The sequence below is a fragment of the Dermacentor andersoni genome, chromosome 3, assembly GCF_023375885.2.
Source record: "Dermacentor andersoni chromosome 3, qqDerAnde1_hic_scaffold, whole genome shotgun sequence".
Classification (NCBI taxonomy): domain Eukaryota; kingdom Metazoa; phylum Arthropoda; class Arachnida; order Ixodida; family Ixodidae; genus Dermacentor; species Dermacentor andersoni.
Window position 1 is genome coordinate 132,654,029 of NC_092816.1, and position 72,089 is coordinate 132,726,117.

The 72,089-nt window shown below is 47.2% G+C and overlaps 1 protein-coding gene across 1 annotated transcript; it reads right to left on the reverse strand.

Moving 5' to 3' along the window:
* Positions 1-348: 348 nt before the first annotated feature.
* Positions 349-45,947, reverse strand: LOC129383220 (cyclohexanol dehydrogenase-like). Its single transcript, XM_072286765.1, has 7 exons — positions 45,795-45,947; positions 41,257-41,395; positions 40,841-40,881; positions 36,216-36,285; positions 23,404-23,440; positions 13,751-13,814; positions 349-941 (listed from the first exon to the last, which is right to left on the reverse strand). The coding sequence occupies exons 2-7, from the start codon at positions 41,294-41,296 to the stop codon at positions 750-752; spliced, it is 444 nt and encodes a 147-aa protein (XP_072142866.1). The 5' UTR covers positions 41,297-41,395; positions 45,795-45,947; the 3' UTR covers positions 349-749.
* Positions 45,948-72,089: the final 26,142 nt, after the last annotated feature.

The following is a 72,089-nucleotide window of genomic DNA, read 5'->3' on the forward strand; positions in this document are numbered from 1 at the left end:
GCTGCTTTATTTTTGCCATGACATTGCCTTTTACATGCCCAAGAAACCGTACATCTTCATTGCGATGAATTTTTCAGTGAGCTTTAATCAACTATTTCAGCGGACTTTTTGCAGCCGACATTCTGCACAACATGTAGTGGCGACAAAGAGTGTTAATAAAGAAACTGTGTACTGAATAAAAGTTCGTTTTATTATATCAAGGAGTGTGCAGCTTGTTTTGCTAGCTTCTTTCACATTGCCACTTGTTTAAGTATTTACCAGAGCGCCTTCATCACAATAAGATACAACCACGACAGGGGGTCACTCTGTAGGGACACAATGTATTTTTGCAAAAGAAACGCAAAGAAAGAAAAGCAAGAACTTTATTCAATATTTTTAGTCACGGTCATCAAGGGGCCGCATGGTACACTGCAGATAACGTCATTTTGCCCTTAGGTGTTAAGTGCTTAACGAAGGCAGCACGTTCGACGTGCGTCCTCCATAATGAAACCTGCACCTTGTAAGCAATTCGCGTTAGCATGCGTAACTTTTCGTCCAATATTTACTGTATTGCAGAGCCGTGTATGCGTCCCTGCTTAGCCTCACAAAGCTCAGAAAAAGCGAAAATGTTTCTCGGAAGAGCCCGAGTCGCCAAACATTCACTGATTTACAAGACAGTGGAGTTATCTATATAAAATGTAGCGTGTACTTAGATATTGCAGTGTACCTTCTCAGCATGGAAAAGTTATGTCATTGGCTTCTGGCGCAGTCTAGTGCGTATCCGGCGATCGAGCGGGACCCGAGACGCTGGACATAAGGATTAAGCCCCCATCGACGGGCATAATGGTCCCCGTGACAAACGCGGCATCATCGGATGCCAGGAAGGCGATGCAGTCGGCAACTTCCTCCGGTGTGCCCACTCGTCCCAGCGCATGCAGAGGACCGGCTATTTTCTCCATCAGCTGCACGAACAAAAAGGTCAGACAACAAACAGCAAGGGAATGTTGACATTTACTGGAAATATTGTCCAGCAAATGAGGCGAGCCTTACAGGCATTGCATGCATTAAACACAAAACAGAGCGCAGATTAGTCCGTTCTGCAAACTCTGCAAATATCTCTCCCCTGCTATTCCTAGAACCTATGCTATATTCTCCCACTGACTTGTTTCCAGCTTGTTTCTTGTCTACCTTGGCAGTGAAGTCGCCCATCAGTATAGTGTATTTTGTTTCGACTTTACCCATCGCCGATTCCACGTCTTCATAGACGCTTTCGACTTCGTGGTCATTATGACTGGATGTAGTGGCGTAGACCTGTATGACCTTCAATTTGTACCTCTTATTAAGTTTCACAACAAGACCTGCCACCCTCTCGTTAATGCTATAGAATTCCTGTATGTTACCAGCTGTATCCTTATTAATCGGGAATCCGACTCCAAGTCCTCGTCTCTCTGCTAAGCCCCGGTAGCACAGTATGTGCCTGCGTTTTAGCACTTTATATGCTTCTTTATATGCCCTAACCTCACTGACTCTTGTTACATCCAGTTTACTGCCTGCTAATTCCTCCAATAGCACTGCTAGACTCATCTCACTAGATAACGTTCTAGTGTTAAACTTTGCCAGGTTCAGATTGCAATGGTGGCCTGCAAAATTTCGCACTTACGTATTAGCTCGCCTGCAAAAGCACAAGCAACCCGCAACCTAATTATTCCGCCGCATGGCTGGCGAACGTGTCCCCCAAGGTCACTCCATAATATTCATTTGATTCATACGGCAGCAGGATGGCGGACGCCAAAATGGCTACGAGGAACTATCGCCAAAGTAAAGGCGATCGTTTTTTTTTTTTTTTTGTGGTCGACGGGATTCGCTGCAAAGCATCACGAATAAAAGAAATGTAAATAAAAGCTGCCAACTCTGCATCGTGCAAGAACTGCAGCAGTGTCATTGCAAACTTGTCCTAAAGAAAAATACGACCACTACGTAGCTCATGCTGAACCACAACACATCACAGATCAAGCCCCAAGGGCCATGAACTGCGCAAAATCAGCGAGGCAATAACATATGTCTAGACAATGTACGCATGCCCGTACGTGCAGCTCAACGCTACCCAACATAATAAGCTCCAAGCTCTGCTACGTAATTGTCAGCGAAGTGGGAGCACCCTCCTGCTCTCCTACCACGTACACTCTTGCAATTTTTTAACAGTATCCCGCAAGTGTTGACCGCACGACGTGTCTGCTGCTTTGTAGCGGCGAGGGACGGTGGGATTGGCAACTTTATATGCGGTCGTGCAAGGCGAATTCTTGTTCGACTGTGTTCTGCGGCGTTATTCGCTTTAGGGGTGCACCTCACCACTACAAGGCCATTGACTCGCCGCTGCTCGCATACAGAGCTCGCTTTACAGAGTAAGTTCGGCTCACAACTTAAAACCAGTGATGAAACATCCTCGAACAGCCCAGACACGGTGCTCACCGCGTGCCTCGCTTTGAACCACCGCTTTAGTTATAGTAGCCGGTACTGCGAATTGTAGTAATTCGCATGTCCCGGACCATTGACCTCAATAAGAATCTGGGAAGAGAACCAAGAGCGGCACACTTCTCCAACCAAGGCCACGCCGTATACTATCGTGGATGGAGTTCACATACCAGAGGAGGCCACGGCACGAGTAGTCGGACCTCTGTAAACATTTCCGAGGGATTACAATGCGGTCTGGTCAGCCACATACGCCAGAACAGGGGCTCTCGCAGAAGCCATTTCCTTACTAGAACCCTTCACTCGCATAATTACCATGAAATCCAGTGGTGAGAGGGCGTTTTGTGGCTTCGCACTTAACGTACTCCTTGACCATACACATACCACTATGAAGACCTACATGCTGTCCCATGCGCAACTCGCGAGTGCTACAGGAATGGGTCCCTGGCCCTCACGGGATAAATATGTCTTTATCTGCGAAACCTCTTCACCAAGCAACGTGATCAGATGGCCAGCGAACTGTTCCCCAAGAGCAATTTGAGGAGAACACCGCAAACGAGTGCGCGCCGAGCTCAGAGACTTCCGTAAATCACTGACTTCTTCATTCTCCATCTCCTTAGTTCTCGTGCGCATGTGGCGCTCTTATTCGACAGACGCTGATACAAACATTGTCATATCATGCTATCCTCCATAGCATCAAATCGAGATGAGGTCATGCACATGTAACGCCTGTTGGCAGTATTTTAGCGCTCCATACACTTAATGGGGCTGCCTCAGTTGCTTGCAAACCCTTATCTGTTCGCCCGCCAACACCCATTACTCCTCCCTTCCGCGGGGGATAGCTTGGGCCCCTCCTCCTCAGGGTCTACGCCGAGGCTATGAACCCTCCTCGTGGCACGCATTCGCCGCCATGTTCTGGGCCCATCACATGACCATACCGCAGCAGGAAGTGCTAACCTCCGTCACAACGGAAGACCCGGACTGGGCTTACTCTTAACTGCTTTCTCTCTCCTTCTCTCTCAAAATTTCCCCGCAGGGGCGTCTGCGCAAGCAGGCGTTTGGTGCGTTGCGACACCACGTACCCGAGCACACGAGGGTTGGACCCTCCCGCGTGTAGCCGTGCGCGGCTTAGCCGTGTCTGGGGAAAAGGGGATCCTGGGGGTTGAGCCGATGCTGGGTGTCTGGACCTTTAAGGCCCCCCGGCGGAGGCAACACACCTCTTCGGCCTCGGCTTCACATAGACGGCACCTCCAGGCTGACCCACCTGGAGGACATCGGCAGTCGCCTTTTCCTGTCTCTCCCTCCTCGAATCTTCGTCTTTATCTCTCACTTTTTGACCTTTCCTGTCTCCTTCTCTCTTCTTTTTGCTTCCTTTCTCCTGGCGGCAAGGGTTAACCCTGTGTGGCTATCCAACCTTGGGTACACCATATTCGGTTATAGTGACGGCGTACGACTGGCGTCGTGCAGACTTGTACGCAAGCTCTGCCGCGTCCCCTCGTTGGGCTCCGTGGTGGGTGGTCGGCGCTGTTGCCGAATTTTTATATATTCTCATGGAAACTCCTTTCCCTAAGCTTCCTGATCGCCCTCAGAAACGAGGGCGCACCGAAGATGTCTTTAAGTTTTTTGGCAACAGACTACAAAGCTTTCCCCGATTCCACGTCATCCATTCCGACAAACCTGAAAAGACGATGAGAATGATTTCACCTTTCCTTGTGTCAAAATGTCTTACCGAAGCACTTGGTGCAGGTTACAAGGCATCAAAGATGGCTAGTGGAGATCTCCTTCTGGAACTCCGCGATGCGAAGCAACATGAAAGCCTTCCGAACCTAGTTAAATTTGGAGAAATTCCAGTCACTATATCACCGCACCGAACTATGAATACGAGCCGTGGTGTTGTCTCAGATGATGATCTAATGGAGCTGACAGAAGCCGAACTGATGGAAGGCTGGACCGAACAGAATGTTATCAATGTCAAACGAATTATGCTAAGGCGTGACGGTAAGGAAATCAAGACAAAGCATCTTATACTCACTTTTGGCTCAAGCATCCTGCCCGAGACAATCGAGGCAGGCTATGTAAAGCTACGTGTCAGACCCTATGTCCCAAATCCTCTTCGATGCTTTAAATGCCAGCGTTTCGGACACAGTTCCCAGAACTGCCGAGGCCGGCAGACATGTGCTAAATGTAGTGGCGGAGATCATACTTCTGAAAATTGCGAAAGCGCTCTACACTGTGTCAACTGTGATGGCGAGCACGCCGCATACTCGCGCTCGTGCCCGTCATGGGAAAAAGAAAACGAAATCGTGACGATAAATAATAAAGAGAATATTTCATTTAAAGAAGCGCGCAGGCGGGTTTCCTACCTGCCCAAGAGCAGCTTTGCCGATGTGGCGCGTCAGGGGGCAGCGCCACAAGGGCCTCCGGCGACTGTCCGACCCACACCCAGTGAGGCGGCAGTGACGCCTCCCGCCCCCCCGGCGGCTGCAGCTAGTGCTGCTACGCCAGCCCAGCCGAAGGGGCCATCTACCTTAGAGCAGGTGGCCTCAAAGGTCTCTTCCGCAGGGACGAGGCCTTCTTCTCGAACGCAGCGCTCGCAAGAGCGCTTGTCCAGCACCTCTTCCGAGGCGATGGACACAACCAGCCAGACGGCGCCGCTAGCGCCTAAGGAGCGGCGAGATTCTCGCAATAGCTCCCAAAAAGAAAAGCACCGCATCTTGGCGCCCTCAAAGGGCTCCGTGAGGTAACTCGTCTTTCTTAAACACACAGCACATAAACCACATTCAACATGGATACGCAAATACACTGGAATGTCAGAGGTCTGCTGCATAATCTTGATGATATCAAAGAACTCCTATACAAGTATACTCCAAAAGTGCTGTGTGTTCAGGAAACACACCTCAAACATACGCAAACTAATTTTCTCCGACAGTACGCTATTTTTCGTAAAGACCGTGATGACACTGTCGTGTCGTCCGGGGGTGTGGCCATTATAGTTGCCAAAAGTGTTGCTTGCCGGGAACTAAGACTTCGTACGCCCCTAGAGGCAGTTGCTGTCCGAGGAGTGTTGTTTAACAAACTAGTCACGATTAGTTCCATATACATTCCTCCAAATTACCAACTTCACAAAACAGAATTTCAAAACTATATAGATGAACTTCCGGCACCTTACATAGTTGTCGGCGACTTCAACGCACATAACACTCTGTGGAGAGACTCTCGTTGCGATGCGAGAGGTCGCCTAATTGAAAATTTTCTCTCCTACTCAGGAGCATGTATAATTAACAAGAAAGAGCCGACGTACTACAGTGTTGCACATAACACGTACTCATCAATAGACTTAAGTATAGTATCGAGTACACTAATTCCGTATATTGAGTGGATTGTTCTGAAGAACTGCTTTGGGAGCGACCACTTTCCAATTATTTTAAACCTAACCAAGCAGGATGGATGCTCGCCACATTTTCCGCAATGGAACATGAACTCAGCCAACTGGGAACTGTTCCAAGAGCTGACGCATTTAGGCGCAGATAACATTGCTGGTTTTAATATAGACGACGCTGTGGCATATCTAACAGGTTTTATTATTGACGCTGCAACTAAATGTATCAAGCAAACTAACGGTTTGGCAAGTAAACGTCGCATCCCATGGTGGAACGACGAATGTCGGAAAGCACGGAAAAATCAAAATAAGGCCTGGAGATTGCTTCGAAATTGTCCAACCGCCGAAAACCTTATTAATTTCAAACAAGTCAAGTCACAAGGCCGGAGAACACGTCGACGAGCAAAGAGAGAAAGCTGGGATAGGTACATCTCTAGTATAAATTCGTACACTGATGAAACCAGAGTATGGAATAGGGTAAATAAGTTAATAGGCCGGGAGTCACATCCCCTACCGTTAGTAAGTAGCCAAGGTGATAGCCTGGAAAATCAGGCGGATTGTCTAGGCGACTACTTTCAATATATTTCCAGTGCATCGCACTATACAGAAACATTTTTAAGACACAAAGAACGTGAGGAGTGGCATCCCATAAACCGCAAAGGCTCATCGAGTGATGCTTACAATTGTCCATTTACTTTGGCGGAACTTAAGGCCTCTCTGGCTTCTTGCAACCACTCGGCGCCAGGTGGCGATCGTATCATGTACGAAATGATTAGACACCTACACCCTGAAACTCTGGAAACACTTCTCTCTCTTTTTAATACCATGTGGGCGGCGGGGCATATCCCATCGTCCTGGAAAGAAGCTATAGTAATTCCCATACTTAAACAAGGGAAAGATCCTGCCTTAGCCAGCAGCTACAGGCCAATAGCGCTAACAAGCTGTCTGTGCAAAGCTTTTGAAAAAATGGTAAACCGGCGATTAATCAGCTTCCTAGAGAGCAACAATAAACTAGACCCCCTTCAATGCGGTTTCCGAGAGGGAAGGTCGACAGTGGACCACCTTGTCCGCATTGAGGCAAACATTAGAGATGCCTTCATTCATAAACAGTTTTTACTTTCAGTGTTTCTGGACTTAGAGAAAGCGTACGACACGACGTGGCGATATGGGATCCTCCGCGATCTTTCCGCGTTGGGCGTCTTTGGGAACATGTTGAACACGATCGAAAGCTATCTGTCTAACCGCACTTTTCGCGTAAAGGTTGGTAATGTCTTATCCAAATCATTCATCCAAGAAACTGGTGTTCCGCAAGGGGGAGTACTTAGTTGCACACTGTTTATTGTTAAAATGAACAGCCTACATACAGTCGTTCCACGGGCAATGTTTTATTCCGTTTATGTTGACGATGTACAAGTAAGTTTCAAATCTTGCAATATTGCTGTCTGCGAACGACAAGTGCAGCTTGGCATAAACAAATTGTCCAAATGGGCGGATGAGAACGGCTTCAAAATAAACACCCAAAAAAGTACCTGCGTACTCTTCTCAAACAAGAGGGGGGTAGCACCACTGCCTAGTATTATGATCAAGGGAGACCACCTCTCTGTGAGCAGCCAACATAAATTCCTGGGAATCACTTTAGATTCAAAGCTCACGTTTATTCCCCATATTCAAAATCTGAAAATAAAATGTTTGAAAACAATGAACCTTCTCAAGCTTCTGTCACGCACAACATGGGGTAGTGATCGAAAGTGTCTTTTGAACTTATATAACAGTCTTGTCCGCTCCCGCCTTGATTACGGATCAATAATTTATAATTCTGCAACACCAAGTGCATTAAAAATCCTAGACCCCGTCCACCATTTGGGTATCCGTCTCGCGACGGGCGCTTTCAGAACCAGTCCAATCCAGAGCCTCTACGTAGAGTCAAATCAGTGGTCACTTGATCTACAACGGTCATATAGCAGTTTCACATGTTTCCTGAGAGTACAAGCGAACATTGAACATCCTTGTTATCCAACCACAAACGATACCGCCGCTGCTACGCTCTTCCATAACCGGCCTGCAATGAGGAAGCCGTTTGCTTTGCGTGTGAGGAACCTAATTGAGGAAATGGGTGTTCCCCTCCTTGAACATTGTCCTATGACTCAAGCGAAACTGTTACCGCCTTGGCAGTGGCAGATCATAGACTGTGATTTGTCATTTGTAGATGTCGGGAAACATGCGCCAGAGGCACATATTAAAATGCATCTTTTAGAACTCCAGTATAAGTACTCTTGCACTGAGTTTTACACGGACGCTTCCAAGTCGGATGCAGGGGTTTCTTACGCAGCCACCGGCCCATCTTTTTCAGAATCCGGCGCGCTGCACCCGGAAACTAGTATATTTACGGCAGAAGCCCATGCACTTTTGTCGACAGTGAAGCATATAATGAAATCAAAACTTCGGAAAACAGTCATATATACAGACTCTCTAAGCGTCGTAAAAGCCCTGAATTCACTCTCTAAACACAAGAATCCTATACTTGTCGAGCTCTACTCCGCTCTCTGCAGAGCATACATATCTAACCAGCATATCATTATATGCTGGGTACCTGGCCATAGAGGTATTGAGGGAAATGTTCTAGCAGACCAAATGGCCAGATCAATTACATCGCAAGCTACTCTTACCGCTGCGGTCCCTGCTACTGACCTGAAGCCTCTCTTACGAAGAAAACTACGGAACCACTGGCAACGCCTGTGGGACGGGGAAACAAATAATAAGCTCCACGTGATAAAACCACAGTTAGGATTCTGGCCCTCTGTAGCAAAATCACGCCGAACAGATGTCTTATTCTGTCGTCTCAGAATAGGACACACGTTTGGCACCCACACTTTTCTACTCACAGGAAGTGACCCTCCAACCTGTGATAGATGCGGGGAGAGGCTTACCGTCCTCCACGTCCTCCTGGAGTGCCGGAAAGCCGAAGCGGAGAGAAAGAAACATTTTCCTCTTGCATACCGTTACCACATTCCTCTTCACCCGGCTATGTTTCTTGGCAGAGAGCCCCTTTTTAATATTAAGGCAGTCCTCAATTTCTTAAATGACGTTGTCCTACATGTTATAAGCCCATTACATTCGTAGAGCATCCTCGTTCCAGAGGATGCCGCTACGATAATTGTGTTGCATAGCACATGCCTCCAGACCCTTGCGTTTCAAGGGCTCTAAGGAGGCAGTAGTGCTCCAGCCAATCTTATAACCTTCCATATTTTTACACATCGTATCATCCTTTTTATATGCATCTAAATTTTCGTAGTACAAGTCATACGTCCTCGCCATAATTTTATCATACAGATTTTACGCACTTTAGAGCGTATATTTTAAGGCCTCTTTACAGCCACCTCACACCAATTTCAAAGCAATCATAATTACACCGTAAACTCATTACCACAGACATGGCGCTCTTTGGCCACACCTGGCCCTTGCGCCATAAACCTCCACACATCATCATCATCATCTCTCAAAATTTATGCCGCGAGTACAGATTACAAAGATACGCCACCGATGCTTGCATAATGTCAAAGATCGGAGTGTCACTGACGTCAGTGCGCAAGATTATTTGAAGGACCTTGGTTGCTAATTATGTATGAAGTCCTTGGTTAAGAATTTATATACTGAAATATTTAAATCTATTCTGAGGAACCCGTATATATTTCCTTGGTAGCTTGCACTACGTTCGAATGGATGACAAACTTTCCTTTATGGCGCATCCTCCACCTTACAGGATTTGGTGGAAGTGATTTGTCACATTCAGTCTCCTTGTTCTTCGAGTTATCGATTAATTCACACTCTCGCTGCGATCAGCTAGCCCTTTTCATGTTAGCTCAGATGGTAGAGTGACTGTCCTGCAAAGGCGTTGGTCACGGGTTCGAATGCCAAACGAGGGCAAAATTTGTTCCCAAACGTGAAGTTTTTTTTTTTTTTTTGTGAGAAACCCATATGGTTTTCTTTCGTAGCTTCATGCTACATCCTGATCGGTGACACTTATTCACTTCATGATGCGTCCTCCACTTTGCGGGATTCGGCTGAAAGTGATTTGCCACGCTAAGTATGAAAGAAATAATGACCGTTCTGTTTGCAGCTACGCAGCTGTGGATATCGGTAAGTGTGTTAAATTCGCGCGATACCTGTATGATAGACTAATATGTGCTGTCAACATTTCATAGTTATCAGAACCCCGAGAATTATTTACCACCTAAACCACGTTGCCCTGGAAAAAAAACACATACGAATATTTCACTGTCGATACAGCTAGAGATATGGCATGGTCAATTCACGCCCATTATGTTATTAACAACCTTGATCACTATCAGATAGCCTAACCAGATCAGGTACACATAGATAGCCTAACCTTGATCAGTTAGGCTATCTGCGCCGTAACTTTATGAGCGCGCCCTCTGATCCTAAATACCTACTTTAGAAAAGTGTATTAGGTAAAAAATGTGAATTTGTTAAAACTTTTTTGGCATCCCGAACAAGACTGCTTAATTAGATCATTAAAAATTGCACAAACTCACTCTGTTCGTTCATTTGGCGACGTAACACAGGTTTGGCGCACGTGAGATCTTGGTTTACACATGTGATCTCTTGAGCGAAGAACGACCCTTTCGCGTAGCCAAGCGTCTTAATGATTCTAAATAGGTATGAAAATGTAGTTCTCACTTAGCGAAGAAGTGATAGTTAGTTTCATAGTAGGGAAAATGAAACCTATACGGGCGTTCATAAAGTAAACACTGTCGAACATTTACTAAATTTTACCCTACACTGCAGTCACTCCGGGATCGGTCCACATGGCCTTGTGGTAAAAATCATGCTAAACAGACCTGTAAGTAGCAAATTAAATGTAATATTTATTGTAATAAATTAAGATTTATAATATTGCTGTGATTTAGCGATCCTTTTCTTTAATCGGCAATGCTCCCTGTAGTTTAATGACTTATTTCTCTAGCCGACAAGGTGAAACCGGTAACGTTTTTACCGAAGCAAGCTATTACAGACCATGCAGCTTAGATCACCTATGTTTTGCGGAACCAACAGTGTCCAAACAGGAGGAAAACATATACCTGAGTTACAAGCTTCTCACGATCCGCGTCCTGCAGCTACCTTTCGGTTAAAAAAATATGGCAGGCTTGCGGATTTGCGCCCCTCTCTTGCAGCCTCTTAGCTTTTATTTTGCAATAAAGTTCTCTGTCTTCACTGAAAGCGTTTTTAGGCTCCTGTCATATTCATTATGCTCAGCTTCTCTTTCTTAGCTTAGTGTAATCTGTGGCCTATCTAATATCGAGAGAAGTTCTTGGCTATTAAATACGTAAGTTTCTACCTAACATACGTGTAAGTCCTGTACACTCCAATCTGCGGTCGTAATACACGAGTCCTATATTCTAGGGCTGAATAATATACAGCTTTATATTAAATTGCATTACACATTTGACTACATTTTCTAGGAACTTGAACGCTTGCTGGCATTCATTACAATTAGCCAACGAGCGCCGGGAGGTGATCCACCAGCCACGGGCCAACAAATATCAACGAATCTTCTAGGACTTCGTAACGACGGCCACTTCGGAAGTTGATGCCACGGAATGATCTATGGACGATTTCTAGCTTTTTCACTGGCCCTACCGCGAGAGCCTTTTTTTACCCCCAGCAACAATTCGGCGCCGTGCTTACTAGAGGATTCGAACCAGAACATAGCGGCACTCAGTAGCCGCAATATTCCGTGCAACATGTTGGTCCGTTACAACAGAGACTTTCTATGCAGCGCGCACATGGAGAGAGTTTTCAGGGTCGCTGCCAGATGTGTCGAAAAGAAAAGGAAGGAAAATAACCAAAGAAAAATTTGAAAACCAACTGTTGGTGAAAATCAACAGCGGATGCAGCGCGCACATGGAGAAAGTTTTCAGTGTCGGTGCCCGGTGCGTCGAAAAGAAAACGAAGGAAAATAAGCAAAGTAAATTTTGAAAACCAACTGTTAGTGATGATAAACAACGGGTGAAGGACTACAGAGGACACGCTGAAATAGCCAGGTCCAGCTTGATGACAATACTCTATTCATGCAATGTTAATAAAAGTACGGAGGAAATTATTTGTACAGTAATGTGTAGGTTTGTATTAATCTTTCAGTTGATTTCGCAGGAATGCAATTGGTAACTGGAATCAATCGTATATTGAGATAAGTTAATCCTAATTATAATCGGTAACGTCTTTTGTGACGTGTACAAATATGATGTCAACAAAAGTCTGCGCGAAAGACACAACGTATGTATAGATGGGCGTAAGAAAACGAACAAAAAGTTGCACTCGCAAAACAAAACAGGCGGTCTGGAAAATAATGTAGGGTCTGACAATGGTACGAAGAAAACAATGCGAAATTAATTCTGCAAAATAGCAGAATTTTCGTTGCTCCAATATTACTACACACAGATGCATATACCACGTACGTCGCTCTTCGCCTCGCTCGCGTTGACTTTGTTTGGCACACTTCTAGTTTTTCTGGTGAATTCATACCAATACTACGGGCACTATATCACTGAAATCTAATCTCAGCTTTGCTTTGCCGTCTTTTCGCCGTCAGATTGTGCGTTTAGCACTCCCTCACAGGCTTTATTGGTCCTGCATTGCAGGTGCAGTTTTTCTTTTTTTTTGGCAAGACCACATCATGCATCCCTCAGTATTAGTCACTGTCCTAATAGGTGGCAGCTCAAATGTATCGCACAAAGCATTTTTCCCAGTCTGTCTCAATTCGTACTTGTATAGACCGGAACAACCTTATGGGTGATATTGCAGCTATAAAGGATAGCACCATTTTAGATCGCAGCTCTTGCCGGCTCCTACAGTGATCGTCGGCGTAACCCAGCGAATGAGCAGAGCAAACGATGAGAGCGCAGCGGGGAATGAAAAATGCTGCGAGAGAGAAGTGGCGCGAGTAGGAAAGCGGAGGAAGGCACGGTGAAAGCGTGAGGAGAAATGTTTAGTGCGAGAACGGTGGCTGCGAGATGGCGCCAGAGTAGCGCGCGTCGTCTGGGAAGTTTCTTCGGCGGCGGCTTCTGCGAATCGCGCCCACGCGTCACCCACGCGCTGGCCCCGCGGCTCTCGCGATCTCCTGGTCAGCGAGGCACTGGCGCCGCACTTCTCTCCGTTTGCAGCGTGCCGCACGAGAACCATTGTACGCACCAGCCAAAATGTCGCGAGATGAAAACACGCATAGAGCGGCGCTGAAATTTTGCAATAGGGACTGTCGTAATCGTCGGTGATTTTTTTCTTAAAACTTTAACTGACATTGTATTACCAAGAACTCTTGCATTTTTTGTTTACCTTTATGACCGCAGCCAATATGGTATAACCGGAAACGTTTTTATCAATTTTTTTTTTCTCTCACAGCGTTGGTTGTTCACTATGTATCATACTTTCTACCCCTCTCCTCTACAATGCCTGCGGCCCTGAAAGTAAAATGAATAAATAAAAAAGAAATAAAACAATTACACAAGAAAGAAACAAATCAGATGCAGTTAGAAAATTTAACCCTGTGCATACACAGTCACATTCAATATCAGATTCAACACGTTGCCCGTGGTCAAAGGGGCTTCAAGATGAAACTAAATATACAACTGCAGCCCTAAACACTATTTAAAGTGAACTGACTTTCTTAAATCAATTAAACTGTGCAGTCTTGGAGCGCCTTTAACCAGACACGTTCTGGCACGTAAAATCCCATAATTTTAATCGCAGACACAGTGCTGCTTCTAACATTAAATGCCACTCTGTACGCAAGAAAACACTTAGTACGAGTATATTTAGAGCACACCAGACAATCTGGCACGATGCACGAATTCTGCCGCGTTTTCTTATTATTATTACAATCATTACACTACTATTTATGCGACGTACCTCCATGTGTTCCTCTACGCTGAGCTCAGGACTTTTCGCAATCAACGTCTTGATACGACCCGGGCTGCAAAGAAAAAGCACATAAGTTTTATGTCACTTTGCCTGTCATTTTCGCCTATTTCGCACGTCGCCTTCACACTTGCGCGAAAGGCGATGCGGGGCACAAGGGGCATCATCCTCATCGGCTAATAAATAAACTTCAGTATGAAATTCCACCTCATTAATCTGCATTTCCCCGTTATCAACTCTGTCAGCCCCATAATCCATTCGCTGTTTACCAACCCAAGTAACACCTTTCTCGAAAATAGTTGATTCTTTGCATCCGCTGGTTTCTCTTCTGATTTCGTCATTGGAAGCACGTTGACTTGCGCATTCGAGCGCCTGATCAGAACCGCACACCGGGCTTACGAAGCCTTGGGTGCCAGGGTAGTTTCGCGCCTGTCTGCTATCGAGGCACCCAGATATAGCCTATGCGATCCATATCACGGCCTCGATGCGATTGCCGACGGCCTTGCTATGTGGTCAACGTAGTACTGTGCTACGTAAGAACGACCACGGATGAAAAATAATGCAAGTGCGGAGACTCCACCAGGACATGTGCCTAGTTATTGTTCGCTCCTTCTCGAGACACATGGCGATACAAGGGATCCGAACAACCCGGCGCAGCCCTACTTAAAGTGATGCGGGGTTGTTTGATGCCATGACTTCTGCATACCAGCAATTCCATGATGTTGCCCATTTTCTTCTGTGCCTAATAATGTAACTTGAAATTGAGGACAGCCGTCCACACTTGGCTTTCCAAATTTTCCCCTACATTCACCGGTTCAGGTTTGTGCGTCCGAATTCGGAAACAATCAAGTTTTTTGGGGGGCGAGCTTGTGGCCTCTCAAGATTTGCGCACAAACGTGTCCATGGGGATCTTTCATTCGGCAAGTTATCGAAGCACACCAGATGCTGCTAATACCCAATCATATAAATGTATTTTATATTCACTGGTACTGTTCGGTAACACCTCATTTGGGCCTAGTTGGTACATACTTCGTAACTAAATGTAACAGCGTAAACATCTAAGAGGAGCCACAAAAAGAAAGACAGGACACACAATGGCGCTGACTAACAACTTCTTTTTTCCTTTCGTCGTCGATGCATATATATATCTAGGCCACATAATCGCGCAGGCGCAGAGAATACATTACTGGCATCTGCCAACTTATCGTATACGTAAACGTAGGAAATCAAATTATGATTGGTGCAGGGACAACGATGTGTCACCAATGCAATTATTTCTTTGTCTTTTTATGTGATAGGCCTCTAAGGCAATCCGCGCATGTTCATTCTTGCTTTTTTCAAGAATTATCGTCCGATCAAGTCGCGCCTCGCAATTGCTGCAAGAGTTTATATGCGCAACCAGGTGCGCTCCTTTATCTATATTTTTGTTTACTTTTTGCGCATGTTCCCTGAGTCGCTCATTGACGCAACGCCCTGTCTGGCCAACGTAGGTCTTACCACATGAGAGTGGAATGCCATAAACCACGCCCACAGCGCACGACACGTATGAGGCATCATGCCGAATTTGGCATCCTCCTGTGTTCTCTCCACAGGTGCGGGAACATAGCTTTGAAAGCTTGTTTGGCACAGAAATTGCCAAAGGAACGCCATCCCATTTCTCGTTTGGCGGCCGGCCTTTTTGCGGTTTTACTTCTCTGGATCAGAGCTTCAACCACTGCAGTCAAAAGCGACATAGGGAACCCTGCTGCCAAAAGTCGGCTGATCTGATTGTCAAAACTTTCTTGCATCTTGTGACCACACGAACTCTTAAGTGCCAATTCTATACATGACGATGCAATACCTCTTTTCACAATCTTCGAGTGCGCAGACCTGAAGGACAACAGTTCCTTTTTCGCACGGGGTTGACTTTTGTCAGCTAGGTTCCCTATGTCGCTTTTGACTGCAGTGGCTGAAGCTCTGATCCAGAGAAGTAAAACCACAAAAAGGCCGGCCGCCGAACGTGAAACGCGACGGCCTGCGGTGGTTCCTTATATACATAAGGTGACCCATCAACTCAAGAAAGTTGCTTGCAGGCATGGCGTTCCTTTGGCAATTTCTGCGCCAAACAAGCTTTCAAAGCTATTTTCCCGCACCTGCGGAGAGAACAGAGGAGGATGCCAAATCGGCATGATGCCTCATACGTGTCGTGCGCTGTCGGCGTGGTTTATGGCATTCCACTCTCATGTGGTAAGACATACGTTGGCCAGACAGGGCGTTGCGTCAATGAGCGACTCAGGGAACATGCGCAAAAAGTAAACGAAAATGTAGATAAAGGAGCGCACCTGGTTGCGCATATAAACTCTTGCAGCAATTGCGAGGCGCGACTTGATCGGACAATAATTCTTGGAAAAAGCAAGAATGAACATGCGCGGCTTGCCTTAGAGGCCGATCACATAAAAAGACAAGGAAATAATTGCATTAGTGACACATCGTTGTCCCTGCACCAATCAGAATTTGATTTCCTACGTTTACGTATACGATAAGTTGGCAGATGTAAGCTATGTATTCTCTGCGCCTGCGCGATTATGTGGCCTAGGTATATATATGCATCGACGACGAAAGGAAAAAAGTTGTTAGGCAGCGCCATTGTGTGTCCTGTCTTTCTTTTTGTGGCTCGTCTTAGATGTTTGCGCTGTTACGTTTAGTTCAGTGGTACTGTTCGAAATGGCAGAACAGCAACGAGAAGATGAAGCTGCATCCTGGGGTCCTGTACAGAGAGGAGCTGCCTCTGCTACAGTGAAACCTATCTGGCCAGCCCTCCATGGCGGCGCTAGGGAGTGTCAACACGTAAACACTCCTAGCATACACGACTACTACGCGCACCATGATGCACTTTGAACCCACTCCACCCACGTCATCACAAGCGGTCATTAAACTGCATATGTGATGTATTGCGTGGTCTTAAAGGCAGGCAGCTGGCCACTATTGCTCTGACATGCTGCCTCAATACACCAAAGGTGCGGGGGTGGCGTCGTACTGACGTAACAAAAATATGAAGAAATATACAATCAAGCCAACGTAGCATTCTGTCTTTTTGTTGAACTGCGTAAACACTTTTCTTTTTAAATTGTGGTGTTTAGCTTGCTTAAACTACGCCGTGGTTTGCTATGGACGCTGGAACGATTTTTTCTAGCCATCACTGGGCGTGAGTTTTGCTGACGACGCCTGCGCCACCGCGGTGGTCTCGTTTCCGGGTCAGCACGCTATGTTAAAGTAGCAATTCATCCATACACAGCACCGCAATCGGGCCGTGCCTGTGTGTTTCATTCATATTTCTCGATGTCACATTTTTGATTATCTGACACATAAATTATTTCACTAAAGCTTAGAAGGTAGACGCCGCTCAAGCATATATGTTTTTTCGAACATGCTCTACAGGACTGCAACATTCCCACTGCACGCTTTACCGTAATTTTGAGAGTGGTGAACTTGAATACCCTGAGATCCGTAACAAAGTTTCCATGTCAACAAGAATTAGAACTTCTTCAGTTTTAACCTTATCGATCTGCGGGAACACGGAAGGTGGAGAGAAGTAATTAATAAAGAGAAAATCAGACATCCACCCAATCGCGCAAATTGCTAAAGAGAACTCATGCAGGTTCCCTGCAAGGAAAGCCTCGCAGTTGAAGAAAAACACGTCCTGTTCTGGGACTCGAACTTGGGACTACCGCCTTTCCGACGCGGCCTTTCTACCGTCTGAGTTAACCAGGGTGGTTCCAGATGGCAGGGCGAAGTCCTTGGTAGCAATTGCTGCGATTGGGTGGATGTCTGACTTTCCCTTTATTCATTCATCATGCTCATCATCATCAGCCTGGTTACGCCCACTGCAGGGTGAAGGTCTCTCCCATACTTCTCCAACTACCCCGGTCATGTACTAATTGTGGCCATGTCGTCCCTGCAAACTTCTTAATCTCATCCGCCCACTTAACTTTCTGCCGCCCCCTGCTGCGCTTCTTTTCCCTTGGAATCCAATCCGTAACCCTTAATGACCATCGGTTATCTTCCCTCCTAATTACAAGTCCTGCGCATGCCCATTTCTTTTTCTTGATTTCAACTAAGATGTCATTAACTCGCGGTCGTTCCCTCATCCAATCTGCTCTTTTCTTATTCCTTAACGTTACACCCATCATTCTTCTTTCCATAGCTCGTTGCGTCGTCCTCAATTTGTGTAGAACCATTTTCGTAAGCCTCCAGGTTTCTGCCGCGTACGTGACTACTGGTGAGACACAGCTGCTATACACTTTTCTCTTGAGGGATAATGGCAACCTGTTGTTCATGATCTGAGAATGCCTACCAAATGCACCCCAGCCCATTCTTATTCTTCTGATTATTTCAGTCTCATGATCCGGATCTGCGATCGCTACCTGTCCTAAGTAGATGTATTCCCTTATCACTTCCAGTGCCTCGCTACCTATCGTAAACTGCTGTTCTCTTCCGAGACCGTTAAACATTGCCTTAGTTTCCTGCAGAAATATTCTTAGACCCACCCTTCTGCTTTGCCTCTCCAGATCAGTGAGCATGCATTGCAATTGGTCCCCTGAGTTACTAAGCAAGGTAAGATCATCAGGGAATCGCAAGTTACTAAGGTATTCTCCATTAACTGTTATCCCCGATTCTTCCCAATGCAGGTCTCCGAATACCTCCTGCAAACACGCTGTGAATAGCATTGGAGAGATCGTATCTCCCTGCCTGACGCCTTTCTTTCTTGGGATTTTGTTGCTTTCTTTATGGAGGACTACGTTGGCTGCGGAGAAGCTATAGATATATTTCAGTGTTTTTACATACGGCTCGTTTACACCTTGATTCCGTGATGCGTCCCTGACTGTTGAGGTTTCGACGGAATCAAACGCTTTATCGTAATCAATGAAAGCTATATATAAGGGTTTGTTATATTCCGCACATTTCTCTGCCACCTTATTGATAGTGTTAATATGGTCTATTGTTGAGTAGCCTTTACGAAATCCTGCCTGGTCCATTGGTTGACAGAAGTCTTTTTAAATTATTTCTGTCCAACTTGCGGGTTTCTGAAGAACCATTACGTCAAACTCTTGCCTTTTCTCGAGGTGTTGACAAATTCGGCTACACCCTGCCATCTGCTAGCCGCCTGGTTTGATGTCATCTTTTTACTTGGAATGCACGCAGTCTGGCGTAGTCTGTTGGCATATAGGCATTGTGATGTTAATGGCCGCACTGTGTATGAATATTTTGTGGAAATGGTTGTGAAGGTACGTGACGTGTACAAGACGAAGGACTGTGATGAAGCTGTGGTGTCAATGCTTGACACTTTGACACATATAAAACGAGTGTGATCTATGGTCACACACTCTTTTGAAGCTTGTAGCCAAGCTGGAAATAAAGAAAAAAAAAGCCTGGTTAGCTCAGACGATAGAGCGGCTGCCCCGGAAAGGCGGTGGTCCCAGGTTCGAGCCCCGGACCAGGATGAATTTTTGTTCAACTGCGAGGGTTTTCTTTCAAGGAACCCGAATGGGTTTCCTTTGCAGCAGTTGCTACGATTGAGTGGATAAGGGTGACAAAGTATCACATGGGAGGTAATAAGTACCGCCACTGTCAAATGCTTACAGCGCAGCTGAACCACAACACAGGCTCTTTTGGTCTGGGGTCCAGGTTTTTGCGTAACGTGAAAATCACGGAAGTAAACGGGTCAACAAGAAACAAAAACTACACAGAACGAAATGCTAAACCGAAGATCTCCTGCATCCGTCCAGTACGCAGCTTGTTTTTGTTTGTGTGTGCATTTCTTGCGCTGTTTTTTATTCTATTGATCACGCACCAGCACGAGCAGCGCTTAACCTCGTGGCATGAGGCAATTAGGAAATGATGACATTGCCTTGACAGTGTTGTGTTGAGTGCACTGTGCTGTTCACTCATAAGGGCAAAGTTACTGAAACATACATGTGCGCAATTGCTAGCCGTCCATGTGGCTATCCACACATGACGCTAGTACATGTGCGCACAAATGTACTACAAGCCTTATTCAGCCCGGACAAACTTGTAAAATATGACAAAACAGCACGTATTAAGCACACAATATTTTAAACAAAAGCGCTGCCTGGGGAATTGCTGGAGCCTTTTCGTACGCTAAGCCAGTTAGCGTGGTGTGATGTGACCGCCAATTTAGTGTGAATGAGCTCGAATCTGTTGTGTGTTATGTAGCAATAGATCACGAATAAAACCTGTACATATAATGCACGCTCAGTGCGTAACAATATGTATGTTCCGAAGGCACACAAACAGGTTAATCGAAAAGCGCGCGATGTACGACGCCTTTTAGTATTTATCACATTCGATTGCACGGTTCTGGCTTGTGATACCTGACAGTCCGGTTTATACAGCAGAGAATTTTCACCGACCAAGTATCTCTAAAACACAAAGACCTCTCACCAAAATAGCACATCATGTTCTTTGCTTAGGGAGCCCTAGATTTCCTCGGAAGGTTAGGACTGGTGAGGTTTAGACAGTGCTGAATAACGGCCACGTCCGTGCTCTGCGGCCGATTTTTTCCAGATAGAGGAACTACGAGGTAGGGTTTCTAAATCATATGGACATGGCGGGCAACATTGAGGAACTCTACACTGTTATCGACAGCGTGGCCACCGTCGTAATAAAGCTAAATAGGATATGTTAACTAAGTGTATTACCAGCCCACACTCCAACCTCCAGTCATGACATGATGAAATAGAGCAGTTTTTTTTTATGTGTTGCATAAACAGTGAGGTGTACTGAATAACTCAATCCACTGTATGCATTGCTGACTTTAACGTGAAAGTTGCAAGAAATTCGGCTGAGAACACGTGATCGGCAACTATGCTCCAGAAATAGTAGGGGAGAGATACTGTCAAATTCAGGGGAGCGGAAATGACTTCGAATAATGAATACCGACTTCGGGAAGCGCCGTAACAGAAATTGGAGCTGCACAACCATTAATATAGAAACAAAACAGGAAGCAGGTTTCATACACTGCCCGTACCAGCCTAGTACAGCTTGTAGAAGTGTAAGGTATAGCAAACGGCAGTGATCACTCTAGAGCAAGAGAGAGATCACAAGAAAGAAAGAGCAAAAGAAGTGAAAAACAGATAAAGCTAGACGCAGTCAGGGTAATAGCAGATGAATGCATGCTTGTGCTCGCAAATAAATATGTAGCTCTGGAACAGTCACATCAAAATAACGCTTATGTATTTTGTGAAACTCTAAGTAGGTCGATTTGAGATGAAGAAATTGAAGTTGGAACTAAGGCACCAGATAAGCCCTCCCAAAGTAACAAACGACCTAATAAAGAAACGATTGGGCATGAACGTGTTCAACTCAAGAGATCGCAGAATTTGCTGCAGGGCCAAAGCTGATAAACAAGCAGAAACTAAGTGATACTCGAAACTACAAGGGTACGAATGATTAAGGAAGCAGTAAAAATGACACAGCGTGCATCCGTGAGAAGAAAACGTGCTATCGGGCAGGGCAAGGTGTATTTAGTGGAAGATCAGCAGAGTGATGCCATCAGCAATTTCGATAGCTTAATAAAGGCAGCGCAAGTTTTCTATACTGAGGTGTACAGTACTTGAAACAGCCACCTAGTCTTCATCGGAAGTGGTGACGAACTGCACAGAGAGGCTCTATGTGCAACTAGCGAGGAATTTAGAAGGATTTTTCGACACATGTCAGGCCAGCAGAACATTGAATAACAGTTGATTTATTCAAATATGGACATAATATTACTCTTCAAAAGCTTGCGGCCCTTCGTGCGCAAAGCCTGGTAACATCAGATGTACCGGAGAGCCTGAAGAATTTCAACATTATACTAATCCATAAGAAGGGAGGCGCGATTGAGTAAATGTAGTCACGATAGCTGGTTCTCAGTGTTGTAGAAAATATTCAATAAGGTAATTCCCAAGATTATCAAAGCAACACTTGACCAATCAACCAAGAGAGCATGCCGTCTTCAAAAAGAGGTATTCTACGATGACTCACCTCCATCAAAAATCAGGTAAATTGGCAATCTGGGCAGCTCAAGCAACCTCTAAAAAAGATTTTCATAGGTTATGAAAAAGGTGTTTGATCCAGTAGGGACAGCACCAGTCAAACACGTATTGCGTAATCAAGAAGTACAGGAAGGATACATGGATATCTTCCTAAATAGCTTCTGATTTCACTGCCACCATAAATCTCCACAAGGCGAGTAGGAAAATACATATCAAGAAAGGGGTCAGCCGGGAAGACTCAATTTGCCCTATGCTTTTCACTGCATGGTTAGAATAAATCATCAGGCTATTAGATTTGCGGATAGACGCCGGCTATCCAACGGATACACGGCGAACATACTTCAGTTGGCTGGAGACGAGTTTTAAGAAATTCTTGTCGACCCTAACGAAGAATATGTAAGATTAACGTCGAAGATTAATGAGCAGAACACAAAGGTAATCTTCCATAGCCTCGCGAGCAAAAAATAATTAATTGACGCTCACTCCCTAGAGTATCTGCAGGAGCACATTCATTCAGGTGAAGTGCTCACAGAAGACCGTGATCACAAGGTTCCTCAGAAAGGCTGGCCAACGTTTTGGTAGCAGGACCTATCTTATTAACACATGGGGAGAAAGTGAGACGTTAATAAGGATGCTTTCCACTAAAAATGTAAGGCGTAATTATAAGAGATAAGAATAGAGAGGTTTGAATCATACACGAAATTGAGTCAAACGATAGGCTGATATTAGGAGAAAAAAATAAAGCGGGGTAAGTCATGTGAATCGTGGGGCGAACAAGCGGTGGAAAATTGGAAATACAGAATGGGTTCTAAGAGGAGGGACGTGCAGTCGGAGACGGCAGAAGGTTTTGAGGTGTGCGGAAATCAGAAAACGTGCAAGGCGCACCTTCGAATTAGTTAGCGCAACACAGGGTTATTTGGATATCGCTGGAAGAGACCTTCATCCTGCCGTTGATATAAAAATGGGCTGATGATAATGAGGATGAAGATATTCCTATATATTTCCTTCATTTTCTTAGTTTGTAATATTTATCCTACCCTATCCTGGGCCACTGGACATACACCTATTGCTGGCCAATCAGCTAGGATGATTTTGTTTTATACTTACATAATAGGTTACCGCATGTATATGGCATACGCCTTTCATCATCATTGTTACCACCACGAGCATCACTGATAGCCTTTAACATCGTTGCGTCAGCGTTTAATACGGTGCGTACGCCTAATCTGGTGTTTAAATTTAGGCCTTGCTTGTGAGCAATGTACAGCAGAAACATAAACATAGCAGGACATTAAAGTACTGTTCAGTGCAGCACCATATTCTTTCTTCGGTGGCGTACAAAAAATCATTCGTGCCATTGTCGCTATTGTATCTCCTTCACCGTCGTCGTCGCGTTGCTGTTGTCATCACTCACACGCTCGCGTCACACCAGGATCACAATGCAGGATCACAAGCTACCTGCCAATTGCTTCGTATAAGATCAATTTCCACAGTGCAGTACGATCAGCGAAGCTTTTATAGTAACTGTGTTAGTCATTGTCTCTAGGGAAACCTTGAAACAGGAGAGAGTGGATTGCGCAAATCCAGCGACAAACTGCATAATGCTCTTACTTGATTGAGTTGACACGTACACCATACGGAGCGTTCTCTGAAATGAAATAGGTAAAAACGGTGACAGAACTAAAATCACAATGAATTCTTTTATGCAAAAAACTCGATATAACGAAACCTGTTTTAGGAAGGTCAAGATCTAGCGAAGCAATTTCCATTCCCGGGCAAGTAATCACAAGGTTGAATGTTGTCATCAACCGGAATTAACGAAACTAGCCTGCATTAAACCCGATTTAGCGAAAATTTTCCAGAAATAAATCTGCAGTAAAAACAGATTTCTTTCTCATTTTGACGCAGATGGGTTTTTCTTCGCGCATGCGCTCTAACGCTATCGCATTTAAACATCTAGACACCCTAGTCACGGCTCTAGCTTTATTTTGACGAGGCTGCACGCCACACCCACGCAGGAAACAACGGACTCTGCAGTCGCTAGCCCTCTTAGGTACAAGCTGGCGCTAGGGGTGGTGGTAATTGGGCCGCCCTCGAGGTCTTTTTACATGCGCAGGCGTGGGTTAGAGGCAAATACGACGCTGCGATACCTTTTGGATGTCGCTACGTTACAGTTTTAGATTTCGAAGGGGCAAAAAATCCCTTACTCGATTTTCCGAAATGCCCGATTTAATGAAATAATTCGATTGTGTTCATTACTTCGTTCAATTGAGTTTCAACTGTGCAAATACAATCTCACCCACAACACCTAAATCAAGAGCGGTGCATTTTCAGGAGGAGCTCCGCAAGTTAAAACTGCGGGAGGGCCTCTTATCAGAATTTGATGAAGGGAATATTTAATTACGACAGGTATCAACTGAGGTCACAAAACTGTACGAGCGGTTAAATAGGACATAGGGAAACACATCAACTATAACAGTTATTTGAAGAGGTTGATATTTGCACTTATCAAAGCAATCAAAGCAAGTACGGACGACCTAGATTACAGTTGACGATAAATGTGTGTAGCATTCGAGCAATGCATTGACGCACCGCATTCCTGAAGGCACGTTTATTTGACATGTGTAGTGGTCATTATGAGACTTTCTTTCCTTCGGTTATATGCGTCATTCTCCGATACTGCCCAACTTGGCTGTTGCACTTGCGGGGTCCAAGAAATGGAGTGTAACAGTGGCGGCATGACATCAATGGTATGTCAATTCCTAAACGATGGCAATGGTATAACGATCACAGCCGGACGATGACTTGACGTCGATGAGATGACTAGTGCACGCCGACGATGGCGTGAAGATAATACTATGAAGGCAACTGCATGATGAAGATGGAAAAAACGATAGCACGACCACGATGGCATGACGACGACGGTACGGCAACGGAATGGTGATAGCGACTGTCTGTTCACGATGGTATGAAAATGACGCCACGATCAGGATTGAACGACATCATGTTTACGAAAGAATGACGAACAAAAAATGATGTCGATGGATCGACGAAGGCGCTATGACGATGCCGGCATCACGGCAATGATATGACAACGACTTTGCGATGATAATAGCTGATGACTGCGTGATGAGAGTAACGTGATGAAGTTGAAATAACGAGGGTGGCACGACCGCGATGGCATTCGACGATGTATGATGACTGCATGACGACGATTGTCTGAAGGCGATGGCATGACAGCAATATGGTGCAGCGATGACTGTGTGACGACAATTGCGGGACGGCGGCGGCAGGATAAGAGTCGGATAACAAAGTTAAAATTACGACATTGGCATGGCCATGATGGCGCTACGATAGTGACGTGAGAACGAATGCATGACTCCTACATCACGACGATGGCGTGAGGATGATGGCATGGAGAGAGTCGGCTTATAAAGCTGAAATGACGACGATACAACGACCACGACGGAATTGCGACCACGAGGATGTACCTAGGGGCCCAAGCTATTGCACAACTCGCACTACTTGGTCGAAGTATAAAGCATGACGACGACGACATAAAAAGGACCTGACCACCAAGATGGAATAACGACGACTGAACCGCCAGGACGGGCATCGCCGCGGAGGTGTCACAACGAATGCACGACAACGATGGCGTGACACCGACGGCATGACGAGAGCCCGATGGCAAAACTGCAATGACGACGATGGAACCACGACGAACGCATCCCGACCATGAGCACTAAGCTATTGGTCAAAACTCTCAGACAACTTTGGCCACAGTGCCGGCTTGAGAGGGTATATACTGTAGTGGACAGTACTTTATAGAGCCCCCTCGGTGGAAGAAGAAGAGACTGGACTAGTGCATAGGCATATAGGTTCGACAATGGTAGCTGGGGCATCAAGGCAGTCACGTGATAAATAAGCTGCAATTCCTTGTGGGCATTCTGTTGCTACAAGTTGGTGACTCGGGCGTGACGCCACATCACAACTGTATACGTACACCAAGTTCCTTCTCTACGCCATGGAACCGGCCGCCCAACAACGACGTCTCGAAGAAAACCGAACGTCTTCCGTCGCAACACTCAAACCTCCCAATTTCTGGCCCTCGGAATGTGAACTCTCCTTCGGCCACATTAAAGCGCAGTTTTGCCGTCACCAAGTCAAATCTCAGGCGGCCAAGTACGACAATGTCATGAGTGCGCCTAAGCCGACCGCTCCAGCTTCGGTCCGCGACATTTTGCTAGATCCTACACCCATGATCAGTACAACAGCCTCAAGTGGCAGGTACTACGGCGCGGCACTGACTCTGAGTCGCGACGGACTCAACAGCTCTTCTCATCGGACGAACTTGGTCACAAAAAACCAACTGAGCTGTTTCGCAGCATGACACAACTTGGAGCAACAGAAGGCCCACAGAGAATTGCCATTTATTTATCAGGTAGCGGCGTTGATGTCGCGGCTACCATTGTCGAGCCGATACGCCTGATGGCCCTAGTCCAGACTCTTCTTCCACCGAGGGGGCTCTATGAGTACTGTACACTTCAATATATATATATATATATATTGTAAGCATTTATGCGGACTTCATCTTCATCTGTACAAAGTCATCATCAATCATCGGCTCGTGTTCGTTTTTGCATCGGCGCCATTTTTGCTTTTTGGAATAAAGCGTCGTCTCGACCGTGGTATTTCAAGTGGTGGAGGCGCTTTAAGATCCCTTCGACCTCAATCTACTTCAAGATCTCTCCTGGAGCTACGTTCAGGACGTCGCTTACGCCAAGAGGCCGCCATGTCGCAAGACCAGACCGCAGCGTCCACCATCTCGGTTCAAGTGCCAACCACCCCCACTCCGAGCCCTGCCAACAACCGGTATCGCGATCCTGAAATCTTCTCTGGCTTGCCTGGTGAGGACGTTGAAGGCTGGCTCGACAACTACGATCGTGTCAGCGAATACAACAACTGGAACGAGACATCGAGGTTAAACAACGTGCCATTTTAAGTCTCTCAAGTAGCCAAAACATGGTTCCTGAATCATGAGAGAGACTTCCGTGATTGGTCGTCTTTCAGGGAACAGCTACGGCGGATTTTTGGCACACCCACGGTTCGTTCGGAAGTTGCAAAAAAGAGGCGGTCTGAGCGCGTCCAGTATTATGGCGAGTCGTATACCTCGTACATTAAGGACATCCTCGCGCTTTGCCGCCGTGTCGACAGTGCCATGCCAGAACCTGATCGCGTGCGACACCTTCTTAAGGGTATCGGATCTACTGCCTTCAACGCACTCGCCGCTCAAAACCCTTCGACGGTGTCGGACGTCGTCTCCGTCTGTCAGCGCCTCGACGCCCTGCAATCAATCCGCTTGCAACCGGACTTTTCCGACAACCCCCTGGCAAACAGTATTGAGCTCCGGTCTATCATTCGAGCAATAATTCGTGAGGAATTGCAAGCGCATGGCTCACCCCCTTGCAGCAGCGCTCACGTCCAACCTGCTTCTACTGACGTGCGCGGTATTATTAAGGAAGAATTGGCCTCCCTGCAGAATGTCCAGCATACCAACGCTTCTTCTTGCCCACAACCAGCTTCTTACGCCCAGATTGCTGCAATGCCAGCCGCGCCGTCTCCAATCACACCACCTGCGCCTGTTCACGATCACCTGGCACCTTTAGTCACCCGAGCTCCGAAGCCGTCTTACTACTCTGCTTGACGTTCGTCGCGACCTATCTGCTACTACTGCGGCTTTCGAGGACATATCTCCCGGTTTTGCGGACGCCGCCAACAAGACGAACGTCGTGGTTACGCGGCCTTTGAACTCGATGAGCCACCTTCTCGCGTTTACCGCACTTATGACGATAATCCCCCCGTTCGCCGATCTCCATCTCCGGCCGACTTCTCCAACACCGCACTCAACACACGTGCCTCGAGACGCCGCTCCCCATCGCCGCTCCGATGTTCTGTTTCGCCACTTCGACCTGTCTCCCAACTCCATGTCCAGCGACCGGAAAACTAACCAGTGCAGTTTTTGGAGGGAAAACTGCATCGCCGCGAAGTGCTCCAAGTGCTCCTGAACGTCCTTCGAACATGTTATTGGTGTCTGTGGAGGGTGTGCGTTTGTTAGCTCTGATTGACACGGGAGCTACTATATCTGTTATGCGTGCGGACCTGTGCTCTCGTCTGCGGAAAGTGAAGACGCCTTATATTGGATTATCCCTGATTGGGGCTAATGGAGCAATCATTCGACCCTCAGCCCAATGTACAGCACGCGTCTTCATTGATGGTATCCGTCATCACATTAAATTCGCGATTTTATTCCCGTGCGCTCATGAATTAATTTTAGGTTGGGACTTTCTCTCGTCAGCGTCCGTTTTAATCTCTTGCCGTCAACGTGTAGTCCATATGACCGAGACAGTTCATTGCAGCGGGAGTGCCGATGAGCCACGACTGCGTTTTCTCATTGCTGCCGATTCTGTACTGCCTCCCGGCCACGAGCAAATCATAAGTCTCTTTTCTACAGATATCACCAATGGCGACGTGTTCATCACTCCTTACGATCGCTGTCTTGGCCGTGGGATTGTCTTCGCTTCCTGCCTGGTGCGGTTCAAGGAAAGCTCTGCGTTAATCATCGCTTTAAACGTGACCACTGAGACAATCCTCCTACCTCAAGGCTCCGCAGTGACCTGTTATGTGGATACTGAACCAGTCTCCGTGCTTCCTCTTGCCGCCTCGCAAGCTCTTCCTCAACAGGACAAATCTGCTTCATCTGCCCTTGCTTCCGTGATAAGTCCTGACCTTACTGCTGCTCAACATGAAGCGTTGCTAAAATTGCTTACGAAGCACCAGGCCTCTTTTGATATGGATACTTCGTCACTCGGACAGACATCCGTTGCCTTCCATCGTATCGACACCGATGGCCAGACTATTGTACGCCGTCGTCCCTACCGAGTCTCTTTGGCCGAACGCAGAATCATCGAGGAGAACGTCGCCGATATGCTGAAACGAAACGTCATACTTCCCTCCGCCAGTGCTTGGTCATCACCCGTCGTTTTAGTGCAGAAGAAGGATGGATCGGTACGATTTTGTGTTGACTACCGTGCGCTAAACAAGATCACCCGTAAGGATGTATATCCGATGCCCCGTATCGATGACGCCCTTGATTCGTTGCAAGGCGCGCAATACTTTTCCAGCCTTGATCTTCGCTCCGGATATTGGCAAATTCCAATGCACGAAGTGGACAAAGAAAAGACCGCCTTTTCTACTCCGGATGGTCTTTATGAGTTTAATGTAATGCCTTTCGGTCTGTGCAATGCTCCCGCCACATTTGTAAGAATGATCGACACTGTTCTTCGTGGCCTCAAGTGGCAAACTTGTCTATGTTACCTCGACGACATCGTCGTGTTTTCCTCTACTTTCACTGACCATCTGCAACGCTTAGATGAAGTGCTCACATGCCTTTCTAATGCCGGACTTCAACTAAACACGAAGAAGTGCCGTTTCGCTAGCACAACGATTAAAGTCCTGGGTCATCTCGTTAGCAAAGACGGCATCCAGCCCGATCCGGATAAAATTGCCGCGGTGCTTAACTTTCCACGCCCACTTCGTGCAAAAGAACTGCGCAGCTTCATTGGACTCGCCTCATACTTTCGACGTTTTATTCAGTACTTTGCCAGCATTGCCTCGCCCCTCCGCAGGCTCCTTGCTAGTTCCAGTTCCTTCGATTGGAACGATCAGTGTGAAGCCGCGTTCCAAGAACTCAAGCGCGCACTAACAGCCCCACCTTTTCTTTGTCATTTTGATGACAAGGCGTCCACATTACTGCATACTGACGCCAGCGGTCACGGAATTGGTGCCGTACTGCTGCAGCGCGACCACGAATTTTGCGAAAAGGTTGTTGCATATGCAAGCCGCACGCTCACTTCCGCGGAAAAGAAGTACTCGATAACCGAACAAGAGTGTTTGGCTGTTGTCTGGTCAATTCAGAAATTTCGTCCATATCTCCACGGTCGACATTTCACGGTTGTGACCGACCACCATGCCCTATGTTGGTTGTCGACGATCAAAAACTTGTCTGGGCGCCTTGGCCGCTGGATACTCCGATTACAAGCATATGATTTCGATGTCATATATAAGTCCAGACGGAAGCTCCACGATGTCGATGCTCTTTCACGATGCCCATTACCACCATCATCGGAGCACATCACATCATCGTGTCAAATTGGCCGCACGGAGGACGCTTCGTCTATTACACCGATTTCTTCCTTGACTCCATCAAACCGCCCTTCAGTGCTTTCCACTCACCAGCACGCCGATTCCTATTGCCATGGTATGATCAATCGCCTTAGCGGTGTTTCATTTCCACCCGACACCAGGCTACGGAAACAGCTCAAACTGTTCAAGTTTGAAGACGACGTGCTCTACAGGTACATTTTTCAGCCGGAAGGCCATCGATGGGTTCCCGTTCTACCGCGCTCTCTTCGCGCTGCAGTTCTGCAGGCCTCACACGATGACCCTACGTCAGGCCACTTGGGTTACCACAAAACACACGAGCGCATACGCAGCCGATTCTATTGGTCAGGCCTTTCCACGAGCATAGCTTGATATGTTGCCTCGTGCACGCTTTGCCAACACCGTAAGCGACCTACTACTGCTCCGGTCGGGACCCTCCAACCACTTCCTTGTCCAGCACAACCCTTCTCTGTCGTCGGCATTGACCTTTTCGGGCCTCTCCCACCTACTCCAGACGGCAACAGATGGATCGTCACTGCTGTTGACCATTTGACCCGGTACGCTGAAAATGCCTCAGAAGTAGCGGCCTTCTCCTTGCAGGCTGTCTACTTATGTCACGGGGCGCCTCACGTTCTTTTGAGCGACCGAGGCAAGGCATTTCTTTCAAGCACTCTTAATCAAGTTCTGCAAGCGTCCAACACCGTCCACAAGACAACGTCTAGCTACCACCCTCAAACCAACGGCCTAACAGAGCGATTTCATCGCACGCTGTGTGACATGCTATCCATGTACATTCAACCTGATCATCGTAACTAGGATGCGATTCTCCCATTTGTAACATTTGCGTACAACACGTCTGTTCAACGGACCACCGGATACTCTCCGTTTTTCTTAGTATACGGCCGCCACCCAACCTCATCACTCGACGTTTCTTTCTTCTCTGGCCCCGTCAACGCTTCACCATTCATTTGCGACCAGTTTGTGTCTCGTCTTGCCCAATGTCGTCGTCGCGCCCGTATGAACACTGTAGCCAGCCAAGACGATCGCAAACATCGGTACGATGCCTCTCATCGCGTCGTTTCCTACCGCCCTGGTGACGATGTGCTCCTATGGACACCTGCCCGAACACCCGGTTTATGTGAGAAGCTTGAGTCGCGATATATTGGCCCCTACGAAGTCGTAGAGCAGACCTCGCCGGTGAACTATCGCGTTACACCTGTTGAGGCCCCAACTGACCGACGCTGCCGCGGAACGGAGATCGTGCACGTTTCTCGCCTGAAGCCCTTTCATCTCCGTTCCACTGTCTAATGTGCGGCCAGGCTGGCCGCTTCCGTCCACGGGGGAAATTAGTGTAAGCATTTATGCGGACTTCATCTTCATCTGTACAAAGTCATCATCAATCATCGGCTGCTACCGGTCGCGTATTGTGGCTAACTGTACTGAAATTATAGCCTCTACAGAGTGAATATATAAAAAGCAGAAGTTCTGCAGCATATAGGAATGCGAGGCAAATGAATGTGAGCCAATGGGAATGTATGACTAGCGGGGTACATTATTTAAAAGTAGCCTCCATGAGCATTTAGACAGTTGTTTCACTCACTAACGAGCTGCGTGATTCCCCTCTTATAAAGCTGCTTGGGTTGCTGCTTCAAAAGTCTGTAACTCACTCTTTCACGTTGTCGACAGGCACAAATTCAGGTTCCCTTGAGCTGTTTTTTCAATTGCCCCAAAATGTAGAAGTCCCAAGTTGACAAGTCTGTGCTGTATGGCGGATGTTGCAGCATTTCCCAGTTGAACTTTGCCAGTTTTGTGTTAACCACATCAGCGAAGTGGGGACGGGCAGTGTCGTGGAGCAAGATATCCCCATTCGTCAATTTTCCACGTCGCTTGTTCTTGATTGTGACACGCAGCCGATCCGGCGTTTCACAATCCCAGAAACGATTGATAGTTTGTCAAGGTTTAGCAAATTTGATCAGTAATAGCCCCTGATGATCGAAAAAAAGAAGCCAACAACACTTTTCCGGCGGAAATGACGGTCTTCGCTTTCTTTGGGGGTGGTGAATTCGAATGTTTCCCCTGTAAGCTGTTTCAGGCTCGTAGTGGTGGCACCATGATTCGTCCTCGGTCACGTTGCAGACAAGATGTCATCACAGTCATTGTGATACAGGATGAGAAGAGTCAAGGCAGCGCCGAACCTCTCCGTCTTCTGGCGGTGGTTCAAAACGTTCGGCATCCGTTGCGCACACAACAGCCGATAACCGAGATGTTCATGAATTTTGGTGTGAAACGAACCATGACTGATGTTCACATGCTCTGCCAGTTTTTTGGTGCTCATGCTTCGTTCTTATCTAATGAGCTCATCAACCTTTGCAATCGTGTTGGGGGTGGTTGCGCGGTTGGTTTCAGACAGCACTCGTAATAGAAGGATGTCCTCCTGTATCGATGAGTGCTGTGACAGGATAGCCGTCAACGTCAACGACAAGAAGGTTTCGGTTAATATATAACGTGAGCAGAGGATTTGAAGGCAGGGCAGCTTCACCTCCAGAAGCTGCAGTGCCTAGTTTTCCGGCTGGGTCCGGGGGGGGGGGGGGGGGGGGGGGCGATAGGCGGCGAAGAGAAGCGGCGGGGTTTGGGCGAACGAGACTGATGGCGTCGAAGTGAGGGCGAGCGGCTGTAGCGAAGGTTCGGAGGAGGGGCATAAGCGGCAGTGGGTTCATGGCGTATGGCATAGGGTACAGAAGGCCCAAAGGTGCGGGAATAAGTGGAGGCGTAAGTCCGAGGAGGCGGTGGCCATCGGTTGCGGCAGTGACGGGCGACGTGGCCGATGCGGCAGCAGTGGAAGCAGATCGGCCTGTCATCAGCGGTACGCCATTCGGACGGGTTGCGGCGAGATGTGGCAGAAAAGTGCTGCCGAGGACGAGGAGGGCCGCTAGCTAACTGGGGAACGCTGGGTCGGGACGTGGAACACACGGTGTTCAGACCCATGTTTTCAAATTCCTGTCTGACGACGGCCTGAATCATCGCAATGGTAGTTGCTGGCGGATCGGGAGGTATCATGGAGAAGGCTGGCGAACAATACGGGTGACGTCGTCACAGGTGGTGGTCTGAAGCGGTCCACCCGCACATGCCAACGTATACCAGTGTTGGGTAACCGCGCAATGTGGTGTGAGATACGGCGGCTCTTAGCTTGTTCAAGGCGACAGCATTCTTTTATAATGGCATCGATGGTCGAGACGTTGCCGAAATCAAGCAAATTGAAAGCGTCGTCGGCGTTGCCTTTTAGCACATTTTCCACTTTATCTGCTTCGGACAAATTATCGTCAGCTTTGCGGCATAGAGCCAAGACGTCGAGGATGTCGGAAACGTACGGCTCTGTAGATGGCTGAACACGAGACGCAAGAGCCTTTCTCGCGGCAACTTTGCGCCCAATGGGGTCACCGAACACTTCCCGTATCTTTTCTTTGAAACTCTCCCAACTGGTTATCTCTTCATCATGAGTTTGGTGCCACACGCGTGGGGTGCCGCGAGATAAAAGATGACATTGGCGAGCATAATCGTTGGGTCCCACCTGTTATTAGCACTGGCGTGTTCATAGAGCTAGATCCAGTCGTCGACATCCTGTCCCTCCAGGCCAGAGAACACACCTGGGTCCCGATTTGGGGCAACCGTGACGACTGGAGCAGTCAGACAAGCCGAAGCCGTTGCAGAGGCGGACTCGTCTTCGGTAGGCATGGTGACAAGCTCAGTGTACCGACCACTTCGGAGTTCCATGGTGAGGACGGGGATTGTTGACCTCCACCAGAATGTTACGTGTGGAAAGGCACAGCCGAAAGAGGCTATTTACACGCTATTTACACTGGAGCCAGGCAGCCAGGCGGACACTCGCTCGTGCCAAGGGCACCGACCAACTTCATCGTCGTTCTCGCGGCGGCTCGTCTCTTGAGCATCGCTCGATGATCTCGTAATAATATACTGCGTCAAACAAGGAAAGTAAACATGTTGCGAAATCCCAGATTCACTGATCACAGAACCTTACCGCCCCCACCCCGTCCGTCCGCTCACACTGATAATCGCGCGCGACGGAAGGCGGCGCGCTTCTTCCCCGCTTTTCTCCCCTGCGCACAAAAGACTGAGCCACCATCATCGGCTCACCCATGCCACCCCCCCCACCTACGCTTTCACTCGCACATGCAGCGTGACGCGTGCGTTCACGGTGTTATCGCCTTTGGACTTGATAAAGAACATAAGGGAGATGGCGATGGCAGGAATGCGCCCGGGGTGTCCATATAATTGCTATCGCAATAATATAATACGAGCATCCGGCAACTGAAGTGTCGCGTGGTCCATTACTTACAGCAAAAGAAGAAGCAGTAAGAAAATCGAATTCGAATGTCTTTACTTCTTTTGTTGATCGGTGGCGTCGAAACAACAAAAAAAAAAGAAAACGTGAAGGAAAGCACGTTGACCACAGACGAATGCCTACTTTAGGCACCTAGCGATGGAATATCAAAGAAAACGTGAGACGCTTCGTCCACAGAGAACCATACGCATACTGCTGGGTATCCTACATTGGCGAGACGAGATTTTCCAGAGAGGTTGCGCCCAAACGAACGCGTTGCAATCCGTCGAGTCCCCACAGTGAATAGCGGCGAGCGACTATTGTTCCTTTTACTCGTCTGCTAGCCACAAAGCCAGTTCGAAACTCTGCCAGCCGAAAATACCCTCGGCGAGATTAAAACGATCGCGCTCCGAATTGCGCAGCGCGGTGGTGCGGGCAACGCGAGAAAAACGCATGCGCTGTGGCTGGCTTTGGCAGCCCGCGGGTAGCGAGATCAAAAGAAGCCAAGTGGCTCAATGTGTCCTCGCGAATGAAAGTTAAAGTAGAAAAATAAATAAGAACGTAGCTACCTTTGCTGGCTTTAGTGTCTTCACATGGATGATTTGGCGCAGGTGAAAAAAAAATGTTCATAGTCTTTTCTGTGCACAAATGAACCACCACAACGCTTCGTCTCATCGTACCTCGCTGCGTGCTTTGTGAACTTGTTTGATAGTATGTTGGGTTGGTTTGTCTCGTTATATGGTCTGATGTACGACTTTAGAAAATTGAAGACACATTTGGAGTCATATGTTTATTGGAGCATCAAAGCCTCGAAGTTCCGGAATTCAAAATGTAAAGCACGACTTTCGAAATGTCAATTCACCTTTCGCAACAGAAGTTTATGGGAAATGTATGCCCAAAAATTTCGAAATTGAAATGCATGCGCTCCTCAGGTTCCGCGTCATCCGCGAGATGCCGCTGTGATCCAACGCGCCATCGAAACGCCCTTGAAACTTTGTGCTTGGAAGGGGCTCGTTGCGTTATGTGACTCCCGGTGCATGGGTGTTGCCACGAAATCCAGCCAGAGTTCGCAATGATGGCACCGAAATGTCCTTTCGAGCGTAAAAAAATGACATTCTACGCAATGATTTCCGGCGACGGGGGCTGTTTTGGCCGGCGGTGCATGACAGCACGAAAACATTTTGCAGGGGGGCTGCAGCCCCATAAGGCCCCCCTTCCTTGCTGCCCCCCTAACCGCAGACACTCGCTGTCAGATTTCGGGCATAATGAAGAGCGGCAGCAGCTCTGAGCCGATTTTGCTTTTGTGCTGCCTCTCGTTGCAATGCGAACTAGGCACGCAAGATTAGAGTGCACGCGAAGCCATTAGCTTCTCGGGCAGGCTAGACGATCGCCTCCACCACAGCTTACCTACAAGGTAGTCTAAGATTACCTTCAAGCCGGGCACAGCCGCGTCATGCAGCCTGCGGCCGGAGCACAAACGGGGACACGTGCTACCCAGCCCCCCTAAATAATCGTTCTATAAATGTACAGTAAACACATTGAGTACACTAAGATATGGCGAGTACAAGAGGCCTAGATTGTGTGCATTTATTTTGAATTCTACAACATGTAGAACATAACATACAAAGACTCACATTGATGACGCACGTCACGGCGTGGACTCGCACCATCTGAATGTTTTTCTCCTCTGACAGGCTGACGCGGCCCGCAGCCTTCGCTGGGCAGTATGCAGAATGTGAGACGGAGTATAGAAATAGTCCCTCGTGGATACTCAACGTGTTGACCACTACTTTGCTGAATGTTTGCCCTCTCGCTCGCTACACGTCATCGGGTGTGTTTGTCACTGCACCTACAGCGCACTCACCTAGCGCAGCACATCTCGTCAGGTGGTCCAGGGCTACCTTGGCGACACTGTAAGGCACGTTGGCGGGAACCTGCCAGCAGAAGTGAGAGACGTGTCGTTTGCTCAAAGACATGATGATGATCATTAGCTGCAGCCGCCGTAGTAATAATTGTTTTACTTGGCGGGATAGTAGAAACAACAGCTGTGCTATTCTCTTGACTATTAAAAAAAGACTGTAAAAAAGTCACAGCTACGTCGACTCATCTTTTTCAGACGCTGACCACCTTTTTATCGAAGGTAGTCACCAAACCGAGGTCAGCGATGACTTATGAAATAGAGGACTTTGTTGCTTGATGTCAGCGGCAGGTACGTATGTTTCTTCGTATCTACGCAATGCAATCGTAGACTGCACGCTATAGAGAAAAGAATTATTTACTTATACTGATGCAGATATATCGCCTGCTTTCTGATAAATCGTCCTTTAAAACGTTATCGCTAAAATCGCGGCGATGACGGCCCCAGTAAATGTCTATTTAAACGACTTGCATCGCACGTTGAACGAGCGTGTTCAAGGAACGACAGAGCACAGAACCGCACGGCCGCTGCTTGCATTGTCGGCATCTCAACTTCCGAATCTATGCAGCATTCTTAGGGGCAATGCGATCCCCCTCCCTAACGCCCATATCCAACCTACACAGATATACACATTCCAGCTTTACATACAACCCTGTAGCGCCAACCCGAAGACCCGAACCCATATCGTAGTGGCAAAAACGCAAGTAGACTCCGCTCAGCATATATGTATGGCGCTACGGTCGAGAACACCTATTACTAACAACGTTTCCACCGCGTCCACTTTTCGCGCCTCTGCCGAACAATGGTGGGTATTTGGGGGAAAAAAGAGGAGAAGGGGAGAGAGGGAAGCCTGGCTTTAGGGCGCGAAGAATGGGTGCTATACGAGTAGTGCATGCCATGGGGCTTAAAGGCAGCGCGAATGACAGGAAGAAAGCATAGACGCACTTCACAGCGCTGCAAACGCCGCCTCTGGATTCTTCCCGTCTCTCGCGCTGTTTTTACCGCGTTCGTCCTGAACCAGCCAGCCCAATTCAGCAAACGCTTGCAGTGCATACGGTGTAAGTTTCACATTTTACCCTTGTGACGTAGGTCAGACATCGCCAGGGGCCACAGCACTTTCAACAAGCACTGCACTCTAGTACACGCATTTGGCCTGTTATGTTTTTTTTCGCATTACTTTCATAATCAGTGTGCACCGGACGGGATCATGCCTCACTGTGTACATGTATCAAATAATGTAAACAAGCCTTTTGTTGCCTAACTCCACAGTACTTTTCGTGTTTTTTTCTTAGATATTTCAAACATTCCATATTCAACGGTCGTTCTTCTTTAGTACTCGTATGCAATTCGATTCGGAAATCTTGCTTTCGGAAACTTTTATTTATTCTAGAGTTCAGTCCTTACTGAGTGTGGATCGCCAGAACGAAACGCGGGAACGAGCGAGTGCAGGAATAGGTGCGTCCAATCGCCGCCACACCTTGCACACTCTAGCGTTAACACTGCTTAAGATGACCGCCTTTATGTGTGCAGCTTTTGTAGCTGTGCACACTTAAACTTGATTCATATTCATGTAAAATGAATTGGTTTCTCTCTCACATTTGCAGGGAGTGCGTGTCGTCGCACTGTGACAAAACGCGCGCATGCGCCAATTGTACGAGTCGATAACACTGTACAGCATGTCACCATATACCGCAGGATAAAGTTTATTGTGCTGAATCGGTTCGGGAACTGGTTCAGGGTGGTGAACGGCTTGGTTAAACATTATAAATTTTATTTCTTCGAGTCAGAAGTGGGCCTTCATATGCAAAAGTCTCTTTCACTAAAATTGATCGTAAAAAAATACTCAAGCGAATCCTAATGCTGAACATATTATTAGCGAAGACGGCTAGCCAATTGGCGTAAATCACTTACGAACGAGAAGCTTTTTAAATTCGTCGCCTGAACCGCAAGTAAATCGGACCATATTGAAAGCGAATGAAAAAGGTGTTTCTTTTTTGGGTTTGACATGACAATTATTTTTGTTTGTGATGATGATTTTTATAGTATTGCACATACTCAAGACGGGGACTTTTTCAAGAAGCAGGTGGTGCATATCGTCATAGCGCCAAACTAGCTATTTTAAAATATCGCCGCGTGCTGATGATAGGGAATTGCATACTGTGGTAAATCCCACAATGGGTCCTTGGCCAAGAAGCGCGTCTGCGTGTTCATTATGATAAAAATTTTCAACAATGGCACATGCCGGTAACGAGCAATCAGCCAAGAAGGGGGCGACATATGTGTATAAAAAGCAAGAATACATTCATAACTACAAAGCAATGTAAAATTTCTAACATTGCGTCGCATAGGTGTGCGATAGTACATGCACTCAACAGTTTCTTTTGTGCCAGAGACGCACAAATAAACATGGCAAATTCACAACATTTCGTTACCTGCTTCAGTGAAGTTTCACTTCACATAGATGTGAACATGTGCGTTGGATTTACATTGTTTGGTCCATGTTTTTGCACAGCGCTGTGCCTATACTTACAGAATCGATCAACTAGCCCAAAACTAAAATTTCCTTGCAACGTAATAGGGTTCATTCGCAAGCACTCCAAGTAGCTAAGAGGATGGGCAATGGCTCGCGATTGACCTTGATTTAAGCTGGTATGCGTACGATTTACTGGGAACCTAAAACGCAGCTCCTGGGCCGATGCGTGAATGACTAGATGGATGGTCGATAAACTGCCCACAACAGTAAAAGAACTGGCAAAGATTTAGTCGTATTTTACGGGTGGTACTGCTGCCACCTGTAAACGAGATCAATTAAAGAGAGACATTAGCAGAGTTATCGAAAGTAAAGTGCCAACTTTCAGGCAGTGGGTTAGCTTCGCTAATCAACGCTTTAAATAATTCACTTGGGAAGTTAGTGAAAAAAAAAACTTGCCGTTGTGAGTGCGAAAATTAGTCAGTTTAAAGCCACACCATTCCTCTTAATAAAAAAAATGAGGAAATAAGCAGGAGCTTACTGCTCCAAAACAATATAATACAAAGAATAATTTAGATATTAAGGGAATTCTTCCTACCGCCTACGAAAATGGCACTAGAAGAACTAGCCCTTCAGTTAGGATTCAGAACAGGTTAGAACCTGATTTCCCCAATGAAACAGAGAGCCACTGTTTCAAACATTTACGTGAAGGAATCAGACGCAGACTTCGCGCGCGCCATATCTTTTCAAAGAATATTTCAACACATAATATCAGCATTCATAATGTGATTGTGAGGTTGCTTGGTTTTGGCGAACTGTGAGAAATAATGTTTTGCAGCCCCCTAAATAGCAACGACTGAATACGACAGTCTTATGTTTTCATGAAGATGCTATAACGGTCTACGTGATTCACCACCTCTGTCTGGCAACAAAGATGTTGCTAACAGGAGTTGTAAAGATAAAGCCACAAAAGTGCCGGAAATGCAGTTGAACACGCAGTAGAAATATTGAGAAGCGAGGGCGCATAATTCACGTATGCTTCACGTCACGTATGCTGAAGGTCTCGCTATAGTTCATTTTTGTTTACCTACAATTCACTGTTGACTTACTTGTAATAGCATCCACTTTTACTGAGGTTGACAGCCTACGGCTACAACCGGATAACTTCTCAGTGATGCAACAAGACTTCGCTGCATTAAGGATTGACACGAGGGGTAAGCGTCGTAGCCGTCGACTTGCCCGATGAACTGGCATAGCGTTGGTGTTCCGGCCGCTCGGCGGAGCTTGATGCGCAGACTACGTCCTTAGCCAGTACCTCCGGCAATCTTGTCCCGTAGTCAGATGGAAAAAATTATGAATTTTTTTGATGGTGTTCTCATCTGGGTGATGGCGCGTGGGCCCTCGGAAAGCAAAGCGTAGCACTGTTTCGTTTTCGTATGTTATGCGCTGCCTCACGATACCAGATGGCATTATCGTTTTCGCAGCTGACCGCTGCGTCTTGGTTGCGTGCCGTATTGGACAGGAAGCTAGTCACGCTTATCATTCCATATGTGTTGTACGTCCTCTTTTGCGTTTCTAATAATGGCTTCATGGTTTAAATAATTGATTGATTCACTCGCTGATTTATGTATTTATTTACCTAATAGACGAGCAGCATGCAGCAACCACTCAGACTGAAAGAGATGATTGCATGCATTTATTTAATAATTGTACTGTTTGGCATCATCGCTTGGGATGCTCCAAAATACATTACATAAGAAATAAGACGTTGCGCTCCGAATGTTTCACCAAATAAGCATCTGAAGGCGTGTTTTGTGTCATCACTGTGTAGTTCGTTATGTGTGTGGTAGCCCTGTTACTACTTGAAGTTAAGAATGCTCGACTGAGAATCCTGAAAGCTCTAGAAGTTCGCAAAGCCCGCTTATCACGCTGAGCACCTTATACTGCCGCCCAAGACTGCCGCCCGCTTCAAAGAGGGTGGTATAAGTCTCCGCCATGGGTGGCAATGTTGCTTAAAGCTGTAGTAGCGTGGTACAAAGGGTACAAGGTGCATAAAGGTCGACCAACGCAGTGGTGTGATGATATTTGATTTTTCACTCACCGTTATCAGCGATGCAATGCTAGAAATGTTGACGATGCTACCTGAAATATATTTGAAAAAATACACCAATCACTGCCAACTTAAAAGACAATGCGAGTGTTTGATGCGGTACATCATTACTTTTAGCGTTCATCATGGTCCGTCTACAACAAGAAACACGATTGTGGCCAAATTATAGATTACCGCGCCCCATTCGCACCAGCTTTGGTGGTGCGAATAAAAGCATTGCATTTGCAGTCGTAGAGAGCATGTATTGCAGCATTACCTATCAAGAGAATATATAAACATAATAGTTCGATAAAATAAATAGCTGACACTATAATTCGAACTGTCGTGCCTAGGACATGGCCTAGCGCACAGGGAACGAACAAGGTCGCACAGCTGTAGCGCGCGGTGGAATACAATTTGAATTGCACCTTTAGTTTGACGCAAGTAGGGCATAGCGTTTTTGATCATGCAGAGAGGACCGAGGAAGTTCGTCTGCCAGGATCGGTTGAAGTCTTCCACTGAGGCACTTTGAACGGATCCTCGAGCAGAAATTGCCGCATTGTTAACCTGTAACATAAAGAACGCAGCAAAATGGAAACACTATGACATCAGAGTCGCTATGTCTTATTGTCCCTTTAAGATTACACCCATGAAAGTATAAGATCCCGATTCAAAGTGATCATCCTTCCATCTGAATCTTAAAATAATATTGGTGTAACGACCGAATATTGTAAGACGTACTTCGACAAATACCGTCGACACGTTCACTAAAGTAAAATATTCATAGTGACAATCTCGGTGACACGGTGCTCAATCCTCAATATGGAAACAAATAGCTATATTCTGTAACCTTGCTGTGCAGCTTTCCAATTCTTCGTTATTGTCAGAGGATCTTTCTTTGTTGCTATACATTCCGGTTAACAAGGTAGTAACGTAGGCTTTGCTGCCTTTCTTTTCAAAACTAGCACGTTCCTGATTTCTTTACCCATACCCATAGGCTCTGGACACCATCCACGTATGGTGGCGGGGCACCTGTCAGAACCTTTGCGGCGAGAGGCATAATCGAGGGGGTCATTTGCCTTTAGTGACTGACGCTAGTGTCACAACTTCACACAACGCGGACATTACACAGCGTAGTCGGCCCTCAGATTATAGTGGGAGACAACAATCAAGTGACCATCCAAAACTGACGCCCTTACCTCGTAGGTGAAAGGCCACTTGCAAGGAATAGACATGAACACTGCTAAAAAATATCACTTCAGTAATCAGCAATGTACAGGAAGTTCAGTGAAAGGGGAAATTTTCTTCCAGCCGACAGTGTGTACCAGATAGCTGCGAAAAAAAAGTATAGTTTTAGCAGTTTCGGTCACGTGAGATGCGTCTGATAAACAGTGGTTGAACATGAAATTATCCTTCAGGTAATGGTCTGACAAGCAGGCTTGGTTTTGTCAGGAGAAAGGCACTTGTCGAAAATTCCCCTCCAGGACATAATTTCTTGGACCACCGTCGATCATTTGAAGAATGCATCTTCCTGTGAAAGCCACCCTGTCTTGGACCACGGGCTGGTAACTATTTCTCCGAGTGATGCATACCGAATATTCGTCATGGGCCAAACAGCCATTTCTGATAAACATCGCAGCATGTAATGTTAATAAAGTAGTCCGGGGAATGAGCTATGAGCACTTCACTGCTCTAGGAACCGAAAGTAAAAAAGGAAATAAGTTGGAGCATGCAGTGATGCGTAAACTATTCACTCAACCTTCTTAGGTTTCATCTCGTGTCCACCGTCGCTTAAAAGTTCGCGTGTCATTCTACCCGACCAACATGTACCCATTCGTTCGCGCCAAAGATGTCATCTCAATTGAAAGAACTCCCCGCCTAATCGCCAGCAACCCGAATTTTACTTCACTAAAGACTGCCCCTTTGAGCATGATTTACTCTGAGTCCACTTTGTGACACCGTAATAGCACTGACAGTTTTCTCATCAGCTAAATAAATACACGGTTAGAACGTCTGCTGTGGGAAACATGCTCAGGGCTGTGCATGCTGTAAACTTGATGTGGATGCTCATGTGTAACGCTTTGGCTCAGGAATTGCCGGCAGTTATTGTAACGTAACGTACGGCTGCAGCAAGCAAATGGGCTAATTTTGCCTCTCCCGTTGGCCGTTCAGTTGTACACACGAGATATACTGGTTATCAGATATCTAATAGAAGTAACTACTGACGTTGGACTGCTTATCTTTGACTGCATATATGTCCTTGCCAATTGTGAACGATCACATGGCAAACCTATTACCTGGAGTTATTTTTTTTTGCTTCGCCCGCTTTTCAGTATCTACTAAATCGACTAATAGGGTGGTTTTTAGCCTATACGCATTATTAAAGCATTGCCTGTGGGAGACGCCGCAATTGTGGCCCTTCTGCTGAATTGCTGAAGGAGGTGTGCATTACTTGAGCATGAAATAAAAATGCATAATCAGCTATATACAAACTGTCATTCAATAAGATTTTAATTAGTTACTTTGCGCGACATATCGTAATTTGTTTATTGTAGCCGTTATTTTCGCAAGGCGTACCCACATTTAAGGAATTCTCAGCTTAAACTGGTTTCTAGAACTTCCTTGAAATAGCGCAACGAACATAAATTGACGTTTCTCTTTTTCTCGTGCTTCAATGCATAAAGCAGCGCGTTGTTTAAGTGCGATTTGAGCCGAAGTGGTTATTTACAGTAATTTTGACGGCGCATACATTAGTCGTCCCAAGTGAATTTGCTTGCATACTCACCAGATGCAGTTCGAAAATACGTTAAAGACCCCCAGGTGGTGGAAATTTCCGGAGTCCGCCACTACGGCGTGCCTCATAATCATACAGTGGTTTTGGCACGTAAAACCCCATAATTTTAAAGTTTGAGAATAGCAATGGCTGCTGTTTTTGTTAAGCATAAAAATTATTGAGCGATAGTTTGTTTATTAGCCGAATATGCATCCCCAATTTTCGTGCAAACGATGTTCGCACGTTCGTGTCATCCGTCTGAAGGATCAGAATTATTCTATCACTCCAAAGCAAGTTAGAGAAACCCCGTAAGGGTTATATATTACCTCGTATAAGGTATCGTAATTAGTTTGGCACAATATAGTTTCTTAGTGTTTGACTGGTATTTAGAATTAATAAAACCTCACAAGGATACCACAGCTGAAAGTCAATGACTCCGCGAAGCATCCTTCGCATGACTGCCAGCCACAGACGACCAAATTACTGTTTGCCGAATAAAAGCTTAAGACTCGTCTTCGCTTGAACAACGCTGTTTAGTGCTGAGTAGCTGGCTATTAAATCCGCTCAAACTGTTCAGGACGCTCCGATTATTGCAGCTCGTATAATAAAAGGTTAGCACATTATGTTCTTGTAACAGTATTTTCAAGGCATTATTTTAATCACGATAGCAAATATCCTAGGCTTGCGCCCCAGTAATGAGATGATTTTGTTCTTACTATATTTACGTTAGCGATGCGATCGAGTATGATGGTACAAGGTGTTACCGAGATACCCCCATTTCTATCTAATCACCGCTTAATGCACTAAAATTACCATTAAGTGCAGTAAGTAGCCAAGGGCAGCCGGACGAAGTTTGGTTCAGGTTGATTTCTATAACAAAAAAATGGATTTCAGAGTTTTATGAGACTGCCGTTAGTGTGACGTATTAAAACCATTCTATGATCTAGGAGTGTAAGGTCACAATGGAAGAATATTTTTTTTTTTTGTTTTCTCGCACACAATACCACTTCCGCTGAGAAGAAGTGATAAAGCGCCCGTAATAGAAATGTGGTATTCCGTGTTCCAATGGATATAGTTAAGGAACATAATTACTTCTTGACGTGAAATATCTTGCAAGTCGTTAAAACCGCTTGTGAAAAAAGCATACTATTATCGCTTATGTATGTGGAGCCATACTCCCCGGGCAGCCAGAGATAGGGATAAGCACCCCCTTTGATTGCGGCGCAACGTTTGCTTTCTAAAGGGTTACACACAAGCGCTGAAGATTCAGGGGATCCCAGGAGCCGCAACTATCTACTCGTGCGGCGGTCTGGAACGGCGCAGGATAGTCGCGGGCACCACTAGTAGGAAGGTCCTTTATTTGCACTAGAGCGCATTCACCCTCTGCAAAACAAAGGGGTTCACTACTAGTAGGAAGCGAGCACGGCTGCTAAACGACACCGCAAAATACTCAATAGCTCTAACATAAGTTAGGCATGCACATTTACTAATGCGCGAATGAATGCATATTTTGGCGTACTTCGTTACGTTGTTTTTGTACTCTAGTGGGCTCTTACGCGTTCTGCAGGAGGCCCAGGATGCTTTACGTACGACACTGCGAATATATCCTTGATAAAGGCACATGAATTTTTTTTTTCAGAGTGTGATGTTAGCCGAGGGCTGAACTCACATAAGCGTAGCCCGTTAAAAGATAGGCGTCACGTTATGAAGCGACGTACACATGAACGTCTAAATCACATATGCACATTCCTAATGTCAAGAAATTAGTGGTAGTAAAGAATCATTCGTCAATTTCGCTCTCGCAACAATATTTACTGCTGACTAGGGGGTCATGGCTGACATTATGCCAGAGAAGTCGCAATAAAGCTAATTCAAATAGCGGCAGTTGATTTTCAGTATTATTCACGAATACTTCATTTCAGTCCTCGCGTTACCGCTCAGCTATATTGTCAAATCTTAATTTAACGCTGTATTTTAACCCCCGATTGCGCAGCTTATGTTGTGTAGGCTCTTGTTTCTGTTGCAAAGGTTCATCAAACCTTCATCCAAAGATTCTTAAAGAGGAAGAACTTTGCCTTTAGCGTAGCTGTTCCACCTTTCTTTGTATTTCTTGTTCTTCCGAGGTGATACTAGCTACTTAAAGACGTCGTGCTTTAAAGCCTTTATTAGCCGTTTGCGGAGCTTTGAACTTACGAGAATATCAATTTTGCCGAAGTGCTTCGCTGTCTTCTGCACCACATCTGCGACATCCTTTTGCACCGCTATGTCACCAGGCACGACAAGAACCTGGAAAGAATTAGGCAGCAATGTACTAAGGAAGTACACATGATGTAACACGAAGTGAGCCAAATATCTGAGCGCTGTCGTAATAGTGTGACTCCGACAAGTACCACAATATAAATGACGTGGCGGATTATAGAAAGAACAATTCCGGAAGCTTATGCACAAAATCTTTAGTAACATGTACATGTCTAATCTGATCACGAGAAATCGAAAAAGCGACGTGCCTCAGGCTGGAGCCAATGTATTCGCGAGGCGACGCGTATTATAACCCGACTTGTCGAAACGTTGACTCGATTCATTAGACATGCATTTTGCAACCACCGTTAATCGCTTGTAGCCTGTCCATATTTAATGTGAATTTCTGTGTAATATGACGGTATAGATTTTAGTAACTTGCTCAAAAAGACAGATGATTACACATTTATTTAGCTAGAGCAACTCACGGAACTCCTCCTCCGCACTACACAAAGTTGCGTGCTAAGAACAAGGAGCACTTTGACGATGCAACACCACGAAATTTTATAGAGCGTTCGGATTTTTGGTCAGCATGTGGCCATGTGCTTAGAGCCAAACGTGAATTATGATCTAAATCTTATATTCTTCACGGTTCAATTCTGCCTTTTCTGACCTCGCAATATTCATGGGCAGGAGTAAATCAAACAAAGAAGTGGCTCACAGGGAGATAAGAGACTTCAAGTATTTCAGCACTGGTAGATCAAAGAGTGTAACTAAAGTTGTTATTTCGACAAGAAACCTTTTCTTCGGGTTGGCAACGGTTGCTTCATTTGAAATTACTTTCTTCAAAAGGAAAGCAGTGGTTGGTCTTGTGAAAGCATTTCCCTTGTCGAAGCGTTCGCTCTCGAGATAGCCTTTGTTGAACCACTGTTGATAATTGAGAGGACTAAAATTTTTTCACTGTCTGAGTTGTCGTGGAAAAATCGGTTATATAAAAGGTGCACAGTTTATAATCCTTTAGTTTGTAAATTTCGCACGTCAACTAAATATATGAACTTTCACTGTGGCAGAAATATAGCGTTGTACCCTCTTATTTGGTCCCAAATTTTAGAACAGTTATATGTTGGTACGGAGAGGTCACTCAAGTAAATGAAACGTTCTGGTGTCGCACATTTGTCATGAAAAACTTGTTCTACAAATGTTAGCGTATGGTTCATAACGGGTATAGTCAATTGCGCCGCAAGAGAATACTGTATTTTTTCCCCTCTAATCAATCGCCATAGGCAACAGGCGTCTGCACGTATTCTGGTCAATAAAACATTTCCTAATTATTACCAAAAGAACACTTTTTACGCACTGGTGAAAGACGAGCCGGTGTGTCTATAATAAAGTTGCTTTTGACACAGCATTTACAGCTGAGTTTATGGCAGGGAAGGAGTCGGCTTTTCCTGTTTTATTTTTGGGCTTTCACATTGTAATGCAACACAGGTATCATGACTAGAGGTGTGCGTTTCCTCTTTGAAGCGAAACAAAAACATCAACAAGTAATTTTCTTGACGATTCGGTTTGATCTGAGAAAAACACCTGTTTGTGCACCGTGACAGATGGAAAAAAAGAAAGAAAATCAGACTCCTATTTTTTCAGGGGGAAAGCAGCACCGGCCCAAAAACTGTTGAAAAACGAAGTTCTTAAGGAGCCTTATATTAAACCAATGCACCGAGAAATTAGGGTACTTGTCGGAAAAATTTGCAAGCGCAACAAAAACCTCAAAAATGGGAAGGAAACGAAACTTTCCTAGTGGTTAGATCAAGAAGTTTACAGATATTTATGAAGCGTCGAACGAAGGGACCCTCATTTGAAAGTTTTGTCGAGTGTTCCGGAATTTAAGAATAGCAAAGGCGCTATATGAATGGAAGATCATCTGCAATGTCAACAGCACGTGCAAGTGAAAAAAACCTCGCCTGGAAACAGGTTGGTGATGTTTTGATTTTCAGATAAATATTATTTGCGTATGAGTGCGGCGATATATGTGACTCAAAGGTCCCAGGTTGTGGCCTTGCAAGGTGCACGCAAGTTTCTTGAGGTAATTCGAAACTATGTCAGGAGTCCATTTCGCGTACGGTCGCTTGCGTGAAGCTTTTTCACCCCGCCTATACACAGCTGCATCCAGTGCTACATCTACATTTCTAACTTAGGCTTTGTATTTTTTGTAACTCGCAGTAGCAAAGTTCATTTTAGGAATGCATCGATTATGCACGGTTTCGTGGAAGGAAACAGAAGATATTCTACGCACGTTCTGCCATGCCCTCAGCCATGTTGGCAATAACCTGCACCAAGCCGACGGATCTGTTGGTAGTCTATTTCGAATTAATTGTCCGCTACACGCACAATGCCGAACAGGGATCATCTGTGCCAAAAATAATTGCACAACATCTACGAAAAGGGCATTGACGCTATCAAAGCAGTTGTCAAAGATCACACAGTCGTCATCATTGTTGGTGAAACGTTCCAGCTCCGCGCTCGTCCAGCAGTCGGAATACTGGCAGAGTTCCACGACGATGATCTTGCAGGCCGAATGGCACTGATTGCAAGAAGTTCATCAGTATAACGTCATATCCATGGGCATGCTGCTACGAGAAGCTCTACAAGAAATTGGAAAGGCTTTAGCCATCGTATCAGTGCTTTCCTTCGATTCTGCCTCCTACATACTCCTCTTACAGTTCTTCCTCCCGCTGTCGGATAAAACTCTTTGACGCTGACTCGAAGCACTGGGAATATGGAACTCAGTTTCTCCTGGTTTTCAATGACCCCATTGATGTAATTTTCTGGAAGTGGCTCGATATGTGCCAGTAGACGTGTATCCATTTTCAATGAACGTATTTGGCGCCAACTTGGGTAACTAGGTATGTGCCACGGGGAATGTGCATCTCTGCAATAACGAGAAAGATCCCTCAGATTTCTGCTATGCCGAACGTAATCGAAACCACGTCTCAAGAGTTCCTCAAGGACAGCTACCCAATCCTTTAGAAAGATGCGCCACAAACGCACTGGGTATAGGCCACGTTTCAATGAACGTCTTTCAAGCCCACACTTTATCGAGCTTAGCCACGAACGCACTGCGTATGTGGCTCTAGTCAATGAACCTCTCGCCAACATGGATCACTGTGCACATGTGAGAGAGTGGGCAGCAAAGAAGGGAACAATTGTCAGATTTTGCGGGCACCCGTGGGCAGCGCTTCTCGAATGCGACGCTGAGCGCGAAATTCTCAACAGAAGCACTAGATGGTGCACAGTGTTCAGAAAAAAAGCACGAAAGAGGAGCCTGGTTGCCGCATGACGCGTTTCTCTCTCTGCGCACCCGCGCACCATGCATTTCAGAGCCTAGAAGCAGGCTCCGGTGTAGCAACGCTAGATGGCACCGAGCGTTCTTTGGAAAGTGGGAAAGAGGTGTCCCGCTGCAGTATAGGCATCACACATAACTCGTTTAGACTGTGGCGACTCATTGTATGGCTAAATATTGATGCACTGCCAAACGCATAGCCATCGACAGTCAACATGAGATGGGTTCCGTCGATATTTTTCGTTTATCAAACCAATGTTAAAGCGGCACATCTTTTCCGAATTGTTGATCGATTTCTACAGTAATACCTGCGTGCTTTTGTGGTTTCTTACGCAACGACTCTGCTCATATAAAGGTAAAGCGTTTATTTTTGGCCAAGTCGTGATAAGGCATAAGATGTGCAAGTAGTGTTATTATTAAGGTCTGTTCGATTCAAAGAGATGTATTTGCAAGTTCTACACCTATTTACGGGGCGCTGCACTTCTGCGACAGAATTAACCCATGGCATTTCGTTTCTTAATGGGAGACCACAGAACTCGAGATCTCACTCGGAAATTCTTGCTTGTGCAAAACCACGCATATGCGCCGCCGTAAATTGAGGGATATTACGGCCCTGCCGCGTCACTCGATGCCGCGTGAGGCAGCGCCGCTAATTAGCGTGAACTTTGTTTTAAGTTCGTAACACGCTTTGCATAAAGCACAAACGGATATGTGATACTAAGACGACGATGTTTAACAATAAGTGTGCGGTAGTCTACAACAGCTGACTTAGGGGCAGTAATCTCATATACTACACCTCCGGAACCAAGGTTTTATGGATAATTTTCGCCTTTTTCTGCGCTAATATACAATCAAAATCCATGCTTATACCGTGAACTGCATGCTCTATCATATCACTATAAATTCTGGTCTTTTCATTTGCCCCAACATGTCATGAGGCATCCTAGACAGTTGTCGGTCCCTTTAAGGCCAATTGATCCATTGTGCTGTCAATAATTCAGTACAGCGGTGCATCAAGTGGGATTTCGTTTTTGTGCTTTACTCAGCCATTGGCACGATCAATCAGTGATGAGCTTCACTGCTGATGTTCCGGGTCTTCTATACTTGCCAGACGATCATTACTGCACAAATACGGTGGGATGCCAGCACACTTGCTATGCCACTATTACTAAATAGAGTCGCAGACTGTTGGAAGCGATCTTATTGAGCAAATGAAGTGTGCGATCGAATTATTTGGGTTCAGTGTTCAGATACTCTGAGGAATACTCGGTACAGACTACGTACAATAATCGTAAGGTCTAGGCACAGCCTCGAAGTTGCTTAGCGCGCCATGAGTACATATTGAAGCTGGTGCCTTGGCAGGGACTACATGCCGTACCTCATGGATGATTGCATAAAAAATGAAAACTGCATGGTGCACACTATCAAACCTATCAAATCCCGCTGCGCACTCACACTGCTCGCTTTATCAGTTCCCAGCGCCAATGTGGAATGCGCATTTATGCTAAGAGTTATTATTCGAAAGGAGCGTGCTAGCATCACTCACACGAACCTTGTTGAGTGTACCTTTAAATACTGCAACTAGTTCTAACGCGGTTGGTACCATCGTGCTTGTATTGATCTACCATCACTGTGAATATTTCATCTTAATAAAGTTACTTTCGGCACTCTGGATACGTCTTTCTGTAGTTTGTGTATCTGTTTAAACGCACAACATTTTAAAAGACAAAACTAACTCCCAATTTAGGCTACTTGGAAATAACGAAATAACGCAGATAAGCACCTAATTCTTCAGCAATATAATCAACGCCGAAATACATTCACTGACTTCGGTCAAAAAGAAAACACCAAAAACAAGGAACTCTGTGATGAACACCATAGTGAAGCGCGCCGAACAAGTTTTGACCGAGTGATATTCTTTAATGGTAATCTAACGCCGAGCACATAGGGGTCATTTAGTTGCCCCCATAGCAACGTGGCTTCTTGGGCCGATAGAGGACCTGCGACCTCATGCAGCAAGACCTGGTCATTCAGCGAGAAAGTCGAGTCATGATCACAAGTAGAGCTGCAGGTCGTGCGCTTCTTATTATGAATAGGTAATTACTTTATCCGTCATACTAACTTCACATTTCTCCAAGTGCCGTTCACATTCTTTTTCATGTCTGCGCAATGTGCTGCTAAGAAGAAGTAAAGATTCCTCTTAAGCATTGCGCTACTTCATGCGCCGTTTCGTCATCCTGACGAAAAGAAAAATACGTTTTCCAAGCTTTGGTCCCTTTCTAGAAGAACATTAAAAATATGACCATGTGGGAGAGCTAATCGCAAGTGAAAGATTGAAGAACACGCCGACTGTCTCCACAGTAGGCGATGATACTGTTATGAATACAAAACGCGCCGCAAAAGTTAATTAAACGCCATTCTATTTGTTTCGAGTGAATGTCCGTAAAGCGAACTAAGTCGCATGATACTTTGTCATCAGCCTATGCTATGTACAGTGCGCGTCACCCATGTGTAGAGCGCGCGAATATCGGCCACCAGGGCCCTCCACAGACAGCCACCGACGTCTAACGGCAGTGGCTGGGCCCGAGATTAGATGCCCAGACACTTCTTATCTCGAGCCCAGCAGCTACGTTTAGGCGTCGCTGGCTGGCTACGGGGCGGCCCGCTTGCCGGCATTCCCGCGCTCTACACAAGAGTGGCGCGGACTGTACATTGCAGAGCAACGGTCTTGCCCAACGACCTACAGACATCCCGGTCTCGGGTTAACCGACAGAATTCCATGCCTGGAAATTTCCTTGGCTCACGATATCGCCTATATTTAGCCGTACTTAGACATCTTTCTCCCCCTCCAATGCCCCTCTGGCAATCGGTCTAGGTTAAGTATTATGCTCTTGTGATTCTTCAAGAGACTAACTTTTCATTGCAAAAATGTATTTTTGTCGTCCTATTGGAGGTTACTTAGGTTCCTTACGATTAGTAAATTTATACCGACTTTGCCTCTATAGGCCCTCAGACATGTGGTGCAAGGTACATCCTGTATTGTTCAACAAAACACTATCACCATCAAAGTACATATTTCGCGAGGTCACGCTATATATATTGCACTTCATCTTTCCTAAACTAGCACCTTCAGTGTCCTTTGCAATCACGAAGCAAAAAAACAATAAGAAAATTTCTAGACTTGCTTGTTACCTGCTATTTCTTCGGTTTCCTTGTTTAAGCATTTTTGTACGTATAGTGCATCTATAGAAGAATTGTGATATGCTTCAACAAGGAACCCTCATCGTTACTCTTTAAATTTAGAGAGGTTCTGTTTTATTGATTTTAAGCCTACAATCACAGTGGCGTTAATATCAGCAAATGTTGAGGTTGGTGTGGATGCGATCTGGACAGTTTTTCAAGTGCCAGTTTCGTGAGCTGCGTGAATAAACGTTCAGCCCGGCACCACCGGCTACTTGCCTTGTCCCGCGGAAGCCCCTGTGCGCAGCAAGCTTCAGCCACTCTCTCCAGATTCGCGGTGTTCCGCGCATTCAGGGAAAGCCAGCAGCCAAGCGAAGCAAAATGCTTCGCCGTGCTTTCGCCGATGCCCGCCGAGGCGCCTGTCGCTCGCAAAGAAAGAGCACAATGCGAGAAAAGTTACTCTAACAAAACATCAATAAGATAAGGCTACACATACAAGCTGTAGCGGAAACTAAACTAACGCAACACCTTTTGTATGAGTGTCTTTAATAGCTGGTTGTGTTCTTAAAATTATGCAACGTAATTTGCCTTATATGACCGTGAAAATATATAGCCTTTAGAGCACGTTCAAAGACTTCGGCATCTAGGCAAAATATTAGTAGGCGTACATCATGAAGACCGCGAGCTGCGACAAAAGCCCTAAAAGCCTGTAGTGATTTCGAAATCTCCCATTTTCCCCCTTTGCTTTGTCGTGTGCGTACGTGCACACGTCACTTATGTGGTCAAGCTAGTCTCGGCAACCAACACGGTTTCTCTGCGATGACGCGTGTACAAAATGAACACGTTTGGTATTTGTTACCGCACATGCGGAAAGAAATTGTCTGGAGCTACCGTGAACCTTTATAAAGCATAAACAGCAACCGCTCCCAAAAAGCCATTTCAGTATTTGTATCTGTCCCTTGTTTCCAATAATAACAACGGCTGAAAGCCAAACTTTCAAGCTTGCAACCGATGGCGCTTAGATAAGGACTGTATTGAGAGTAGCACGTGAGATCCTGAGGCCTACCGAATGCATTATTTCGAAACGCGTGAACAACGAAAGAAGATGAAGATTAAATGTGACAATAATGATTACGTACTTGTGAAAACGATGAAGTCCACGATTGGCGCTCATCCGCGTGCTTCTACCATGTTGCCGCGCATCCGTTTCAACGGATGGGCTTTCGGGGGAACGTGCAATGGTTCGAGCATAGGGCTCATTTATGGTGATATTACTTCTGCGTAGATAGTTGCGGATTTTAAGGCCATGCTGTGATTTATATTTGCATAATGCTCAGTGGTGCCGCGCCTATCTGGACCAGGTCGTTACCATGCTGTTTCAGCGGTGTTTGTAAGCGCAGGGCTGTTCACTATACGCTCGAAAGTATTAGGGCACGCTTGCCACCTCGGGAACACGCGCGTTGAGAAAATCTGTTTTAAGGGAGAGCTAATCCCCGCTGCTACTGAGCTCGACCACATTCGACAAGCAGTAGGCCGATTGGTTCAAAAACCGATTCAATGCAGTCAGTGCCTGAAGACTGGACACTTCTGAGTACGAACTTAGTGGTGTGCGCATCGAGTCATTAGAACTGACGAGAGCTCGCACTGCTCGAGCTGCTGTGCAAAAAAAAAAAAAAACTTCTTTTTCAAGTGTTTGAAAGTGTCATCCTGGTGCAACGATACCGAGAGTCTGACACATTGTGTTTAAGACACAAACATCAAAGGCGGTAAAACAAAAGTCGCAGTTTCGCCCGAAAGGCGGAGCATTGATTGCGAAAGCAAGCTATTAGTTATACGAAACAAGGTTAGTAGTTTCATCAGCTTTATAACCTGTTTTGAGCATTCGCCTTACTAACTACATTAGGTATGTCAAACAAACACTGTGTCATGCGCACACAGGCAAAAACGAACACATCTCACTCGATGACCGCAGACACTCCCTGCCAGAGCGCGGGCGTGACGAAGGGTGGCAGCAGCGGCGAGAGAAGTTGCCTTCGTGCTGCCTCTCGTGGAAACGCGAACTAGGCGCGCCAGAAGCCAGCGTACGCAAAGCGACAGATACCTCTGGTCACCCAGCCTTCGAGCTTAGTTGCCTCCAAGATAATGAACACGCGGTCGCGCTTTCATTATGCAGCCACAGCCACAGTAGAAGGGGACATGCGCACTAACGTAATTTTCTTCCTTTCCACCCTCTCCCCCCTCCCGCGTACACGTCTCTCCGCTCCGCGCACCCCTCGCGTGCGCGAGAAGACGCCTCTGCGTCAAGCCACCGTCCTTGTCGGCTGACGATCAGACGTCCTTGTCGGCTGACGATCAGACGCAGCCGCCCACCGTACGGTGCGCGGCTGCGATCGTATCGCACTTGGACTTGATATGAAACCACGAGGACTCCGAGAACGACGGCGCAGATTGGGTTGGAGTGTCCATATCTTTGCTATCGCAAGAATGAGGGGAAGGTTTAGTTTAATGCGTGGCCTAACCCGCATCCACAAATATACGCGGATTTGGCCGCGGCACGTTCTTGATAAGGTGTGCGATTTGTCGCTTGAGCTGTTCTGGAGTATTGCGATCATGGCATTTCCCTTTTGTTGACCATCCTCGGGCACAAAACGCGGATGGCGTCCAATCCAACCAAGCCAACCGGCACTTTATGCCCACTACGTGGACTAAATCACTAATTATGAAACTGTTCTTCAGCCGCGATGACATTCAAGGGATCGTGGTGCGCGGCGTCCTGATAATTTATTGCTTAAAGCTATACAGGTACCTCAATCTTCAACACGAAGAAGTACAGTTCTGCATGCCTTGAAACATGCAGGATAATCAATCCCGCCAATTGGGTTGATGCCCTGAGTGACCGAACGACACTGTCACAGTTGGTCGACATCGCATTCGAGTATTTAGCATCAGCAAGCGAGCATAAGTATTTGTGGACCTGACCGACCGATTGAGGAAGTAGAGGACTTTCCTTGATCACATTCGTGCAGTCGATTTCAACTATGCCTGGCAGGAACGCGGACGAGCCCGGAATTAATTTACGTAGACAAACATTGCTCTTCGCAGAAGAAAAAAGCAGACCTGAAGAGACGAAAAGTCCTTCGTGCTCGGAACATTTATAAAACCCTTGCCTTAGTGTTCGCACGTAGTCTACGAGAGAACTCGCCCCAGTACTGCTCTCTACGATCTCTAAGCACTGAAGAATATTGCCAATGCATAATATTATGTCGTGAGTGACCAGCACAGTAAGTTAAATTAGGCATGCGTCCGCATATAACTCAGCGAATGTTACCTTAATATAACTGAACAAGAAGGGACATCAAATGGGGGCTACGACTCGCCTCTGACTCGTCGATTATAGTGCGTCCTTAACATGTGAAAATCGCTTTTTGAATAAAACAGTATCAGACTCACTTGTTGTTTAATTTTTGAGACAGCACCGTTTCGCCGGAAAAGCGAAGTATTGATTGCGATAACAGTGTGTGTGAAGTGATTTTAGGAAAGGAAACGGAAGAGATGAGTGCAGCGCCGTAACTGTCTCTCACAGGAGGACACCTCAACAGCACTGCACGGGGAAGGGGGAATGGGAAGAAAAAGATGAAGGAGAGAAAGACAGGTTGAACGTGGCAAGGGGAAGAAAAAAAAAATGGGAGTGCGGGGCTCAGAGCCGCGCTCTCAAGTGCGTCGCATTGCAGTAGTCTAGCAGTGCCGACAGAGCGTGCTTCACGATGGACGAGTGGGCTGCAGGGAATAGCAGCGCGGTCGCCGTATCGTAAGTCAGTCCCAGTCGCCGATAGACTGTACACAAGTCCGTGCGCTCCGCATCGAAGGCTGGGCAGCGAAGTAGCAAATGGTCGAGCGTCTCCAAATCGGCGCAGTTGCTGCACGCGGGGTCGCCAATTCCCTGTAGCCTGTGCGTTCTAGCAGCCGTCCTGTAGCAGCCGACGCGCAGGCGAAGCAGGAAAGAGCGGTCCGCCCGGGAGAAGCCAACGCGGGGGAGGAGTCGAAGTGACGCACCCGCGGCGACGCGCTGGTCCGGATGCTGCGCACGGAGCGTTCGCAGAATGGTTGCTTTGGCCACGTCGAAGCCGCTGACCGAGGTAGCGAGGGGGAAGCGCAGGGAGTGAGCCTGCTTTGCGAGAGCGTCCGCGGCTTCGTTCCCTAGCAGGCCGATGTGCGCTGGAACCCATTGCAACGCCAAATCGCAGCCCTGGCTGACGAGATGGCGGAGCTTTGAGCCGACGCGCTGCACCAACGGAGGTCCAAGGTAATCCTTCGCCAGCAAACACAGTGCCGCGCGCGAGTCCGAAAGGATCGCGGCAGAAACAACACTGCGCTGTTGAAGCAGGAGATCAGCGGCTAGGTCGATCGCCGCAAGCTCGGCCACCGTCGACGACCACACAACACGAAGGCGGCACTGCCGTGTAGTGCAAATATCCGGCGCCGTGCACGCTGCAGCACCAGAACCATCACTCGCCACGGAGCCGTCGGTGTAAACGAGCAGCCGGCCCCCTAGGCGCTCGTGTAGCAGTGCGGCCGTTTCCTGCTGCATAGCACAAACAGCTGTTCGACGCTTGGACTTGATTGCGATAACAAATTATTGGACCGCTATACGAAGCAAGGTTATTAAGTTTATCGGCCCTACGAACAGCTGTAAACATCTCACTCGGTGACCGCAGACAGTGGCGTAGCCAGAAATTTCGTTTGGAAGGGGCTCACGTTCAAGCTCGGACTCCTCCTTGTTGAATTTGTCGAGGGATCAAATACATTAGTAACTGCATTACCATTGCCATAGATGCTGAAAACGAATTCTTGAACGCTGCGCACTGTCAAGACAAGTAAAATATGTATTTCTTTATACAAGAATACGCTCGCACGTCCCGAAAATTGCGCCCGAAATAACTGATATCAATGGTTCCAGGTTTTTGTCTATTTAAAGAGTACAGAGAACATCACACGAACTGACGAAATATACCAGTTCAAAACCAGTACAGCAGTGCATGTTGGTGACATAAAAAATGGCCATACAATGAGCAAGTTCAAGAAAAATATTTTCATGAAACTTTGACATTCAAGAACTCTGCTTACATTTTTGCACATATGCAATGACCAGTGAAAACTCTCAATGACGCTTTCCTTCATTCCAATGTATTGCGCAGGAGAAGCTCTCACCGATCGTGTATTGTGAGTAATTGCGTGGAAATTATAGTCTCAACAGAGAGAATACATTAAACGCAGAAGTTCTGCAACGTATACGAGGGCGAGGCAAATGAAACTGAGCCAATGCGAATATATAACTAGCGGGGTACTTCATTTAAAAGTACCCTCCATAAACAATTAGACATTTGTCCCACTGACTAACGATACGCGTGATTCAAGTCTCATCAAATTCCTTGGATTGCTGCTTCTAAAAGTCTGTACCTGACTCTTTCACATCATCGTCCAAAACGAATTCAGGTTCCCGTGAACTATTTCTTCCATTGCCTCAATATACAGAAGTCCCAAGGCGACAAGTTGGGGCTGCATGGCAGGATGTTGTAGTGTTTCCCACTTGAACTTTGCCAGTTTTCTGTTAACCACATCAGCGAGGTGGGGATGGGCATTGTCGTGGAGCAAGATGACCCCATTCGTGAATTTTCCACGTCGCTTGTTCTTAATTGTGGCACGCAGCCGATTCGGCGTTTCACAATACCGGAAACGATTGACAGCCTGTGCAGGTTTAATAATTCGAATAATAATGGCGCCTGACGATCGAAAAAAGAAGTCGGCAACACCTTTCAGCATTGCCATTTGTTGGGCGTGTTGGTAAACTGAAAGCATATTTTGTGCCAGCAAACAAGGACGGGAGGGAGACGACATCACAATGCGCTAACTTCAACAAATTGGTATTCAGGAAATACACTTATATAACCCATGCACAGTGGCGCCACCTCATTCAAATCTTAACCGTCCAAGAAAGCCGTCTCTTTATCTAACAAGTCGACCGAAGGGGCACCATGTTCCATGCTGGGCATCCATGTTCAGTGGCGCCCCTCCTCATTGTTACGTTTCGCCTACAACGCGCGGTATAGCCGGCGCGGATGCAACGGACGCCGGAGCTTCGTTCAAAGCGGCGGACATTTGGCCCGTTCGGAGCTCCCGCAAAGCCTCTCCGCCAAGCGCGTCCAGGCGTGTTTCAGTGCCACGTGTCTTCGTGTGTGCGTGTGTGTGTGTGTGCCCACGCTTGTCAAAGCGCGGCAGCCGGGGAGAGGAGCTCCCCAAGTGTGAAGCGAGGAGGTCTGACAGGCGCCAGCTTGGCGATGCGTCACTACACTCGTCTCAACGTGTCTCTCAGTCTGTCCGTACCCGCCGTCACGTGGTCTCGTTACGAGGCCTTCCTTCTTGCCCTCAACTGCGAAAGTAAAGAGCAGCTGCCCCCGGACGCCAAGAGAGAGGCTCCGATTTCTTCTGTCGAGTTTTGGGAAAATGAGAAAGGCAGAAGTGAGTCATATACAGAGTTTGCCTACAGGCTAATGTCAAACATGCAGGAGTGGCTCAAAGAAGAGAAAGCGTTTGGTGACCACGAGAAAGTTCTGCAGTGTTTCGGGCTAGAACAGTTTTATAGTCGGTTACCTGAGAACGTGCGGTACTGGGTCTTGGATAGGCCAGACGTTAGTACGGTGGCTAGAGCCGCCGAGCTAGCCGAGGAGTTTGTGACGCGTCGGGCTCGCGGAGCTAAGGACGGTCAAAAGGGTGAATTTGGCTCCAAGTTTGAGAGGCCGAAGTTCACGCCCATGAGAGCAAAGGGGGACACACGTAGTGCGGATGCGAGTGAAAGCAGTCCGACCGAACGTAAGGAGACGGCGGCAGCCGAAGCCGAACGCAGAAAGCGGTTCGAGACGAGGCAAGTGCGCGTGTGTTATACGTGTCAGAAGCCGGGTCACTTTTCGGCGCAGTGTCCGACCGAACGTGAGGAGACGGCGGCAGCCGAAGCCGAACGCAGAAAGCGGTTCGAGAAGAGGCAAGCGCGCGTGTGCTATACGTGCCAGAAGCCGGGTCACTTTTCGGCGCAGTGTCCAGAAACAAAAACAAAAGTCGTGTTTTTGTCCTTATGCAGCACTGACGAGAACATGAAGCTTCTCGAGCCTTACATGCAAGACCTCCTCGTGAACGGGAAAGAGTGCCGAGTGCTTCGCGATTCCGCAGCTACGATGGATGTAGTTCACCCCTCCTACGTAGAAGCCGATATGTTCACGGGCGAGTGCGCATGGATCAAGCAAGCCGTGGACGCTCACAGCGTGTGTCTGCCCGTAGCAAAAGTGCTGATTGAAGGACCTTTCGGAGCGCTTGAGACGGAGGCGGCAGTGTCATCTATGCTGCCCCCCCAGTACCCGTACCTATTCTCGAACAGGTCCGATCACCTCCTGCGCGAGAAGGGGCTTTTGTTTGGGGAGGCTAGCGTTCAGGCCTTAACCAGATCAAAGGTTCGGGAGCTCGCTGCAAAGGCGGTAGTTGCGGGGCCGACGTTGTCGAACAATGAGAAAGAGTCAGAAGCGCAGCAAGCTGATATTCAGAGCACGCCCGAACTGAATAAGATTGAGCCTGTAGCGTTAAAGGCACCAGATACTGGAGAGGAAATTCCCGATGCGGGAAAGTTAGAAGAGCTATCTGCAGATTTGCTCATCGCGCCTACGTCAGATGGTCTAAATAGGTTGCTAAAAGTCAGCCGATCGGCTTTGATAGCCGAGCAAAAGAAGGATGGCAGCCTAGAAAACATACGCTGCATTGTCAAGGAAGGTATCGCCAAGAAAAATGCTCGCTTTGTGGAAAGAGGTGGGGTCCTGTACCGGAAGTATCTAGACCGCAGGGGAGTGGAGTTCGATCAGCTGATCGTGCCTCAATGCTACCGTCAGGATCTGTTGCGCTTGTCGCATGGGGGTTCGTGGTCCGGACACCTTGGAGTTAAGAAAACTAAGGACCGTCTCTTGCAAGAGTACTATTGGCCAGGGTGTTTTCGGGACGCAGACCACTTTGTGAAGACATGCGACACCTGTCAGCGGGTGGGCAAACCGGGGGACAAATCGAGGGCGCCGTTGAAGTTGGTACCTATCATTACGGAGCCTTTCAGACGGCTCGTTATTGATACAGTGGGACCTCTGCCGGTAACAACCACGGGGTACAGACACATTTTGACTGTGATCTGCCCAGCGACAAAGTTCCCTGAAGCAGTGCCGCTTAAAGAACTCAGCTCGGTTGAGATAGTCAATGCACTACTGTCCATATTAGCGCGAGTTGGTTTTCCTGCGGAAATCCAATCAGATCAGGGCACAGTGTTTACTAGCGCTTTGACGACAGCCTTTCTCGAAAGGTGTGGGGTAAAGCTGTTACACAGCTCAGTGTACCACCCACAGTCGAATTCCGTTGAGAAGCTCCACTCCGTCATGAAGCGCGTGTTGAGAGCATTGTGTTTTGAACAACAAACTGACTGGCAGCTGTGTCTGCCTGGGGTGACGTTGGCATTAAAGACCGCGCCGCATGCGGCTACGGGGTTTTCGCCAGCTGAGCTAGTGTACGGTCGCTCGCTGCGATCTCCGCTTCGCATGCTTCGATACGGATCACTGCCCTCTCCAATGGCTGCAGACCATCTCTTCCACAAATGGCCGCCTCCTGCGCTGGAGCCTCGCTTTGCAACAATATTCCTTTGAGGTGCGTTACAAAAAGGGGAGTCTCAACGGTAACGCCGATGGCTTAAGTCGAAGCCCCTAACGTGGGAATCAGCCTCAAAATTGTTTGTTATTGATGTTTTCTTCCTGAGGCAGGATTTTTAACATATTGCTTTTGTGTAGTGTTTCAAAGTGATGATGTGCTTTCTCGTGCAATTTTCCAATTTGTGGACGTGTTCTGAGTGCTGCTAAACTACTGTAAGGAACTAGGCAGTAGTATAAAAGGGGAAAGAGCCTGGCAGGGCTTAGTGAGGGTTGTGCCGTGCTTGCTGACTGAGCGGTTGAGTTTCGGCGTAGTTCTAACGCTTGCCGGGAACGAGAACAAAAATGTCAACTCTCCCGAAGTCACTTTGCAGTGTCCTGGGTGAACCTGAACGAGAGAACGAGGCCTTCTCTGTGCGCTGCGCTCAAGAAACGCCGAAGGACGCCCGACTTCGGTTATGAGCATCATCGAGCGACATCCCTCCGGACAGCGGATGCAGTCCCCTGACCATCGGGATCTCCTTCCCCCGGCGGGGCGGTCTGTTACGTTTCGCCTACAACGCGCGGTATAGCCGGCGCGGATGCAACGGACGCCGGAGCTTCGTTCAAAGCGGCGGACATTTTGGCCCGTTCGGAGCTCCCGCAAAGCCTCCCCGCCAAGCGCGTCCAGGCGTGTTTCAGTGCCACGTGTCTTCGTGTGTGCGTGTGTGTGTGTGTGCCCACGCTTGTCAAAGCGCGGCAGCCGGGGAGAGGAGCTCCCCAAGTGTGAAGCGAGGAGGTCTGACAGGCGCCAGCTTGGCGATGCGTCACTACACTCGTCTCAACGTGTCTCTCAGTCTGTCCGTACCCGCCGTCACGTGGTCTCGTCACGAGGCCTTCCTTCTTGCCCTCAACTGCGAAAGTATAAGAGCAGCTGCCCCCGGACGCCAAGAGAGAGGCTCCGATTTCTTCTGTCGAGTTACGTGCTCTCCCGTCTCTCACTTCGGTCGACCTGACCGCCCGCTCTTTTGCGATGTTAGAATAAACCAGTTGTTCTGTTACCAGTCGACTCATGCTTTGCCGGGACCTTCGGATGCTTCCAGTGCCCCAGGCCGCCAGGCCAACGCTACCCTTGGGGCTTGCGACCCATTTGCAACAACGGGCGTCAGCACTCAGATTCTAACATCATCTACGCCATTTGCCAAGCTCGGTCACTTTCCTTCTACATTCGCTGCAAGCAATTGCCCGACGAAATCCTGCGGGTGTTTGGTGGTCTTGCTCCTTCCGTTGGTTATGGCATCAAAGTCCTAAAGATAATGAGAAGTGAGTGGCGAAGGCAAGCACGGGTGGTGAAAGGTTTCCTGAGAGCGACGCTAGACGCTCCGGGGAGACAACAAGGTGTCTGCGTGGTATAGGCACGTTAAACTGGACTGTGTTTTTTAAAAATCACAGCGCCCTATAGCACGACAAGTGTGTCTACGAGCTGTCCGAAATATTGGCCCACACGTGGAAGCCTAATGACAGAAATGAATAGAAGCTGCTTGCGATAGCTTTACGTATACAGCACCTAAGGTTTCAAACGAACCAGTGATATACCGGACACGCTTTAAATGATGAGCTTTAATTACAGTGAACTGAAGCTCTTCCATCTGTTCCAAAGATTCGGCTGCGCTCTAAATTGCGCTGTACTTCTGCAAAGTCCCACTACTATGGTGTATTTCTGAAATATGCTACCATTGCGCTCGCCATTATAGACTTGCGCTCTCTTGCGTTATCGTCTATCTTCCTCATTTTGCCCTACCCAGTGCGGTATACTGAACCGGATATTTCAACATGTTTAGCAATGAAATTATGGAAGCTTTCTTCACAGGTTAGGACTAGGTGTGGTGTTCACTCGTCCCCAACTACACTTGTTGGCCGTGCAGACAGTCCGGACTGCCAGCAGTACGAGGTACTCTGAACAGCAGAACACGTCTTGTGCACTTATCCATGACTTGCTGTACAAAGAAAGTCAGGGGTAAAACATTTGGTCGAGTTTACCGATCAACCTTTGTCTGAAAAAGCTTTATTGGAATCATGACCGGATTCTTGTCAGTGTGATGTTGTAAAAGCTCCAATCAAGTTTTTGCAAGAAAGCTGTCGATATTTGAGGCCTCGAAGCGACTTTGGTGCTCATTTCGACTCACGAACATATTCACTCTCATCATGAACATCGCACTCACTATCACTCCCTTTTTACTCCCGTCACATTTCGCCAATGGTGAGTAGCAATTCAGAACTTCGACTCAGGCCGGCCTCTCAGCTTTTTTACTAAAACAAACGCTGCTCTCTCCCAGCCTTTCGCTATATGCCCCTGTTTATCTTTCTTCAGCATGGTATCAAGTAAGCAAATATCGGTTAATGGAATTCCTCTAGGAAATCATTCGCGAGAACCACTTTGCATATCAGCTTGTTTGACGGGACAAGTTCAACTTGAATGCTGGATGGACCCTGAAGATCCTTGCCAGAGCTCCATTTTCTCCGAGATCGCAGGGAATGAGAACTATTAATTTGTCAAGGCGGCGTTACCATAGGACAGGTTACGAGGCCAGTCTTTTTCCTTCTGCAGATATTTCAAATCCCAAGTTTACTTTCCGTTCGAATAGAGAACCTACATGAAAGGTCCTTGCGGCTGGCGGAGTGTAACTTACCTGTACACAGTTGACAAAGCGCTCAAACTACAAAATTTTGCAACGCAGGAATGAAAAATATTACGTAGGCGCTATGCACGCAGCTAAAGATAACGAGTGAATGGCGCCTGAACTGCAAAATATATCGCGGTTTCACGCTTTACTGTGGTGAAAGCGACTCTATAACAAATGACATATGTCTGTAGATGACACTGTTCATGATAATATTAACCGAACGCACTGTTCTGAAAATTATGTAATTAAGTTTAGTGAAGTAATGCCTAATTGTGCTTGTAAACCACTTTGCGCGCAAAACATTGTGAGACGGATATGCGGTATTGATTGGTGGGACATCATTATGTCTGTCTCTGATTATAACGAGTACGGATAATGGAAACTTGTTTGTTTCTACAGGATGAATTAACGGCTGCAGTGCTTATAAACGTCTATGTTAATATCTTGCTGAGGATAATCACTGATCTTCATGTCATTCATGCAATTGTTGGATTTAATGGCTTCTTGAGACTTTCACAAAGCGCACATGAAGTGTCCATCTTGAGGAAGACGCGTAAAGTGAACGTTGGCGGCCCATTACTTGCTGCCTAAATATTGTACGTTTCATACATACAAAACATTTCAGCACCTTCATGACTCGACGTGTAGTGTTAAGAAATAAACAGAGCTTGTTACACTGCTACGAGTAAAACCTGGCGCCACCGTCTATGCGAGTTTCCAAAAGGGCATTGTAAAGCCTTCAGCGTTGTCTTCCAGTGTTTCGTGCCTTGAGAAACAGATGTCGTCTCAAGCCTCTGCCATGTACGGCTTTCATGCTATTCAATCGTGACTGAATAGTACAGCCGATCCCTAATTCTAGAGCCGCGCAGTTTTCGTACAAATCCGCATGAAAATCTTGTCGCTTTTACGTCTTATTTGGCCACCAAAGATGAAATCACTTCCCATCAGCACACTCAGGTCTTGGCAGTGTACCCTTCGCCTGTGAGAGGAGGGAAAGCGCCCACAAGTCTTCAAATTTGTCTCGTCTTCCAGTCGCGATTCCTGGCTGCCCGATAAAGGTAGGCAGTGAGTTCTGATCCAAAATGCTGCGGCAGCAGCGGTGTTCGCTGGGAATATCAGTGGACACAACAAGGAACTGTGCGATTCAAAGACGGGACAAGAGAAGACACAAAGGGACACAAACAGCGCTAACTTGCAACACTGTTTATTGTGGAAAACCAGGTCGTACTTATGCACTCAGACAACATGAGTCACAGCCACGTGAACAAATTAACAATCGGAGCGATACATTTTGTGATATGTTAAGCCATGCGCAAAAATTTCAGTTCTTTTTCAGAGAGAGCCAATGATGGTTTGCTGATACATGAATCCCCTAGGGCATCAATCTGCTCGGCTCCTATTATAAGTCTTGTGAGTTCGCACTTGTTTCTACCGGTAATGATTGTTGATTCGAAGAGAGGGAAGCACTTATGTTGCTTACAATGAAGGGAGAGAAACCCATCTAAAACAAGTTTGTCGACTTTATTTTTGTGTTCGCGCAGTCTATCATTAATGCATCTGCCCGACTGTCCGACGTAGTACTTTCCACACGATAAGGGTATACGATATATAATTGAAGTCTTACATTCTCTGAACTTCTTCCTGTGTTTAACTTGGCAGCTAGGGGCACTTTCTTTGTTTTCTGGTCTTGTTTTCCTGCACAGGCTGATTAGTTTGTTGGCTGCTGAAAAATCCACATCAGTGTTACCTCGGCGGGCAATTTTCTTTAGGTTGTGCGACAACCGGTGGATATAAGGTATCAGTGGTGGTCTTTTTTTCCCTCGGTTACTATCTCTTTCCGCTCGTTCAGCAGTCCCTGATTGCTGCACTTGCCGAAGTATTCCCTCTGTACTGATGTCAGTACATGATTGGGATAACCTGCTTCGTGTAGCCGCATGGCCTGTTGTGTGAAGGCTTCGTCAGTGCAATGATGGCATGATTTAGTAAGTGCGTTAGCGAAACACATTTTCGCAATTCCTCTTTTTACCAGTTTAGAATGGGCTGAATGATATGACAACAAAGGTTTATTTGTCCTGGGTCTGTAACACCAGCAAGTTAGATCATCACCGAAGGTAAATTTAACATCCCGAAATTTCATCTTTTGTTCTGCAGGCAATTCGAACGTAACTTCTAGTGGACAAAGGCACTCGCGTATAATATTACTAATAGATGAACACTCTGTGTCAAAGTTGTCTTGCTGAACATTGACAAACACCAAAAAATCATCAACAAATCGAAATATTTTAACAACTTTTGTATCATTGATGCGTGAGCACAGGTCTCTGTCTAGCTTTGCTAAGTACAGGTTGCTTAAAACAGGCGCTAAGCAGGATCCTATACAGACCCCTTGTTCCTGAAGGTACGCAATGCCATTTCTTTGCAACCCTCGTAAGGAACTGTGGTCAGCCACGCGATCATTGCCCAAGAAAAAACAAAAAGCCTTCAGTTCTTGTGTGTCAAACGCGGTCGTATACTTATTCGCAAGGGAATGGTTTATCCAGCTATTCGCATTACACATCCAAGTGATTTGTTTACGATTGATTGAGTACTTGCTGTTTTACATCTTGAATATCTAAATTACATGTCTATCGACCATTCCAACTTCAGAGACTTTGCTGAACTCCGTAGTATTGTCTTGTCATCGAAAATTGCAATTTGTTTTATTTCATTCATGTCAATATAAAAGAATACGCATGGATTGGGACACTTTTCTTTACCTACTTGAATAAACGTGGAAAACGTTCCTCTTTGAAGCTGATTGAAATATATATATATATATATATTGCCACCTGGTGTTATGAGCCAGCGACCATTCAGCATTGCGTGCCCAGCAAAACGGCGAAGAAGACGACGAGGTCAAGGATCCCGCGCCAGCTGGAGAACCGTCGCTTAGTGCTTGGCATTTTTCGTCTCTGGCTGCTCGTACTGTCACTTACTCTTGTGTTAGCGCGTGACAAACTGGTGGAGGTGCTGGGTAATCCAATCTATGCACAACACCCCTCCGAGCAGCAGGAGCTCCAGCCCCGCACCGGTGGTTACGCCTGTACACCGCGCCAGCAGAAGGATCCGTGGACAAGCGCCTGAGTTTGGTCTCCTCGCTGAGAAAATGGCAGCTCCGACCACGCCAACAGGTATGGAAGGCCCAACGCCGATTCAGTGTACGCTACTGAATCCGCGAACGCCAAATCCCTTCCACGGCGCCATACATGAGGATGTTGAAGATTGGCTGGTCCACTATGAACGTGTTGCCGCATTCAACAAGTGGGATGACGCAGAGAAATTGAAAAACGTATATTTCAGCCTGAACGATGGTGCACGTGTTTGGTACGAGAACCGTGCAGATGCCCTAAATTCATGGGCAGAATTCAAACGCCGGATTCTTGAGACGTATGCGAGCCCTGATCGCCGGGAGCGAGCTGAGCGTGATCTCCAGTCCCGTATACAAATGCCGAACGAAGGTGTTGCAATGTATGTCGAGGACATGACGCGTCTCTTTCGACGAGCCGACCCCAGCATGTCGGAAGAAAAGAAGGTGCGGTACCTGATGCGCGGAGTGAAAGAGCAGCTGTTCGGCGGTCTCGTGCGCAGTCCTCCCAAGACTGTGTCAGAATTTCTTCCCGAGGCCGTCACCATGGAACAGACGCTTCGGCAGCGGGCACCATCATACGAACGCCAAGTAAACCTTGCATCTCCTACGGACATCTTCGGAGCTCTCGGGGGCCACGTCGATTTCTTTCGAGAGCTCATTCGTTCCGTAATCCGCGAAGAACTCCAGAAGCTGTCGGTACCCTCACAGCCGACGCTGAACTCCGCGACGAAGTCCAGCAAGCGCTAAGAGAACCACCCTTCAACACAGAAGCTCGACCGCTAAGAACTGATAGCTCCCGTATGTCGTATGCGCAAGCTTTGAGGCAACCTGCCCCACCTCCCTCCCCGCTTCGCACCGCGTGCCCGGCCATGCTACAGCCCGTCCAAGCGGCCTCGTATTACCAGGACCACCGACAGGCCCCAAGGAAATCAGACGTGTGGCGGGCACCTGATCGCCGTCCCCTTTGCTTTCACTGTGGCGAAGCTGGGCACGTCTAGCGACAGTGCTCCTATCGAGAGCTCGGACTACGCGGATTTTCAGCAAACTCACCGCGAGCTAGGTTCGGCCAGCGTCCTCCTGAAATTGAACAATACGTTGCCCAGCAGTGCGGATCCCCATCAACTCGACACCAGTCACGCTCCCCTTCGCCGCGGCGGTTTTCTCCGACTCGCCGTACGTATTCGAGGTGGTGCGGGGTCGGTCGCCCAGCCCGCGCCGGGAAAACTAACCACAGCGGCCTTCGGGGGCGAGGCCGCTCAGTCTGGACGTGCTCAAGGACCTCTACTGACGCGTACACGGACCGACGATACACCGACGACGACAGTACTTGCTGATTACAGAAAAAGAATTTCCTTGGACATTCCTGTACTGCTCGACGGTCGTGAATTGACTGCTTTAGTGGACACTGGAGCGGATTATTCTATAATCAGCGAAAGACTGGCCACCCTTCTGAAGAAAGTGACGACGCCTTGGAATCAAACGCCAGTTCGTACAGCTGGCCGGCACATCATCACCCCACTCGGCATGTGCACGGCAAGAATACAGATTTGCGGCTCCACGTTTGTTGCCAGCTTAAGCATTCTCCCTCAGTGTTCTCGAGACCTATGATCGGTATGGACTTTCTCAGGGAGCATGGAGCTATCATCGACATTCGAGAACGCCTCGTCACTTTCTCGACAAAGAGCGCCGCAGCGACGACCAACACCATCCACCCTCGAGCACCTCTTCGTGTCATCGACGACACTGTCACGTTACCACCACGTGCAAGTGTCGTGGTTCAGGTGGCATGTGACAGACTCTTATACGGTGAAGCGGTCGCAGAAAGCAATCGCTCTCTCCTGCTTTCTCAAGATGTTTGCGTAGCAAGAAGCCTTATTGATCTCCATGATGGCCACTGTGAGGTTCTTGTCACGAACTTCAGCTACGGACACCGGCACCTTTTCCCCGGTACTGTCATCGCCTACGCCGACCTGATCGCCGATGTCACTGAGTGTTTTGTTTCCGAGGCAATCGACAATGCTGAACCACCTATACGCAACGTCGACATTAGTCCAACGCTTCCTGAAGAGGACAAACAACCCCTACGCGAGCTGTTGCTTGAGTTCCACTCTTGCTTTACACGGTCGTCGAAGATAAGTCAAACGTCGATTTCGAAACACCGTATCATCACCTATGACGACGTGCCCCCCATACGGCAACAGCCTTATCGTGTTTCCCCGACAGAATGACATGCGATTCAAACGCAGGTGAAGGAAATGCTTCAAGACGGCGTAATACAGGCTTCATGCAGTCCCTGGTCATCGCCAGTCGTTCTCGTTAAAAAGAAAGATGGCACGCTTCGGTTTTGTGTTGACTACCGGAAGCTAAACAACGTCACAAAGAAAGACGTGTACCCGTTGCCTCGTGTCGACGATTCTCTGGATAGATTGAGGCGCGCGAAGTATTTCTCCTCTATCGATCTGAAAAGTGGCTACTGGCAAATTGAAGTAGATGAGTGGGACCGCGAGAAAACTGCGTTTGTGACTCCGGACGGCCTTTACGAATTTAGAGCACTCCCTTTCGGCCTCTGTTCCGCGCCAGCCACATTCCAGCGAATGATGGATACAGTTCTCGCTGACCTCAAATGGAAAAGCCGCCTCGTCTATCTCGATGATGTCGTTATCTTTTCGGAGACTTTTGACGAGCATCTTCGACGCCTTCGGAATGTACTCGAAGCCATTCGATTGGCTGACCTTACACTCAAGCCAGAGAAATGCCATTTCGGTTACGAGGAACTGAAGTTCCTTGGTCACGTCGTGAGCGCGGCCGGTGTTCGGCCCGACCCCGAGAAGACTGATGCCGTAGCTGCTTTTCCCACTCCAACCGACAAGAAAAGTGCCCGATGGTTTTTGGGCTTGTGTGCCTATTATCGACGCTTCATTGAAAATTTTTCGAAGATTGCAGAGCCGCTATTTCGCCTTACACGTGACGACGTGCCATTCCTCTGGACTCATGAACAACAGACTGCCTTTGCGGAGCTACAACATCGATTGTCTTCTCCTCCTGTGCTCGGTGATTTTGATGAGGATGCTGACACAGAAGTACGCACTGACGCCAGCAATATCGGTCTTGGAGCTATCCTGGTGCAACGGCAAGACGGAACTGAACGAGTTATCGCCTACGCGAGCCTACTCTGTCACGGGCATAGTCCAATTATTCCACCACAGAGAAGGAGTGCCTCGCGGTTATTTGGGCTACTACAATGTTTAGGCCGTATCTCTACGGGCGGCCATTTAAAGTTGTGACCGATCATCACGCTTTGTGCTGGTTGACCAACCTCCGAGACCCTTCTGGACGATTGGCACGCTGGAGTCTGCGACTCCAGGAATTTAACATCACCATCGTATACAAGTCAGGTAGGAAACGTGAAGATGCTGACACGCTATCAAGAGCACCTGTTGAATCTCGGAATCCTGACGAGAAAGACGACAGCGCCTTCCTTGGAGCCCTCAGCAGACTGGACCTGCTCGCTAAACAACGATCGGACGCTGAGTTAAGGCCCATCATTGATCACTTAGAAGGCGGCATCGCGTCCATTCCTCGCCCACTTTCGCGACGGTTGTCATCATTTTGCCTTCGAGAGGGCATCTTATACAAAAGAAACACAGGTGCCGGCGACAAACCACATTTTCTAGTAGTACCTCAAGCCCTTCGCGACGACATTCTATTAGCCTGCCACGACGAGCCGACATCTGGTCACTTGGATTACTCAAGGACTCTGGACAGGGTACGGCAACTGTACTACTGGCCTAGACTGACTGCTTGCGTCAAACGCTACGTGAAAGGATGCCGTGAATGCCAGCGCCGAAAGTCACCACCCTTCAAGCCTGCAGGCCTTCTACGACCCATCGACCCTCCGCGTACGCCGTTTGATCAAGTTGGAATGGACCTTCTTGGACCATTTCCCCTTGTCTTCCTCCGGCAATAAGTGGATCATTGTCGCAACTGACTACTTGACGCGTTATGCTGAGACGAAGGCACTACCACGCGGGACAGCATCTGAAGTTGCCCAGTTTTTTATGCATCACATTGTGCTTCGGCATGGGGCACCATCATTCATCATCACTGACCGAGGGACGGCATTTACGGCGAAGCTTCTGGACGACATCTTCAAGTTGAGTTACACGAGTCATCGAAAGACCACTGCATACCACCCTCAGACGGTTTGACAGAAAGACTAAACAAAACACTGGCAGACATGCTCTCTATGTACGTCGATGTGCAGCAGAAAACGTGTGACGAAATCCTGCCGTACGTAACGTTTGCGTACAACACTGCCACACAGGAAACTACACGATTTACGCCGTTTCGCCTCGTTTATGGTCGAGATGTTCAAACTATGCTCGACGCCATGATTCCATATGAAGACATCGATCAGCTCGACCAGTTAGCTCCTGACGTCGAGGAGTACATTCAGCGTGCAGAGGAAGCCCGTCAACTGGCCCGTGTCCACATACGACAGCAGCAGTGTACCGATGCCATAAGGTACAATCTTCACCATCGACAAGTTACCTATGAGCCTGGTGACCAAGTTTGGGTTTGGACCCCCATTAGACGGCGAGGCCTCAGCGAGAAAATCCTGAGCAAGTACTTCGGACCATACACAGTACTAAGGCGTGTAAGCGACGTGAATTATGAAGTGGTTCCAGACGGAGACCTACCATCGCCCAAGCGCCGTTTACCACGCGCAGAGACTCTACATGTCGTCCGCCTCAAGCCGTATTTTGCACGGTGATGTTAAGTCTACCGGTGAAACAAACTTTTGTTTTTTGCTGTCGTCGCGTCGTCCTCCAAAGAACTGCGAAGTGTTTTTCTTTCTCTTTTTTTCTGTTCCCGACGACAGAACCCATTTTTTTGCCTCGTGTGCATGCCCGTATGTGTGCTAGCGCGTTTCCCCCCTTTTTTTAATATCTTACCTAATGTGCGTACTTTCCGTGTACGTCTTGCGTTTGAGCATCGAGTCGATGCTTCATAGGGAGGGGGAATAATGCCACCTGGTGTTATGAGCCAGCGACCATTCAGCATTGCGTGCCCAGTAAAACGGCGAAGAAGACGACGAGGTCAAGGATCCCGCGCCAGCTGGAGAACCGTCGCTTAGTGCGTGGCATTTTTCGTCTCTGGCTGCTCGTACTGTCACTTACTCTTGAGTTAGCGCGTGACAATATATACATACAGACACAC

Coding starts and splice junctions, on each gene's coding strand:
- LOC129383220 (XM_072286765.1), bottom strand. CDS start 41,296: ATGATCAAAAACGCTATGCCCTACTTGCGTCAAACTAAAG. Junction 23,441..36,215: donor GACGAGATGTGCTGCGCTAG/GTGAGTGCGCTG, acceptor ATTTCATTTCAG/AGAACGCTCCGTATGGTGTA. Junction 942..13,750: donor GCGTAGAGGAACACATGGAG/GTACGTCGCATA, acceptor TTGTTCGTGCAG/CTGATGGAGAAAATAGCCGG.